This window comes from Mus musculus, chromosome 10 (assembly GCF_000001635.26).
Source record: "Mus musculus strain C57BL/6J chromosome 10, GRCm38.p6 C57BL/6J".
Lineage (NCBI taxonomy): Eukaryota > Metazoa > Chordata > Mammalia > Rodentia > Muridae > Mus > Mus musculus.
Window position 1 is genome coordinate 96,876,861 of NC_000076.6, and position 72,089 is coordinate 96,948,949.

Sequence of the window (72,089 nt, forward strand, 5' to 3'; positions counted from 1 at the left end):
TGAGTATCATGCTTGACTGGAAAACAGACAGGAGGTTGGGCTTCCTGACCAGGGCCACCAGCACTCACCTCACATAGCTGCCCTAGGTCTATCCGGCCAGGACTGGGCTATGTGAAGAGTTGCTTATGCCCTGTGCTCACTAACAATTGCATTATTCAAGCAGGGAGTGGAAGGCATAGATGTGGAAGCTGACATCAGCTCCCTTAGGCTTTGTAGCTATAAATGTTAAGAGGACATGTCCACAGCCATTGTGACCAAACACCTGTGCCAGCTTTTGTTAGAAAAGTTTGTGCTACCAGGGCCCAGGCCTCTGAGAGCAAGACTTTATGATTTTTAAACACACACATGCACACACGCACACGCACGAGTATCTGTGTATATTTGCAAATTTCTTTAAGTTTCATATGTACACAAGCATACATACAAATATAATACTTTAAAAATGTTTGTTTATTTTAGATGCAAGCTCTCAGAGCTTCAAACGTGTTGATGTTTAGGTTTTTCCATCAGCATTTAGATTAGTGCCAACCTATTACATCTCAGAGTGAAATAGTGAGAGAGGCTCACAGTTTTCTCTTCTTCCTCTCTGTGGCCATTTCTCTGGCTAAGCTTTAGCTGATATAGAACCTGGAAGCTCTGAGCCTCCAGTTTAGACTCAGCCCATACAAGTTGCCCTGTGCTGGAGTGATTAGAATGTTATAATACCAGATACAGGGCCAGGAGGGGAATAAGTCTATATCCCCAGTCCCCTCCATCCCCAGGAGGGAATGCCTTTGATGGTAGTTCAGGGAGCAGTGAGAAATAGCTTTGTAAGGATGTTGGGAGAGTTGGATGCAGGTCTCACAAGGCACTTTTTAAAAAATTAGATATTTTTTATTTACATTTCAATTTTATCCCCTTTCCTCATTTCTTCTCAGAAAACCTCCCTAACCCACCACCCTTCCCCCCTCCTCACTAACTCACCCATTCCTGCTTCCCTGTTCTGGCATTCATCTACACTGGGGCATCGAGCCTTCACAGGACCAAGGACTTCTCTCATTGGTATCCCACAAAGTCATCTTCTGCTACTTATGTGGCTGGAGCCATGGATCCCTCCATGTGTATGTACTCTTTGGTTGGTGGTTTAGTCCCTGGGAGTTCTGGGGGTGGGTACTGGTTGGTTCGTATTGTTGTTCCTCTGATGTGACTGCAAACCCCTTCAGCTCCTTGGGTCCTTTCTCTAGCTTCTCCATTGGGGACCCTGTGCTCAGTCCAATGGATGGCTATGACTGGCAGAACCTCTCAGGAGACAGCTATATCAGGCTCCTTTCAGTAAGCAATTGCTGGCATCCACAATAATGTCAGGGTTTGGTAACTGTATATGGGATAGGTCCCCAGGTGGGACAGTCACTAGATGATCTTTCCTTCAGTCTCTGCTCCAAACTTTGTCTCTGTATTTCCTCCTATGAGTAATTTGATCACCCTTCTAAGAAGGACCAAAGTATCTAAGCACTGTGGTCTTCCTTCTTCTTGACTTTCATGTAGTCTGCTTTTTGTTCTGATGAGTCAGAGACCCACAGTAGCTTCTTCTTCAGCATCTCTCTGGTTCTTATTAATGTAGATGCACGTGTCCCTTTCTTCTTCTTCTTCTTTATCTTTTAATTTATCTTTTACTTGACTTATTCTTCTGTATTTGGAGAAGAAGGAGAAGAAAAGGTATACTAGTCTGCTTTTCAAATTCTGGGAAAAGGTAATCAATTCCTCCTTTAGCGTGTTGTCCAGACACTCTATGTGTTTCAGGGTCAAGTTCCAGTAAAGGGTAGAGAAGATGACTGCCTTTCAATCTTGAACTTGTCACTGTGTGGAGGGCTTCAGGAATGACAGGTAACCTCACTGCTGATTTCTTCCACTGATACCTGTGTGCTGGGTAGCTTTGAGTTTTTCGTGAAAGGGAGTACTTAGAACAATCCAGCCTCAACTTGAGACCCATCCCATGGGAGAGCGCCAACCCCCAATTATCAACCATTTATGACACTCTGCTGTGCTTGCAGGCAGGAGCCTAGCATTAGTGTCTCCTGAGCAGCTTCATCCAGCAGCGGATGGAAACAGATGCCGAAATTCCCAGCTAAACATTAGGCAGAGTTCAGGCAGTCTTGTAGTAGAGTGTGGAGAAGGATTGAGGGAGCTGGAGGGGTCAAGGACTCACATGAAGACCTATAAAGTCAACTACTCTGGGCCCATTGGGGCTCACAGAGATTAACCACCAATCAAAGAGTATGCAGGGGCTGGACCTTGGTTCCCTATACCAAGATACGCAGGCAGCTTGGTTTCATGTGGATCCCCTTCTAATTGGAGTTGGTGCTGTCTCTAACACTGTTGCCTGCCTTTGGACCCATTTGCCTCAGCTGGGCTGCCGTATCTGGCATCAGTGGGAGAGGATGTGCTTAGTCTTGCTTTGACTTGATGTGCCGGGGCTAGTTGATACCCTTGGGGGTGCTACTGGGAGGAGAGGGGGAGGTGGGGTGGGAAGAGGGAGACATGGGGGTAGAACTAGGAGGCGATTCGGGATGTGATCAGGATGTTACGTGAATAAATAAAATAAAATAAGTAAATAAAAAGTAAAAGAACCCAGCAGTGTGCTTCGCTTGTAGTCAACATTACCCCACCACCATTCCTTGCTTGTTTTTAGCTTCTTTCCCCACCCTCCTCTTAGTGCTCAAATGTTGGGCAATGGGAAGCCACAGAAGTCTGGGCACTGCTAAACCAGGATTTCCTATAAAAGTATCTAGGGCATTAAGAGACTGGCAAGCTTGGACTCAACCCTAGGCTTTGTTGTGGGATCTTGAGCAAGGATCTTAAACTTTCTGAAATCTCTAACTCCTTCCAATTCACCCACTGAAGCGCTCAGCACACTTGGGTTTAGGTGTGGCAACTTCATTTGCTTTCTCTTTTTCTGTCAGCCTGCACAGCATTTTGAGGGCAGAGGCTGCACCTCCATAAGTGGTGTAGTACTAGACCACAAGAGGAGCAGAAAAATCAGCTCAGGCACACAGATGACCCACATGAGAGCGGCTTCAGTGCCTTCTGTATTGTGTCTCGCTCAGATGGAGCGACAAAGGATTGAAACATGCACCCAGCTGCGGTGGACAGTGTTCTTCAACAGTGAGAACCATAGAGAAAAATTGATGTAGAAGAATCGGATGCAAAATGTTTCATTGAGATGGGGGAGGGGGATGATAATAACATGCCTCAAATTTTGTGATGCAGGAGAGATTAGAGGATCCCACAATGTGTTTGCAGCCATCTGTGCTATTTACTTAAGAAAATCTTGAGAATCTTTCTTCTGTCAGAAGGTGGTGGTACATGCCCTTAATCCCAGCATTCAGATGGCAGGACTACACAGAGAAACCCTGTTTTGAAAAATCTAATACATACATACATTCATACATACATATATACATGCATGCATACATAGGTGTATATGCACAACACACACACATATATGATTGTATTTTGAATATTAAATCTGTACAGAGAAAGATATATATATATATATATATATATATATACACAATTTATATATGTGTGTGTGCATATATATGTGTATATATGTGAAAAAATATTTTTTCTCTGTAAAGATTTAGTTTTTAAAACACAATCAAAGACGAAATTAGTGATCATTTAAATACTGAAGTAATACTTTAAACATAGAGCTGTTTCTGTAGCAAGGCCTGGCTTCACTCAAGCCATGTGCAGCTACAATCCATGATCCTCCAGGAATTTTAGCATATCCCATGAGGTCCTCCTTCCTCATCTGCTACCATGTGCAATCTTAGTCTTACAATGTAGACTTAAAATCTTTCCTATTTTATACTAGGTTATAATTTAGATTTTGATGTAACACATTGTGTAACCCACTGAGAGGTTTGGATATGACTTAATTTTCGCAACTTCAAATTTCCGTATTATCAGGTGCTTTTAGGAAAATGTAGAAGAAAACAGTTTCATGCCCCATTTTCAATCCATCGTACTGTTCTTAAAAGCACACCTCTGAGCATGGGCAGGAAATGCCAGAAGAGAAAGGGGAAGGCTGGCATTTTGCTAGGAAGAGGATTGTTTTCTTTCAACACGAACAGAAGCCTGGGTGCTGGCCAGGAAAAACTGAGAAAGGGAATTAACTAGGAGACCCATTCTGCAAAAGTGAAGGGCTCCTTTTGCTGGCCAGTTAGCTTCAATTATTTCTTTACTCCTTATTTTTAATTTTAGCAGTCTTTGTTCAGCACCCTAACCTTATAACGACTTCATTTCTTGTTGAAAAACAAGAAAACAAAAAGGCACTTTTCCCGTCTATCACATCTCTAGCCTTCTCCCCACACAACGAATAGAGCAGACAATACTTTTATTAAGCAATGTGGCAATTTTCAAAAGCACACCCCATCCTCTAACCTGGCTAAATAACAAACACTCTTGTTGCATAATCTGCACTGCCATTCTTTCTCCTCAGAGACCCATGGAACACTGATTGAGGCCATGACAACTGGGTACTCGGGATCACCGGAGAGTGCTCCTCAGTGCATGGTGATTCCATTTCCAGAGTTCTTAGTGCAGCCGTTGAAGACAGTGGTGTGGCATACCGGAAAGGTGAGGGTCAGCCATGTGTGTTCCACTACATGTATGGCTACACAAGACTGGGATATCAACTGCCTTTATTTGCAAACTAAGATAACAAAAATATAAAGTCTGTCCTTTGTATTTGATGCTGGGAACTGTTATATCTCACTATCTAAAAGTGGTGAGGCCTGAGTCCAGACACCTTTGGCTATTTATTTCTATATTTTTTTATGGGTATCGTTCAGCCTAACCACTGTGGCATGAACATTCAGGGGATATAGCAGTCGTTGTAGACAGAAGAAAGTTGGTCCATTCTTAACTGACTACACAGCAAACACTATTAAAGGCAGGGGAAACCATTTGTTCATGAATATACATTTGATACATATAAATGCTTTGTGTCATGAATATTTATCTCTTTCATGGATTGCAGCTGTTGTGTATTGATAACTATTAACAGGTTGGAAACCATTCTTTAGAAATCTATGCCTGTCACTGGTGTGTAAAATCAGCCTTGGAGATTTATCTCCTCCCCTCCCCCACTTTTTGTGGGATAGATAGAATCCTCTTGGGGTTTATAATGAGGTTAGTCCTTTAGCAGTCAGACAAAAGAATTTGATAAGAATGAAAGACACCTTTCATAGGCGAGTTTTACACGTTTGTGAATACATGAGATTTAACAAAATATACTTGTTTTAGTTTTAATTTTGATTGTTAGGTAAAATTGCAATCAAGGCAGTCTTTTGTACACCAATAGTTTTCAGGTTTTGAAGAATGTTTTGCTGTTGACATAGTTAAAAACACAGGGCATAAATATATTAACCATGAGGCAGACTCTGACTCTTATCTCCAAAGTTGAGGACCCGTGCCTATTCTGTTTCTCTAGCCTTGGTTTGAAGCTTGCTCATGTGGGCTACAATTTTCCCACTACTAACTTTTCTTTGTTCTCCAAGCAAACAATGCTGTCTTATGCCTCGGTGCAGCTTTTACTCCTATTCCCAGTGTCTGAGATATTTGTCTTTGTGGCAATTCTGAGGTTCTGAGTACTTCTCATGTCCTTTCATCCTTTTCCATAGAAGAATCAGCTCTAATACCTGTATCTTGGGAGAGCCCATGTATCTCCTCTGGCTCACTTATATCTTTAGGTGTCCTTGCCGGTGTGCACTTGCATGGTAAGCTCTTTCCTTACATTTTTCTACTGTGCTCCCATGGGATATTATAGATGCATGTATTCCTTACTGGTTATTTGCTATAAAATGTGTCTCTTGCACTATAAAGTTTCCCGAGTATAAGAAAATGTCTAACACTTCTCTGCTCCCCACACCGAGTTTAATGCTAGACAAACTTGAGCTGAATACATGGTTATATAAAGATACTGTAGTATTGAAGGGTAAATGTCCAAGAAAAACACCTTGCTTTTATGTAACCTCATATGCAGATATGAGTTATAGATACATTATTTTTTTTGCCATATCTTTTTAAAATGTTCCTTGTCTCTTTTAATTTTCAGCTTTAACATTTTTTTTTTGGCTCACTCTGAATTCTTGCTTCACAAGAATAATTTTGGTGTCATTACCACTCAGGGCCATGCACAGTGCATTCTCAGGTCTATTCTTTCCCTCCTTAAACACACACCTACCTGACAAAAGTAAGCCACAGAGATAGTGCTCATCTGTTACTGTGCTCAACCCTGTTTCAAGTTATGGAAAAGTTGACTTGAGACAGTAAGCATTTCTGAGCCTAATGAGTCTTAAAAAAGATTTACCTGTTTATTTTTCATGTGTATATATTTATACCTACATGAGTCCATGTGGATCACATGCATGTAGAAGGCCTCGGAAGCCAGATGAGGTTATCAGATTCTCTGGAACTGAAGTGACAGGCAGTTGTGGGCTACTGAATGGATGCTGGGAACTAACATGAGTCCTCTGCAAGAGCAATAATGGTCTTGACCACTGATCCATCACTCTAGGACCTATCATGCGTTTTTAAATGTATGCTGAAGTTAACCTTTGCTTTTATGTGCTGATCCATTCTGTACCATAAAGTTAGAAGACATTGTTATAGTTCTGGAGTATCTTACATGTCAGCGAAGAAGCTGAATATGCTCATTAACTCCTTTGTTCAGTGTTCATCTCTATAATTGCCATGGACATATGCATATCTGCTTCTTGTGTGTTAATCTTGATCATCAATTTGACAGGGTTTAGAATAATCTTGAAAGTAAATGTCTGGGCATGCCTATAGGGAATTTTCTAGGTTGGTTGCAGTATGAAGACCTATACAGAATATTGTGCATGCCATTCCATGGCCTGGAGTCCTGGACTGGATAAAAAGGAGAAATAGAACTGGGCACAAGTATTCATCAGTCTGTGCTTCTTGACTGAAGATGCAATATAACCAGCTGCCTCAAACTATAGCCAATATGGCTTCTCACCCTCAAAGGACTCAAACTGTTAGTTCAAATAAACTCTTCCTCTCTTAATTTGCTTCGGTCATATATTTTGTCACAGTAGCAGCAACAACAAAAGAATTCATGTGGATAATCTCTTTTAACTTTATTATTCATGAGATGGGAACATGTGGATCCTCCATAAAAGAATAAGGCCAATTTCTTTATTCCTTGAATTTGAACTGAACTGTCACGCGTGCTAGAAGAGATGCTATGTATTTTGAAATATCCATTTTTCTGCCCACGTTACTTTTGGGATTCTGCATGTTTAATGTGATAAAACCAAATTTAGCTTGAGGTAAAATAGAAGATGATGTAGGACACCAAGGTTATATGAGCAGTCCTAGAAACAGCCATCATAGACCCATGAACGTTATCCACACTTATAGGTGACCACAAATGAAGGCCCAAATCATGTCAAGATCAGTTAAATGTTCTCCAAACCATAAGGACATCAATAGATTTACCAGCTAAATAAACAGTTTATACTGCTAAATTGTGGATCACTTCGTGACAAAGCAATGAATATATTGAATAGAATTCAGTAACTTCTAGTAATTCTGACAAAATTCTATAGTAAGGGTCAGAAGAAAATATAGACTTGAAGGATGTACAGAATGGGGATTAGCTGAGGCTTTCATGCTGGTTCTGATTGTATCTATGGATATGGAGCCCCTTTCAATTGCAGATGCTTCCCCAAACCTTTTATTCACATCTACATGGTGTGTTCTGGCAAGGGCTCTATCTACCCTTATTGGCCTTTTGTCTCCATTAAATAAATATCAGACTTGTCTTATTGTCAATCCATTCTTCTGGTTTCTGCATCCATGGCCTTTCTGAAAGCTACCTGTTCCCACGATTTAGGTAAATAAGTTTGGATTAAATTTCATGGAGGAAACAAGTTTGGAACCACCCCAAACACTGAATGTCTTTGCTGTTTTTCATGTTAGAATTTGGACCTTGACTGTTCTTCAAAGTCCTCCAAGTTGAAAGCTTAGTCCCTAGTGTGTAGGTACATGAATATACATGAGTAATAGACTTTATGTGAAGTAGAGCTTAGTTATAGAAGTTAGCTCATTGGAGGAATGCTTTAGGCGGAATTTGGGTGCATCAGTCCCCTCTTGACTCTCTCCATGAGATGGTCAGAGCTTTTTCATTATGCTTCAAGGTTATCATGATGCCATAAGCTCAAAGCATCAAGGTCAAAATACTGTGGACTGACACCATTTAATCCATGAGCCAAAACAAAACTTTCCTCTGCGTTGGTTTTCTTAGGCAGTTTGTCACACTGTTAGAAAGCTAACAGTTTGAATGTTCACTCTCAAGTTCATATGAAAACTTAATTGTCATCCTGTGTGTTGAGAGATGGTGCCTTTGAGAGGAAATTAAGCCACAAAGCTTCAGCATTTATTAATGGATTGGTGTTACCAGAGAAATGATTTGTTTTGAGAGTAGCTTCTCTCTAATGAGAGTAGATTTGTTATGAAAACAGTTTGGTCCTCTTTCTTTCTCCTTTTCCTGACATTCTGTTGTTTCCTGCTGTGGGAAGATACATCAAGAAAGCCCTTATTTTCCGTTATATTTACGTGAGTGCTTCAAGTAAATTGGACTTGCTTAGCCTCTAGAACTGTAAGAAAGACATTTCATTCTTTATAAATTTCCAAGTCTCAGATATTCTGTTACAGTTCCACAAAATGGACTAAGACACTTTTTCTTTTTTCTTTTTGTGTATCTACTCATTTAAAAAACGTCTTCTTTTGAGCTAAAGGGATCTGCAACCCTATAGGTGGAACAACAATATGAACTAACCAGTACCCCCGGAGCTCTTGTCTCTAGCTGCATATGTATCAGAAGATGGCCTAGTCAGCCATCATTGGGAAAAGAGGCCCCTTGGTTTTACAAACTTTATATGCCTCAGTACGGGGGAATGCCAGGGCCAAGAAGTGGGAGTGGGTGGGTAAGAGAGTTGGGAGGGGAGGGTCTGGGGGACTTTTGGGATAGCATTTGAAATGTAAATGAAGAAAATACCTAATTAAAAAATAAATTAAAAAATGTCTTCTTTTATTTGTACTGAAAACATATTCCTCTTTCACACAATACATCCCCTTTATAATTTCCATTCCTTTCACTTCCCTAGCCCAACCCCAATTCCTTTCTTCCAGAGATTGACCTGGCTTTTCATTTCCTCTTCAGAAAAGAGCAGCCCTCTAAGAAAGGACAGCCAAACAGAAAAAAAAAAAACAAAAAACAAAAAACAAAAAAAACAAGATAGAATAAAACAAGGGAAAAGCCCCTATATCCAGGCTAGACAAGGTGACTCAATAGTAGGAAAAGAGTCCCAAGAGAAGGCAAAAGAGTAAGAGATACACCTATTCCAACAGTTAGGAGTCTCACCAAAACACCAACCTAACAGTCATAACATATGTGAAGAGAATATGGTACAGACACATGCTGGCCCAGTGCTTGCAGCTTCAGTCTCTGTGAGCTCTTATGAGCCCTGCTTAGTTGATTTGGTGGGCCATTTCCTTCCTTCCCTTCCCTTCCTCCCCTTCTCCTCCCCTTTCTTCCTCCCCTTCTCTTCCTCCCCTTCTCCTCCTTACCCCTCCTCCTCTCCCTCCCCTCCCCCCTCCTCCCCCAAAGGAACCCCCAAAGCTGATGACCATTTTCAATGAAGTGGCTAGATAAAATTTAAATTAAAACAAAAAATCAATAACACTCCCTATGTACAAATGACAAATGGTATGAGAAAGAAATCAGGTAAAAACATCCTTCACAATATCCTCCAAAAATATAAAGTATTTTGAGGTAACTCTAACCAAGCAAGTAAAAGACATGTATGATAAAAAACAAAAACAAAACTTCAAGTAAGTCTTTAAAGAAATTGAATAAGATATCAGAAAATGCAAAAATCTCCCACCCTTGTGGATTAGTAGAATTAATATAGAAAAGATGGCCATCCTACTATAAGCTATCTATAGATTCAATGCAATGCCCTTTAAAATTCCTACACAATTCTTACAGATCTTGAAAGGAAAACTCTTATCTTCAAATGGAAAAACAAACAAACAACCCCCCCCCCACACACACACACAGGATAGCTAAAACAATCCCGAACAATAAAAGAACTGCTGGAGATATCACCATTCTTGATATAAAGCTGTATTACAGAACTATAGTACTAAGACAATTTCTTATGACGGTGATAGTATTCAAATTGTGCTACAATTCAGGAAATAAGAACCAAATGTCTTCATTAAGATAGTATTGAGCATGAAGGCAGAAAGCCCAAATCAGCAGATTGGGAAGATCATGTTTGAGCCAATAAGCTGATTCCTGGTCTCCTCTAATTCAGATATGGCTACAGAGGAGAACAGGTCAGTGTCACATCCACCCCAACCAGCAGGAAAGACGCAACACTATGTTGTCCTTCTTCAAGCAGGTTTATTCAGGAACACTTCACATTGCAATGCAGGAATGGGAATCCCCCAAACAACCCCAGGGCACGCCTTAAATACCCTACTGACTCCTCCCAATCACCCCAGTCACGTAACGACAGTCCATAGGTTCACAGCAAATGACAACACCACAGGCCAGCTGATGAGGCATGGCATCTGCACAGTACAGGCGGCTGGGATGTTGCTAAGTTTGAGGTAATGAGGAAATCAGGCGCAGGTCATAAGACCTGGCAGCCGGAGAGCCACAGAGCCTCTGAGGTGGCGCCATTTTCGGCTTCAGACAACCGGCCATCTTTCTGGTCAGAGCACAGGTGTCCACCCAGCCCGAGAGGCTTCTGCCTCAGGTTCCGCGGGAGCCAGCTTGGTTCCAGGACTCCGCGGAGGGCAGTCTTCACAGGTGAGAGTGTGGAATACAGAGGTCAGCAGTTTCTGGGACAGGCGAGAGCCACAGAGCTTCTGAGGTGGCACCATTTTCGGCTCCAGACAACTGGCCACCTTCCTGGTCAGAGCACAGGTGTCTACCCAGCCCAGGAGGCTTCTGCCTCATATTCCGCAGAAGCCACCTTGGTTCCCGGACTCCGCGGAAAGTAGTCTACACAGGTGAGAGTGTGGACTACTGAAAGAACGGCTTCTGTGACAGGCCAAAGCAACACAGCTTCTGGGAAAGACCCTGTTTTGGGCCTTCATCTTCGGCCAGGAGGAGGTCCAAACACCAGATAACTGTGCACCTTCCCTGAAAGAGGAGACCTTGCCTGTAGAGACTGCTCTGACCACTGAAACTCAGAGGAGAGAGCTAGTCTACCAGGTCTGATGATAGAGGGTAAAAAAATCACCAGAGGAACAATCTCTAAACAGAGACAACTATAACAACTAACTCCAGAGATTACCAGATGGCAAAAGGTGAATGTAAGAATCTTACTAACAGAAACCAGGACCACTCACCATCATCAGAACCCAGCACTCCCACTTCGCCCAGTCCAGGGCACACCAACACACCTGAAAAGCTAGACCTGGATTTAAAAGCATATCTCATGATGATGGTAGAGGACATTAAGAAGGACTTAAATAACTCACTTAAAGAAATACAGGAAAACACTGCTAAACAAGTAGAAGACATTAAAGAGGAAACACAAAAATCCCTTAAAGAATTGCAGGAAAACACAACCAAACAGGTGATGGAATTGAATAAAACCATCCAAGACCTAAAAAGGGAAGTAGACACAATAAAGAAAACCCAAAGTGAGGCAACACTGGAGATAGAAACCCTAGGAAAGAAATCTGGAACCATAGATGTAAGCATCAGCAACAGAATACAAGAGATGGAAGAGAGAATCTCAGGTGCAGAAGATTCCATAGAGAACATAGGCACAACAATCAAAGAAAATGGAAAATGCAAAAAGATCCTAACTCAAAACATCGAGGAAATCCAGGACACAATGAGAAGACCAAACCTACGGATAATAGGAGTGGATGAGAATGAAGATTTTCAACTCAAAGGACCAGCAAACATCATCAACAAAATTAATGAAGAAAACTTCCCAAATCTAAAGAAAGAGATGCCCATGAACATACAAGAAGCCTACAGAACTCCAAATAGACTGGACCAGAAAAGAAATTCCTCCCGACACATAATAATCAGAACATCAAATGCACTAAATAAAGATAGAATAGTAAAAGCAGTAAGGGAAAAAGGTCAAGTAACATATAAAGGCAAGCCTGTCAGAATTACACCAGATTTTTCACCAGAGACTATGAAAGCCAGAAGATCCTGGACAGATGTTATACAGACACTAAGAGAACACAAATTCCAGCCCAGGCTACTATACCCAGCCAAACTATCAATTACCATAGATGGAGAAACCAAAGTATTCCACAATAAAACCAAATTCACCCATTATCTCTCCACGAAATCAGCCCTTCAAAGGATAATAACAGAAAAAAAAATTACAAGGACAGGAACCACGCCCTAGAAAAAACAAGAAGGTAATCCCTCAACAAACCTAAAAGAAGACAGCCACAAGAACAGATTGCCAACTTTAACAACAAAAATAACAGGAAGCAACAATTACTTTTCTTTAATATCTCTTAATATCAATGGACTCAACTCCCCAATAAAAAGACATAGACTAACAAACTGGCTACACAAACAAGACCCAACATTTTGCTGCTTACAGGAAACTCATCTCAGAGAAAAAGATAGACACTACCTCAGAATGAAAGGCTGGAAAACAATTTTCCAAGCAAATGGTCTGAAGAAACAAGCTGGAGTAGCCATTCTAATATCTAACAAAATTGACTTCCAACCCAAAATAATCAAAAAAGACAAGGAGGGGCACTTCATACTCATCAAAGGTAAAATCCTCCAAGAGGAACTCTCAATTCTGAATATCTATGCTCCAAATACAAGGGCAGCCACATTCACTAAAGAAACTTTAGTAAAGCTCAAAGCACACATTGCACCTCACACAATAATAGTGGGAGACTTCAACACACTACTTTCACCAATGGACAGATCATGGAAACAGAAACTAAACAGGGACACAGTGAAACTAACAGAAGCGATGAAACAAATGGACTTAACAGATATCTACAGAACATTTTATCCTAAAACAAAAGGATATACCTTCTTCTCAGCACCCCATGGTACCTTCTCCAAAATTGACCACATAATTGGTCACAAAACAAGCCTCAACATATACAAAAATATTGAAATTGTCCCATGCATCCTATCAGATCACCATGGACTAAGGCTGATCTTCAATAACAAAATAAATAATAGAAAGCCAACATTCGTGTGGAAACTGAACAACACACTTCTCAATGATAACTTGGTCAAGGAAGGAATAAAGAAAGAAATTAAGGACTTTTTGGAGTTTAATGAAAATGAAGCCACAACATACCCAAACTTATGGGACACAATGAAAGCATTCCTAAGAGGAAAACTCATAGCTCTGAGTGCCTCCAAAAGGAAACTAGAGAGAGCATACATTAGCAACTTGACAACACACCTAAAAGCTCTAGAACAAAAGGAAGCAAATTCACCCAAGAGGAGTAGAAGGCAGGAAATAATCAAACTCAGGGGTGAAATCAACCAAGTGGAAACAAGAAGAACTATTCAAAGAATCAACCAATCAAGGAGCTGGTTCTTTGAGAAAATCAACAAGATAGATAAACCCTTAGCCAGACTCTCTAGAGTGCACAGGGAAAGCATCCTAATTAACAAAATCAGGAATGAAAAGGGAAACATAACAACAGATCTTTAAGAAATCCAAATCACCATCAGATCCTTCTACAAAAGGCTATACTCAACAAAACTGGAAAACCTGGATGAAATGGACAAGTTTCTAGACAGATACCAGGTACCAAAGCTAAATCAAAATCAGGTTAATGATCTAAACAGTCCTATATCCCCTAAAGAAATAGAAGCAGTCATCAATAGTCTCCCAACCAAAAAAAGCCCAGGACCAGATAGGTTTAGTGCAGAGTTCTATCAGACCTTCAAAGAAGAACTAATTCCAGTTCTTCACAAACTATTCCACAAAATAGAAACGGAAGGTACTCTACCCAACTCATTCTATGAAGCCACAATTACTCTGATACCTAAACCACAAAAAGACCCAACAAAGATAGAGAACTTCAGACCAATTTTCCTTATGAATATCGATGCAAAAATCCTCAATAAAGTTCTTACTAACCAAATCCAAGAACACATCAAAACAATCATCCATCCTGACCAAGTAGGCTTCATCTCACGGATGCAGGGATGGTTCAATATATGGAAATCCTTCAACGTAATCCAGTATATAAACAAACTCAAAGACAAAAACTGCATGATCATCTCGTTAGATGCTGAGAAAGCATTTGACAAAATCCAACACCCATTCATGATAAAAGTCTTGGAACGATCAGGAATTCAAGGCCCATACCTAAACATGATAAAAGCAATCTACAGCAAACCAGTAGCCAACATCAAAGTAAATGGTGAGAAGCTGGAAGCAATCCCACTAAAATCAGGGACTAGACAAGGCTGTCCACTCTCGCCCTACCTATACAACATTGTACTTGAAGTCCTAGCCAGAGCAATTTGACAACAAAAGGAGATCAAGGGGATACAAATTGGAAAGGAAGAAGTCAAAATATCACTTTTTGCAGATGATATGATAGTATATATAAGTGACCCTAAAAATTCCACCAGAGATCTCCTAAGCCTGATAAACAGCTTCACTGAAGTAGCTGGATATAAAATTAACTCAAACAAGTCAATGGCCTTTCTGTACATAAAGGATAAACAGGCTGAGAAAGAAATTAGGGAAAGAACACCCTTCTCAATAGTCACAAATAATATAAAATACCTTGGCTTGAGTCTAACTAAGGAAGTGAAAGATCTGTATGATAAGAACTTCAAGTCTCTGAAGAAAAAAATTAAAGAAGATCTCAGAAGATGGAAAGATCTCCCATGGTCATGGATTGGCAGGATCAACATTGTAAAATTGGCTATCTTGCCAAAAGCAATCTACAGATTCAATGCAATACCCATTAAAATTCCAACTCAATTCTTCAATGAATTAGAAAGGGCAATCAGCAGATTCATCTGGAATAACAACCTAGGATAGCAAAAACTCTTTCTCAAGGATAAAAGAACCTCTGGTGGAATCACCATGCCGTACCTAAAGCTGTACTACAGAGCAATTGTGATAAAAACTGCATGGTATTGGTATAGTGACAGACAAGTAGACCAATGGAACAGAATTGAAGACCCAGAGATGAACCCACACACCTATAGTCACTTGATCTTTGACAAGGGAGCAAAAACCATCCAGTGGAAAAAAGACAGCAGTTTCAACAAATGGTGCTGGCACAACTGGTGGTTATCATGTAGAAGAATGCGAATTGATCCATTTCTATCTCCTTGTACTAAGATCAAATCTAAGTGGATTAAGGAACTCCACATAAAACCAGAGACATTGAAACTTATAGAGGAGAAAGTAGGGAAAAGCCTCGAAGATATGGGTACAGGGGGAAAATTCCTGAATAGAACAGCAATGGCTTGTGCTGTAAGATCAAGAATCGATATATGAGACCTCATAAAATTGCAAAGCTTCTGCAAAGCAAAAGACACCGTCAATAAGACAAAAAGGCCACCAACAGATTGGGAAAGGATCTTTACCTATCCCAAATCAGATAGGGGACTAATATCCAATATATATAAAGAACTCAAGAAGGTGGACTCCGGAAAATCAAATAACCCCATTAAAAATGGGGCTCAGAGCTGAACAAAGAATTCTCACCTGAGGAATACCGAATGGCTGAGAAGCACTTGAAAAAATGTTCAACATCCTTAATCATCAGGGAAATGCAAATCAAAACAACCCTGAGATTCCACTTCAATCCAGTCAGAATGGCTAAGATCAAAAATTCAGGTGACAGCAGATGCTGGCGAGGATGTGGAGAAAAAGGAACACTCCTCCATTGTTGGTGGGATTGCAAGCTTGTACAACCACTCTGGAAATCAGTCTGGCAGTTCCTCAGAAAATTGGACATAGTACTACTGGAGGATCCCGCAAAACCTCTCCTCGGCATATATCCAGAAGATGTCCCAACCGGTAAGAAGGACACATGTTCCACTATGTTCATAGCAGCCTTACTTATAATAGCCAGAAGCTGGTAAGAACCCAGATGCCCCACAACAGAGGAATGGATACAGAAAATGTGGTATATTTACACAATGGAGTACTACTCAGGTATTAAAAAAATGAATTTATGAAATTCCTAGGCAAATGGATGGACCTGGAGGGCATCATCCTGAGTGAGGTAACCCTATCACAAAGGAACTTGCACAATATGTACTCACTGATAGTGGATATTAGCTCAGAAATTTAGGATACCCAAGATATAAGATACAATTTGCTAAACGCATGAAATTCAAGAAGAACGAAGACCAAAGTGTGGACACTTTGTCCCTTCTTAGAAGTGAGAACAAAACACCCATGGAAGGAGTTACAGAGACAAAATTTGGAGCTGTGACGAAAGGATGGACCATCTAGTGATTGCCATATGCAGGGATCCATCCTATAGTCAGCTTCCAAACGCTGACACCATTGCATATACTAGCAAGATTTTGCTGAAAGGACCCAGATATAGCTGTCTCTTATGAGACTATGCAGGGGCCTAGCAAACACAGAAGTGGATGATCACAGTCCGCTATTGGATGGATCACATGGCCCCCAATGGAGGAGCTGGAGAAATTACTCAAGGAGCTAAAGGGAACTGCAACCCTACAGGTGGAACAACAATATGAACTAACCAGTACCCCGTAGCTCTTGTCTCTAGCTGCATATGTATCAAAAGATGGCCTAGTCAGCCATCACTGCAAAGAGAGGCCCATTGGACTTGCCAACTTTATATGCCCCAGTACAGGGGAACCCCAGGGCCAAAAAGGGAGAGTGGGTGGTTAGGGGATTGGGGAGGGTGGGTATGGGGGACTTTTGGGATAGCATTGAAAATGTAAACGAGGAAAATACCTAATTTAAAAAAAAAGACAATGAGGTCCCAAGCTAAGATTTTCAACTTTCAAAACTGTTAGCTAGTTAAAACCTCTCTTCTTTATAAGTATCTGGCCCCACATATTTTGTTATAGCTATGGAGCATTGACTTCTATAAGTTGGAGAGTAGCATTGTTCTGGTCATTGATAGTGAATTCAGAAAGTTACTGCTATGACAATTCCACACTGAGGACAGTCCTTAAACCCAGAACTTTATATCCAGCTAAACTGACATTTATAGGCAAGGGAAAAAGGAAGGCATCTTCAGATGTTTGACCTCAGAAACTTGGTCACATAAAAGATTCCTTCATAGAAAAAGCCATTGATTAAATAATCCATTAAAGCAAAACTCTGTGCCCAATAATTTTGCGTCAAATTCTGAGTGATTTTTACATGCTGTGGGAAAGAGGTTTGGATTGGAAAGAAAGGGCCAGAAGACTTGTGGGAGATAAGGCAAGTAACTCCACTTGAGCAGCAGACCAGGAGGGATGAAGCTCTGTGGCTACTCATGCCTGGGGAAAGACTGGGGTGAGTACACCAGAGACAGACGAGGCCCAGCATGTTGCTGGATCCCAGTGGCATAGTCGGGAAATACTAGAAGCTAAAATATGGGCAAGGAAAAATGGTACTACCACCCTGGGAGAAGGCATGTGTGAAGATGGGGACTCAAGGTGAGTCCAGTTAGAGGGGATAGGAGAGAGATGAAACAGGTCCTGCATCCCAGGAGAACCAGCCCCACTGTCTCCACAGATGCCTCGATCTGAAGACAGCTGTGCACAAAAATTCCTGGATACTGAATATATCCTTACATATGCTCGGAGCCTTTTGTACAGTTCCGGCTTTCCACTAACGGGCAAACTCTGTAATAAGTTCATTTATCACCAGCATGAGAATCCTTTGGTAAACTATCAGTTCTGTTGTGTCTGAAATAGTTGCATTTTAAAAGTTGGCTCTGATTTGACTTGTATACACCCGATAAATAAAACTAATTCCATTCTGTGTGGAAAAAAAAAAAAAAAAAAAAAAAAAAAAAAAAAAAAAAAAAAGACCTGGCAGCCGTCCCGGGCGCCATCTTGGGGCGGGGGCCCCACCAGCTCCTCACAGGTCAGAAGAACGGATTCACAGGGATGCTCATTAATAGATAGGCAGCTCTGTCCTCTCCTGTTTTCCTGTGCTATACTCTGCAGTTGTCAGAATAAGTACACCATGACTGACTGACATGTTTTGGTAACCAGAGACTGAACTCTGAAATGCCTATTGGCTGGTAGATTTGAAATCCTCAACATTTGAAAACTTCTGCATGTGTATACAACATGAATGCTAACTGCTTTCTCCCAAGAATTCCCCTTGAAGTGGAATAGATTCTATCAACAAAAGTTTTCTCTTTGTTTAAACAGCACTTAAGCAGTTTACCCTAAATAAAACAAAATGCGACTTAAATGGGTCAAAACTCCCTTTATAATAGGTCCCCGCATTACATATACTTTATCCAGTGTTTTATCCAGGTAACACTGACTTGTAGTTTCAGTCTGGCCCAATATTTAACTTTGTTCCAAATGTGTTCAGTATTAGCACACTCCTTGGAAAAGTTCTTTTGTTGAATAGTCATTAATATTGCTACATTTTCTGGTCTTTACATGTCTCCCAGGTTTTTAGGCTAGAGATAAAGACATTCAGAAGAACTCATTTGTCCTTCACTAATGAACTATCCTACTCCACTGGAGCTACAAATTCAGTTAGACCAAGACTTGTACCTTTCCTCAGAGATCTCTGGCTAGCCTTGAGATTTGTTGATTTTCTCTCAGAGAAGGTTTTTGCTCTTGTCTGGATTTATCCAAAATTTCTATAATGCCCACATTTGGTTCACAAATTTTGAGTGGTAGTTTATGAAAGTCCTTAATGCCATACATTCAATTTTAATCAGTGAAATCAAAGCTATACTTTATTCATAATAAATATATTGCGATATATTGAGACTAAATATATTGAAATAACCTTGTTATTTTGATATTTGTATCTATGTGTATAGGACTGGATAGATATTTATGAACATAGACACCACTAACTATCTCTATTTAGATCTATATATCATTATGTATATTTGCATGTTGTTTATCTCTCATATCCATCATTATCATCTATCATCATCATCATCATCATTTCTCTTGTCAGTGTGTGTATATAAATAGATATCTTTATATATGCAAATAACTCACAATTATTGATATTAGGAAAGGATGAGAAAAATTTAGATGTTTTACTTAGAAGCAAACTATGACTTCCCCCCTTCTTAAATTTTTGTTGTTGTCTTTCAAGTCTAGATTTCAGATAGTCATGGTTCTTTTTAAATATCCTGGAGTTGGAAGTGGGACAAGCTCATAGCATCTAGCAATACAGAACAATGTTTCAGGGACATACACTAAATATGCGTTGACAATGACAACAGCCATGATAAAATTCAGGTCAGTTAACTGGAGTCATGTGTATTTGCAGTTCTAGTGACAGTTGGAGTGTTTCTTTGAATAGCAGTGCTTTGCTTAAAGATAGTGGTGTTCATAAAGAGCAGGCTTCCCAGTTTCTACCAGCTTGGAGCAGAGTCCTAGAACAAGGCCTGTCATTGGTGAAGGCAAGTCAGGCAGATGCCTCTGTGGCAATTATGGGCTCTCAGAAAATGGTTTCTTCTCTGAATTTCACTTTCCTTGAATGTTAACTAGGTACCCGTTGAGCTATTCTATTGGTTTGTGTGTGATTGATCATACCAGAGAAATTGTAGAGATAGAGACCAGAATCTGTTATTTCAGAGATGGGAAGACATTCTACTTCAGAGAAGCGAGGATTTCAGGTCATTTTGCAAAACCACTAAACAGTTGCAGAATGGGGACAGTGTTTGAGTAAGAACAAATGGAGATGCCTTCCCCCTCTGTCTCAGCTAAGTACAACATCGTGAGATTGAAGTGGGTTAGGATGCACTGGGTGGGGAGTTTGTAGAAACACAAACTTGGGGCATTTTAAAATCTCCTCCACCTAGTCCCAGAGATGGACCCACTGATTTCCATTTTCATTCCAGCCCCTTCCCATCCTTGATACTTCCCCATCCCTGTCCTCCTCCCTAGCCCCTCTTCCACTCAGTTCCTTCTCTCCATCTACCTCCGTTGATTACTATTTTGTTTTTGACTGAGATTCACACACCCTACCTTGGGCCCTCCTTATTACTTAGTTTCTTTGGGTTCGTAGATTGTTATAGTTATCCTGTAGTTTATGCCAATGTTCATTTATAAGTGAGTATATACCATGCATGTCCTGTGGGTCTGGATTACCTCACTCAGGATGATTTTTTAAGTTTTATCCATTTGCCTGCAAATTTCATGATGTCCTCATTTTTAGTAGCTGAGTAGCATTCCATTGTGTAGATGTAGCAATTTTTCTTTATCCATTCTTCAGTTGAGGGACATCTAGGTTGATGGAGGAGGCTCTGGATAGTTTATGGGGATGACCCTAGCTGAGATGCCTACCAGCAGAGGATATGGAGACTAAATTGGCCACCTCCTGTACCCAGGTATGACTTCCAGTGCAGGCAGGGGAATATCAACCCACCTGCAAAACCTTCAACTCAAAATTTGTCCTCCTTACAAGATGTGCAGCGATAAAGATGGAACAGCGACTGAGAGAACAGCCAACCAATAACTGACCCAACTTGAGACCCATCCCATAGAAGAGAGCTAACCCCTGACACTATTAATGATGCTCTGCTGTGCTCACAGACAGGAACCTAGTATAACTGTCTTGTAAGAGGCTTCATCATGGAAAAAGATGCATAGATTCACATCCAAATATCAAGCAGAGCTAGAGAACTCTTGTCAGAGAATGGATGGTAGAATTGAGCAAGCCAGAGGGATCAAGAACACCATAAGAAGACCTACAGAGTCTACCAAACTGGGTCCATGAGAACTCAGAGACTGAACCACCAACCAAAGAACAAGCAGGGGCTAGACCTATGTTCTCTGCACATTTATAGCAGATGTGCAGCTTGGTCTTCATGTGGGTCCCCTAACAATTGGAGTAGGGGCTGTCTCTGAGTCTGTTGAGGAAGGACCAATGGATGTCCTTCCCCTAGCTGGACTACCTGGTTGGGACTCAGTAGGAGAGAATGTGGTTAGTCCTACTAGGACTCGATGTCCCAGGGCAGGGTGGTACCCACAGTGAAGGCTCTCCCTTCTCTGAGGAGAAAGGGAGGGGGAAATGGGGGGAGGAATTTGTAAGATTGGGACTGGGAAGAGAGAAAGGAAGCACACTGCAATCAGATGTGAAGTGAGTAAATAAATAAATTAATGAAAAAAAATCTCCTCAGAGACTATGCAGCATAAACCAGACCCACTCCTTAGCTGCAGATTTTTGAAATATTTTTCCTTTTGTTTTTTCAAAGTTTTATTGTTTTCTGTATTTAGCTGTAACCAACAAGTTCTAGGGCTTATTAATATTAATGACCAAATTGGGTATTGTGTTTTAGTAAACCCACACAGTCAAGCAGTACAAGAGAACCTTCTTGTTTGTTTACAAAAGATGCTATGACTAATAATGCCCATTGCATTTGAACAGAAAGCCATAGGGGTTTCCAAACCAATTTTCCAAATCTGAGATCAATTTCATGGAAAATACATGAGTGTGCTCTGTGATTTTACGAGAACATTCATCTAGTTGAATATTTATTTTATATTCCCCTCAGATGCTATGTACAAATATATCTTATTTTTTTAAATGGTCTTTTCAACATTCAATGACCCCATTTTGGGTAAGTGTATACTTTCACATCCCCCCAAATTCTTTTCTTTAAATCCCCTCCTTTTTTCAACTTTACAATTTATATCATCTACACAGAAAGAAACCTTATTGATTTTCGATTGTATAGATCTTCAAAATGTTAACGGCCTCTATAGTCCCTATGCTTACTTCCTTGGCATAAAAAGAAAGAGGGAAACAAACCAATACCCACACAGACTGTGAGCAAGAATCCCACAGGGTTTGCTTTCCATGAAAGAAAACAACGGAAGAGGGAGAAGAGAGCAAATTCATTGATCGCTGAAACTTCAGCGATCCACTAAATAATCCTTCTTCCTTCAGTGTTCAATTGCAGGATCACACACTACACCAAGCATCAAAAGTCACAATGATCATCTAGAGGGGATCTTTATTTCAGAGTAAACTGTCGGTGAACTCAACTGTATTATGTAGAGAAAATGGACTTGTTAATTCTGAGCCTTGGGATGGGCAGCTGTTGCTATGTGTTCTCCAGGGGAAGATGGAAAAATCGCAATCCCTGGTGCATAAAAAGTGTGCACAGTGTCGGTGGGAGAGAAGACTGCCTATTTTATAACAACAGAGAGAAGAGTGCCTATTTTATAACAACAGCACCAAGCGGAGAGCTGGTCGCTGCCTCTTCTTTTAACTTCCTCAAGGACCCAAAGAGAAAGGAGGCGCTCAGAAGCAAGCAGTCATGACATTTACTCTAGCAGTGCTCCTCTCTTGCAGAGACTTTTTGTTTTTATTTTTAGAGATTGACTCATTGTACGTCTGAGTGCTTTACCTTCATGTTCACCTATAACCCGAAGGTAGCGTCAGATCACGTTATACATGGTTTGTAAGCCACCATGTGGTTGTTGGGAATTGAACTCAGGACCTCTGGAAGAGCAGTCAGTGCTCTTCACCGCTAAGCCATCTCTCCAGCCTTCCACTCCCTACGAGACTTTAGCTGGGGGAAGGAGAGGAGGGTAAGAGAAGAATCTCAAGTCCTAGCATGGAAGGACTTTTCTAAGCTTCAGTGTCTGGCTTTGACTAGACAACCCTAATTTTCCTGGTCTTTTGGCAGGCCTCCCATTCATTCCTTGTTCAGTTATGTCTTTCGGAATTGTCTTTAGGATGGCTTTGAGGGTCTGGATCTTGGGGAAGACACTTTGTCCCAAATACCTTAGCTAAGCCATGCTAAAAGCGAAGCTGGGTGTTTCATGAGAGAATCTCTACCATCTGTGCTGGGCCACAAGTATTAAAGGCAAGAAAACCCATTAGACCACCTTTGAAGTGCTCAGGGAACATGGCTGAAGGTTCCCTTAGACTACAATTGTTCGTCAAAAGGTTAATCAAGTGTCCTCAAAAGTAAGGACCAAGGGGCTCTTTATGGGTCAGAATGTGCAAATTTAGGTTTATTTAAAGCACATAGGGGAAAATGCTCATGTTTCAAAGAAATCTGGACTGGACACAAAAACACAAACACACACATAAACATGCACACAGGAATGCATGCATACACGCACACACACAAAGACGCATACACACACACATACCTACCCCTAGCCCCACAAATACATACATACACATATACAGATATATGCATATATTTCCATAGTAAACCAGTTTAATTCCTTGATTAATTCTCTGCCTAGTGTGCTCAAATCATATTCCAATTTTGAATGTTCATTTTCATTTCTCTAAAATTGTTTTCTTCAGTCATTTCCAAGTAAAATTTCCAGTGAAAATTAAGTCTCTAAATCAAGTTTTTAGGTTCTAATAACTAATTTACAGCTCTGGCACTTTGGAAAGTTTGTCATATGAGTACTAGTTCCATCAAGTTCGTGTGTTGGAATTAAAATGGTGACATGAAGTTTTCATAGAAAAGTTCCATTGTTTACTAATTTTTAGTAAATAGTATATTTTACTTACCATTTTGGTTCTATTTTGATTCATCATTACAATTGATTTTAATTATAAGTTGGACTAATAAAGTAGCTTATCTTTATTTCTTAGTTAATTTGGCATGCAATCCATATCTTCTGTGTGAAGATGCAGCAACTCTAAACACTAACCTGATTCATCTGAATGTTTTTCTGTCTCCAAAGAGACTTTCCTTAATCAGCTTAGATCTCGATCACAGCTGCTGTCACAGATGTGTCATAAACTTTGGCATGTCAATAAGTGTCAGTGCAAACTAAAGATGTTCCCTAGGAACAACAAGAATTTGTTTTTGAGCTCTGGAATTGACAAATCCAAGCTCAAGATGCTTGTGGATCCCTTGTCTGGTAAGGACCACTATGTGGCAGAAGATGTTTTCTCTTGCATTTCACACGGGGATAAGAGAGATTGCTTGTTGTCTTCTGGTTTGTAAACACTAACCCCATCATGAGAGCACTAGCTAGTACTGTCACATTGGTGTTGTATGTAACACATACATTTTGGGGGGAATACAAGCCTTCCTTGTATCACCCAGTCTCCTGCTGTGTGAACACAAAGCTAATGACTGGCTGGGAATGTTGAGCCCTGCTCCTACTTATCAGTTTGTAGATTTAAACATAAAAATGCTAAAAGAAGTAAAAAAAAAAAAAAAAAAAAAAAAAAAACAATTAGACTTCCTTGTTTCTCTAGGTTCCTCTCTCCAGGCCCTCTTTCTTCCTGTTCTGGACGGTTCCAGCTCTTTCATACTTCCTGGGTTTCAGGTTCTCTCTTCTCCAGTTCCCCAAGGTAAGTACAGTATTTTCCCCTCTAATGACTTACCATGATCTCCTACTAAAAGTCATACACCAGTATGCTCAATGCCAGATGATAAAGCTTGAAGAAAAATGTTAACCCTCTGGGCCTTCATCATCTCCCCTGGAGGAGACAACTAGAACCACAAACATGTGTGACTAGGTTCATGAGATGAAGGATGATTGTAGGACCTAAGACTATGCTAGATCAAGAAAGTTGGAAAATATTCCTCAGATTTGCTGAACACCCTTTTGTTTAAAGAGTTCTCAAAACATTTCACCCTGAAAGCCCTGAAAGCCATTCCCTACTTATTTTTAAAGTGTTAGAAGTTTGGAGTTCTGGTCTGAATTTCTGCAAGTCTTTGTAATTGTAAAAGAAACAAGCTTCTTTTGTGACTAAGTAACTCAGGGCATAGTTAGAGTTGGACGACCACTACCATAATGTAATTTGAGGTCATTTCCGAAATGTCTAAAAGAGATCCCCAGCCCTGGTCCACAATTTACGGGCTGTTTTTCTTTTCATTGCTGACTCATTCAGGGCCCTAAAAATATATTTTAAATATTTGTATATTCTATATACAAGTCCTTTGTCTAATATGCTTAGTAAGTATTTTATCTGTTATGCAACAGCTGTTTTGATATTCTGGCTACTGTTCTTTTTAAACTTGAAGAAATACAAATTACCAACTATTTCTTTGTATGTTTCTCACATCTAAGACACCATCACCCAATCTAAAGGTACAGGCATTTACTCTTGTTTTCTTTTAGCCTGGTTATTGATTATATATGTGGTGAAAGATAAATCTAATTTTGTTATTTTCCTTCTTTCTTATTTATTTATTTACTTATTTTTGTGGTGTGAGAATCAAACTCAAGGTCTTATGCATGCTGGTCATTTGTTGACATGCTGTCCTTTGCCCATTGAATTCTCACCACCGTTGTTCCAGATCAATTGTTGAGAAGCATAACGGCATAAGGATTTGTACAGAAGTGTCAGTTCAATTTTGTGTGTGCATGTGGATTCACTTGTAAGTACAAATGCATGTGAGGTCCATAGGATGGCACTGGGCTCTCCCTTACTTTCTCCTGGACTAATTTCCTTGACAGAATTCTCTCTCTCAACCTGTAGCTCACTAACTCGGCTGTGTTGGTTAGTTGGAAAGCCGCAGAGATCATCCTACGTCCATTGTGGATATTAAATATATCTGCTGCTGTTCATGCATTTTTGTACATGGGTTCTGGGAATCAAACCTTATACTCACTTAACAAGAACTCTACATACTGAGCCATCTCTTCCATTAAATTGTTTTGAATTCAACGTATACTCTTATGCCAGGACCATTATCTTGATTCTAAAAGATTTGTAGTAATTCTTGAAAATGAGAAGTGTGAGTCCTCTAATTTTGTTCTTTTTTAAATTGTTTCAGAGGCTGTGAGTTTTCCTGTGCAGGTGATTGACAGACATGTTTCGATTGACTCGTAAGGGAGGGAAACTGGCTTTCTTTGTTCTTTACTAGAAAGACTCTAGCTAGGTAATAATTTTACAACATCTTCACCCTAGCCTAGATACAATTCACATTCTATTCATCCTCCACATCGGCCTCTTCTTTGTCTTCCTCCACTTCCTTGAAATAATATTTTTATTAATTCCTTGAGAAATTCATACATACATGCAACATATTTTGATCATATTAATTCCACAATCTTTACCTCATGTCCACGCACATTTACCCCAGTTCTTACGTTATCTTCTCCTTTCCACTTCTTCTTTCTCCTCCTCATGTTCCTCCTCCTTCTCCTCTTCTATTATCCATCGGGTCTGATTCATGCTACCCATATACTCATGAGGTCATCCATTGGAGTATGGTCTTCCTACCAGAAGACAGAGACAAACCCTTAAAGAAAACTAATTATCCCTCAGAAACTGTCAACTGTCACAGCTCAATGTGGGGGTACATGAACCTTTCCCTCCTTTAATTCTGGAGTGCTGACAGGCATTTTCCAGGTAACTATAGATGCTGTGAGTTAATGAAAGCAGTGGTCCTGTTGTTTCCAAAAGACACCATTTTTCCCCCTATGTCCTTCCTAATACCTGGCTTTTACAGTTTTCTACTCTTTTTGTTGTGATAGTCCCTGAGCTTTGGGGTCACTTTGAAATAGATGTGCCATTTGTGGCTGAGCACTCCACACACATTTATTCTCTGCACTTTGATCATTTATAAGTGTCTGTAGTACTTTTCTATATTATCTATATTCTGTATTATCATCCTCTACTGCAAAAGAAACTTTTTCAATGAGGACTGACAGCTACATTAATCTATGGATACAGAGAGATGTGAATTTTGAGGGTATTTTGATGCTATCTATTTAGTGTACAGTAGTAATAGGTTTATCACTGGATCCTATGAGCTTACCAAGGATAAATTCTTGGTTAGACTTATACCAAGTATGTGATACCTCCTGTGGAGTAGGTATTAAATCTACTCAGATAGTAGTTGGTTGACCCTATAACACTGAAGACAGTATTAAACTCCTGGTTATGTTTCACCAGGCAGGTTATTACAGCACCTATGAAATGTAACCTGTAGGCAGGTGCTGATCAGTACCATTTCTCCAAGTAAGCAAGTGTATGGTATTTTTAGCACTAGGGGTTTACTGTCAACTTCTGCTGGGGAACAAAAAGCAATCACAATGGACTATATTGTTTTGGGTCTTCAGGTCACTTCTGACCAATAACAGTCCATTTGAAATGGACTTTTTATTTGGCAACCTATAGCTACTGAGAGGGGAATTATCTGTTGTACAGATTAACTGCAAGTAAACTCTTATATATGAATATACATGTGAATATGTGCTCATATGAAGCTTATACAATAGTTGATAGGGGCCCTCTTATGTGTTGATTTCAGTATTGTGACACTGATATCAAAATTGTTAAGTTATACAATTTTGCTGTTTCCACCCCCAAATTCATTGTGGCGACCTCAAGAAACTAATAAAATGGCACCATGATATAACTTCTAAGGTGTGTGCATGTGTTTGGTGTATCCCAAGATCTGCAGTCATCTCTGCCATTCCCTAAATCTCCTTTGACCATCACACATGATTCTCCAGTTTCAAGGATCCACAACTTTCTCAGTTCTGTTGGAGCCCCTAGCACTGTTTCATGCTAGCACATGGCAGATTATTCTAGGTTTCAAAACACTATCTCAGATCTCATAACATAACAAAATCATCATTTTCAGGTGATTATGAAATCTGTGAAAAAGGAATTTGTCAGAGTAAAGGCCGATGGTGTGGCCTGTCCCACAGGCCTAGGGCCTTGCTGAGTAGACAAAATGGCCACAAGGTGGAACTGTCATGTGTCCTTTTTCAGCCATATGACTGATGCTTGGACTTTAATGACTTAAACCTGGCATTTTCCAGAGATGGTGGAGGAATGTCCATATTTAATATCTCTTAAACTTCTTATCATTGTAATATCTATGAAGGAATACTCCAAGAGAAAGTATCAGGAGAGTGAAAAATTGAAAACCCATGGCCTTATGTGGCTATAAATTACTATTACTATTACTATTGCTTCAAGGGAGTTGGGGATAGTGTATTCTGAGCAAACTATGAATGCCCATCGCCTATGGACACAGATTAAGATTACCCCCCAAATAACATGTTCCATTGTCAAAGTGATCACATTGAGTTTTTATAGTTACAGAACAAAAGAATGCTATAATCCAATACATATATCAAATGCATTGGTGGAGACTAGAGGTGGTTTACAGTAGAAGAGTAGGATCTATTCTCTGTATTTTAGAAATGAAAACATTCTTAGGTGCAGGGTAGGTGAAGACAGTAGTCTGCTAAATTTAACAATGCATTCCGAAGACTGTATGTAATAGTCACCACTATGTTAGGTCAGATAAAGAGGTTGGCAGTAAATGGTTATTAAGGGGACTAAAGATAGCCCGAAGTAATTTTGGTTCTTAATCTGTTACATTCCACTTCTCCACAGAGTTCTAGGCAGCAAATCAAATATTAAAGCAAGGTGGCTTTTAAAATAGAAATACATTTCACAATTTCTGTCATAATCAATTGTACAAAGTAATCAAAAGCCTACCGAGATTTAAGGAGTGGCTCACATGCGTGTGTCCTTTTAGGCACATTCAGGGACTTACTGTGGAAGAGCATGTGTAGGTGGAAGATACTGTGTGTCTAGCTGTGGCAAGTAAAGTCATCCACAGCCACTAGAAGGCAGGACCTTTTGTCTGAACATTGTCTGGTACATAATCATGTATAGGAAAGTTAAACTGACATCTTTATATTCTGAGTACAAAGCAATTAATAAATGTCAGAATTAAGAGAATAAAGTGTTGAAGGAAAGATTAAATGTGAAAAGTGGGATAGGACAGAGGCTTAATCTTGCTAGGTTTCCAACAAGAGCTGAACAGCAAGGAGAAGGCAGCTTGGTGTGGCCTTCACCTCTCTGTCCTTTTGCTTTCCTTCTCAGCCATGACTTAAACATTCACCTCTTGGCCATGAACTTTAATTTCTCTGTTCTTTTTTTATGCTTCATCTGGGCAACATTCTGGCCCTGATCACCTCAGTCACCCACCTTTCTACTGTACTCTGAAACATTGACCACTTTCAGGCAACACTAACATAGGATTCCAGAGTGTTGCTGCAAGGTCATGGTGAGTGCTTCTATTACTCAGTTTGAACAGTGGTGTAGGTCAGCTGGCTTGGGTTCTGAGGTCCTACATTGAAAGGCCAGTAGCTACCTGCTTGTGGATCAGAATGGAGATCTGGTCCAGTACTATGCTTACCTACTCCCCTCCATGATGACAATGGATTAGCCTTCTGAAACTGTAAGGCCCCCAGTGAAATGCTTTTTTTCTCCCTCAGTGTTTGTTTGGTCTCTTCACATCAATAGAACAGTACAACATCATCCCATACCATTCCATCTCACCCTTCCAGCTGATTCTCTCTCTTGTAATTAACACCCCTTCTACTTTGTTATTCCATCACTGCCACCACTCTATTCTTTTTTTTTAAAGATTATTTTATTTATTTACATTCCAAATGTTGCCCCCCGCCCTGTCTGTTCCCTGGTCCCAGAGTTCTTCACCCCCTCCCTACGTTCCTTTGCTTCTGAGAGGGTACTCCACCCCTCCCATCCACCTTCCCTCATCCCTCCCACCTTACCCCCAACACACCCCCATTTCCTGGAGCATCAAGTCTCTACAGGATTAGGTGCATCCTCTTCTACTGAGGTCAGGCAGTCCTCTGCTACATAGATGCCTAGGGCCACGGAGCAGCCCACCAGCTCACATATGCTCTGCATCACTCTATTCTTACATCCCTTAAGGATTTCTTCCTCCTTGTCCTCTTCCTTTCTAGAGTCATCAGTACAACAAGAATTTAAGTTTACACATGCACACAACACACACTCAGACAGACAGACACACACGAGGCAAAGAGAGAGACCGACACGTAGAGAGAGACACACACACAGAAGGGGAACACACACACACACACACACACACACACACACACACACAGAGAGAGAGAGAGAGAGAGAGAGAGAGAGATTTAAATCTAGTTTCTAAATATAAGAGAAAAGCACCCTGAGTTTGTTATATTTTTGCTTAATATAGTGATTTTCAGTTACATCCAGTTTTCTGCAAATGTCATGACCTTATTTTTCTTTGTGGATGCATAAAATGCACTGTATACTTGTATCACATTTTAATTATGCATTCATCTATATATAATCCAGGCTGTCCCAATTGTTGACTACTGTGAATATTGTAGCAATAAGTATGGATGTGTAAATATCTCTGTGATATGTTGACATAGAGTCCTTTTGGAGATACACTGTGGATATTATGGTAATTATGCTTTTAATTTTGTTGAGGAATCTCTATATATCTTCCATACCAGCTGTAATCTCTTTGTCAGGACTCTGTTAAAATGTTTATACCCGACCCACCCAGGAAAATATCTTTTTTTACTAACTCAAAGGAAAGTCATTTAGATAAATCTGTAAGATTTCAGCTCATTTGGAATATGGTATAAAGTGATCATGTAGGATTCTCATAAGACAGGCCTGTACTCAGCACATATGCACACCACAGAAGGCTACTAGGAACAATTTACAATTCTCCTTACCACATACCGAAACACCAGATTTACAGGTACCTTGTAGATGGAAAACATGCAGACATCACACATTATTTTCATAATGGGTATTTATTTTTAATTAGGTTTAGATACAAAATGAATATACTAATAAAGTAAATACAAGCTGAGTTGCCTCTTATATTTTGTGCTTAGTAATTTGTAATTTTAATTTTTAGAATATAGATGTCTCCCCTGTAACAATCATTATAAAATTGGTTTCTTACTGTTGGATTTTTTTCTTGAATTATATTTTTACTTACTCATTTGTTTTTATTTTACCTCCACACTTCAGTGGTAATGCTCCAGTATCTCCACTGAAAACAAGTTCAATGAATTTATGTTTTGAATCCATGTTCATCTGAAAATATGTGTGCTTTTACAGTTTTAAATACCATGAACGGATGTCGAATTCTAAGTTGAAAGTGAGTTTTCCTTGAAAGTTTGACAATGTCATAGTCTCTCTTTAAGGCTCATGTAAATGATGTCATCAGTAATTAGAGGTAAAGTTGGTAAGGCTGAATGACAAGGAAACCATGGAAGCAAGAGGAAAGTTCATACAAGACAGGTCGCCTAAAGTATGTGCTATGAGAACAGGCGGAAGGGCACCTCTGGTTAGAAAAATTGAATACTGCCGAGAAATCTAACATGCCTCACAACCAGTCCTTATCTTCAGCACCAGGTTGGCCATTCTGACTGGACAATTGAGAGTCATCAGAGTGGAAGAGGGTAAGAATTCGTAAAAGGGTAGGCTTGAAAAACTTTTGAGTCATTTGTCTGAGAATATGCAAGGGAAAAGATGACATATCCCCTTGTTTTAAAAGGTTACTAGAATCACTAGATTTGTTAAATGCTAATTTTAAAAAATCTAGTAAGGAAAAGAGACAACTGAATCATAAATGAGCAAACTAAAACAACTCATTAAGGTATTGTGTGTGCAGTGCAGAGAGAGGGACTAGTGAATAGGAGGAATAGGACATTAATTCTATAGTTTCATTAACAAAAACAACAGGATAGATATGGATGAACAGGCTGCAGCTTCTGTTGGGAGAAAAAGAAAGAGCTTATTGACCAGGTATCTTGTAGAATGTAAAATTTGAATCTTTTTGGAGAGATATGGTTAGATGTCTAAATGGCACTGAGAGACCCACTGAAATTAGTAAGCTTAAGTTTTCAATTATCTCAATTATTCTGGTTATACAACTTCCCCCTAAAATCTTCCCCCTAGAATCTTTCAAGGTTCTGACCTGGTTATCTTCATCCGAATTTCGTGAAAGCTATTCTCTGTACCCCAGATGAGGTTGGATGATTCAGATTTCTTCCTATGAGGCCTGCCATTTGACTTTCTACTATGTCCTTGATTTTTTCTTTGTCTTCAAAGCATGAAAGAGCATCTTGCCATGACATGGACAGCTCTGGATGGTCAGGCTTCTTTGACCCAGCCCATGTCACTTCTCTCTGTTTACATTAGTCCAAATGTCAACAACAACAAGCTACATGTGGGTTAACTACCATCCTGACAGTGCAAGGTACTTTCTTTACAGTTAGCAACCAGTGGCCTTGGTTGGAGAGCCTGAGAAGCAGCACATCTTAATGACATAGACAATGTTTAAACCTACATCATCAATTACAGACACCACACTTATTCTATTATCATTATTATTATTGTTGTTGTTTTGTTGTTGTTGTTGTTGTTACATTTATTTTTTCACTACATTGATTCTTTTTTATAGGTCCTCAGGGCTAGAGAACTGAACTTTAGTGTTTCAGGGCTTCTGTGAAATGCAATTATGAACACAATGCAGTAGTTGTGACTGACCAAGTTTGAACGTACTGGCAGTTCTGTTAGAAGCATGAAAAAGAATTTGCAAGTTTGTTCTGGATACGCCAACATTTACATAGCAGTCTAACAAAGGCTGGGGAAGAAAACCAAACTGAACGGAAACCTAGAGGGTCTGACATCGATGAGTTCCAATGTGTCATGTTGTTTCATAGGTAGAGTTAAACATTCTCAATTTGTGTGTCTGTGTGTTTGTGTGAGTGTGTGTGTAAGAGAGAGAGAGACAGAGAGAGGGGGAGAGATAGGCAGAGAGATACACAGAGAGAGAGAGAGATACAGAGACACAGAGGCACAGGGACAGAATCAGATGGGCCAAATGCAACCCCCAGTCACATCAAATAGCAATTTGGAATCATCTATTATCCTTGGAAATAAAAATGTCCTTGATGATGTTTGCAAGATTCCTTCTGGTGGAGTCAGAGGACAAAAACCAGATCACAGCAGGGTGAGCTTCAGAGTGCTTATTAAGCAAGCAGAGCTAACAAATATGTTGGGAATCTTGCAGAAGCTTGACAGTAAAGAGGTGAATGGAGAGGAGAGACTGTGGGTCACAGAGAAGGACATACTCCTTAAGTCTGGAAAGGTATATCCATCCATATGCACTTAAGTATGCATATACTTGTTAGGAGTGATCTTTGAGACAGAGAAACGGGGAGGTTTATAGGAAGACAAAGAAAGGGGAAGAAGGCAAGAAAAGGAACAGAAAGAGGAACAAATGAGACAAGGTCTCTAAAGGGAAATTCAGTGGATGGAGGAGAAAGAGAGAGAGGAAGAGAGAGAGAGAGAGAGAGAGAGAGACAGAGACAGAGACAGAGAGACAGGCAGAGAGACAGAGACAGACAGAGACAAAGACACAGATACACACACACAGAGACAGATAGACTCATACACACACACACTGAAAAATAACAAAAATAAATTATAAAAGATAATAAATAAATCCTCCAGAAGGATGCAAGTAAGTACAACACACTATAAGAATACAGAGACCAAGAAGGAACTCTTTTGTGCTCTCCCATTTTTGTGTGTATATGTACATGTGCACATGTGTGCATAGAGGTCAGAGGTCAACATTAGGTGTCTTCCTCAATTATGGTCCACCTTACTTAATCATTATTTATTTTTCCATTTGGTTATTTATTTATTTATTTATTTTATTTATTTATTTTTGAGACAGGGTTTCTCTGTATAGCCCTGGCTGTCCTGGAACTCACTTTGTAGACCAGGCTGGCCTCAAATTCAAAAATCTGCCTGCCTCTGCTTCTCAAGTGCTGAGATTAAAGGTGTGTGCCACTACCACCCAACTGGTTATTTAGTTTTGAGGCAGGGTTTCTGTGGTATCTAGTGCTCACTGATTCTATTAGACTAGGTGTACATTAAGCCCCGGGGGATCCTATTTCCACTTCCCCAAGTACTTTAGCAACTGAGTCATCTCACCACTGTTGGACCAGAAAATTCCATTCACCAGGAGTGGTGAAGATATCACAACCAGCACAGCTTGAGTCCTGAAACCATGATTTAGCGTTGGTGAAGGAATGAAGAATGGATAGCCACACCGAGACATATACAGAAAGACTGAGGTCCCTTGGAGTGTATGCATTTGGTCTGAATGGGACTTACTACTGCTATGAACTCAGAACCTCGGTATATTTTGAGTGCAGCAAAGGGGTATGAGTTGGGGCTTAGTCTTGGTAGGAAGTTTCTGTAGGTAAGCTGTTTCAGACTGTAAATATGCTGGAGGAGGAGGGGGCTGTAGTTGCTAGTTTATGTATCTACTGATCTATAAACACTTGAACTTGAACACCCAGGGAAAGTTTTGGTGTGCCTTTAAGCCTAGCCCATATGGGGAATGGTTTGACTAAATCTCTATGGATCCAATGCTTCAAGTCCTTGCCCATGGGCAAGTGTACATAATTGCTCAGGGTGGCTCTGCTCCTTACAGTGAGGGCAGAGGCATTAAGTCAGGGATTTACAGAGCAGGCTCTGAAGGAGCAGGGGACAGGAAATATTGAGGAACCCAAGGGAATGGTTCACCAGTTAGTGTCAGCTGGGCTCAGAGACCTCAAATCTGAATAATTCTGTCTGTAGGGTTTTATGACAGCCGCTGTCAACATCAAGACTTCTGTCTGTATGGTATAGACATTTACATGAGACATTGTTCTTTTTAATTCTGGGGATATACAGCTATATCATCTCCTAGGATACCACCATTTTCAAATCTATAATAAATGCTACTTTTGATTTCTCCAAGGATGCAGCTCAGAGGATTTATCATGGGTGCCTCTTATGAAATAATCATGAAATATGCTATCTAAGAAATCTTGCAAATTGCACCAGCTAAACAGATGGCACAGCTCTGCAATATAAGCAGCAATGCCCTCACCAGCTGTTAGGTTTGTTTGCAAAATTTAAATCACTATACAATGGATGCTGGCGGTGATGACAAATGGGTATCAAAATCCTACAAGTTCTATGTAATGAGATATGCCACATTTAGGAGAGATTGGAGTAAAAAGTGGCTCATTATTATATTTTGTGTGCTGTAGAGACTCGTGGAAAATATAATAACACATTTATGTGGAGTATGCTTCAAAGAATGGAAAAATAAACCTATCTATAACCTCGAGGGAGCATCTGGCCATATAAATGGCTCTACTCTTCCTCAAACTTTGCTTTCTACATTAGCATCTGTGAAATTTTACTACCCTTAAGGATTGACTGTTTCCTCTTCTTCTTTCTGTTACCGCGAGTGTGTTGGTGCATGAGTGCACGCATGCGTGTGTGCATGCATGTGTATGTGTGTGGTGTGGATGTGCATGTATTTGCATGTAAGTGGATGCACATGTCCTTGAGCACACATCCATGTGCACACCCAGGACTAATGTTGGGAGTTATCCCCTATCAACACTGTGCTTAATCATTGAGGCAGATTCATTCAATCAAAGCCAAAGCTCGCCATTATGGCTACTTTTAGCCATACTTCTCATACTTCCTAGAGTCTTTGATAAACACATTCACTAAATGACAAGATGAATAAGAGAAAAGAAAGAAAAGGCACAGTGAAGTTTTGAGTGTTTAAGGTATAATTCTCAGTCATAATTTTTTAATTTTTTTATTTATTATTTTCTTTATATACATTTCAAATGCTATCCCAAAAGTTTCCTATATCCTCCCCCTTCCCTGCTCCCCTACCCACCCACTCCCACTTCTTGGCCCTGGTGTTCCCCTGGACTGGGGCATATAGCTTCAAGTTCTTTGAGAACACTTTTGCTTGTTTCACTGGAGTGCAGGGCACGGGGCATACCCTCCATCCATACTTGTTCACAGATTGTCTAATTTTACTCTAGAGACATGGTTCTCAATCTTCTTAATGCTGTGACACTTTAATCCAGTTCCTTATATTGTGATGACCCCCCACCATAAAATTATTTCCTTGTTATTTCATAACTGTAATTTTGCTACTGTTATGACTTATAATGTAAATCTGTGATATGCAGGATATCTGATATGTGATCCCCCAAAGGGGTCATGACCCACAGGTTGAAAAGCACTGCTCTAGAGGGTGGAAAGCTAAGGACTATATGATCTAACTACAAGTACAAATTCACTCAGAACCTGCTGTGTCTCTCCTCCCTACAGACCATACCCCAGTCTTTAAATAAGAGTTTCCTACAAATTGTTTTATGGAGTGATTACCAGGGACTGATGTGTCATCATACAGTGTCCCCTCTGAGCTGAGAGTAGTGACTTATCTTCTTGTCTGTCATGATTATTCGAGTGTACTGTGTCACTCTGGCAGTCTCGTGCTGCCCTTGGTGACAAGTGACACCCTGTTATATATATTTAGCCTGTCTTAAAACAAGTTGCACTCAAATAATGGGCCCTTTACATAAAAGCATAGAACATAGCCAATTTTTGAAGTTATTAATTTACAAAATGGTTAATTTTACCAACAGATAGCAATACACATAAATTGTAAATAATCACAGAAGTCCGTATTTGTAGAAACAGAGAAGTCCAATGTCTAACTGAATAATGCAGGTTGACTTACTTTTATTCGTTTGTTATGAAACTCGAAAATGAAAGCTGTAATGGAGCTAAGAACCATTTATTGTTTAGGATGGTTTATTCTATTAGAAGACATCATTTACAGCCAAAATATCTTTTTTTTTTAAAGCAACTAAACAAATCTGTGCTGATTAGTTTAAAACATTTTAAATGGATCCCACAAACCAATCTATCTCTGACTATTTTGGCAAAAATAAGATCAAATCCTGATTAGAAACAAAGCAAAGCTCTTTGTTTTGAGAGACTCATTGTTGGACTCTGACTATATGACTTTTATATCCTCCCACAGAGGGACAATATTGTCATCAGGAGATGAATGCATCATTATGTTACCTGGAGACTCACCATTGGCTGTCGCATCCACTCCGATCAGCAGGAAAGATGCAACATCACGTTGTCCTTCTTCAAGCAGGTTTATTCAGGAACATTTCACATTGCAATGCAGGAATCGGAATCCCCCAAGCAACCCCGGGGCCCACCTTAAATACCCTACTGACTCCTCCCAATCACCCCAGTCACGTAATGGCAGTCAATTGTTTCACAGCAGTGATGACACCTCAGGTGAGCTGACGAGGCATGGCGTCTGCACAGTGCAGGCAGCTGGGATGTGGCTAGGTCTGAGGTAATGAGGGAGTCAGGTGCAGGTCATAAGACCTGGCAGCCATCCGGGGCGCCATCTTGGGGCGGCGGCTGCACCTGCTCCTCACATCTCCCCCTTATCTATTATTTTGGCAGAGAGAATGCCTGTATTAGGTTGCCCCTGCGATAATGCTCCTTACCCATCATCAGGAGGACAGACAGCAGTGGTCTGCTCCCTGTCTTAGGTTGGTAACACCTCCAGGGAGTCTTACCCGTCATTGACTACTTCTCTAGCATGCCAAGCCACACTTGAAAAGATTGTCCCAGCTCTAGGGCTGCAAAAGTCTGAATCAACAGTGCCTGTGTATGGGTATGCCTTTTTTGCATATGGCAAATGCACCACAGGGCCATTACTCCTGTGGCAACGCAGATGATTGCAAGCCCTCCTATGCCAGCCCATTCCTTGAGGTGTGATATTCCTGTGACTATGGCAGCAGTAATCTCAAAATCTCTTTTAGGTCTAAACAGTATCATCACAGATGGAGCTTGCACTGGCCAGGGTACAAATCTAGGCTTACGGGTTACCGCAGCCAAGGAAAATACAGAAGCATTCCAATACATACTATAAAAGCAAATATCACTACTATGATTCTCGAAGCCAAAACACTCACAGAATTTTCAAACAAATCAGACCCATTCCAATAACAACTAGCATTTCCTCAGGCCCCTCCCATCAGTATACTTAGAGGTGACAAATCAGTATAGCTTCCATTTACCCCATAAAACAACCATACATTAAAGGGATTATTAGCCCCTCGCTGTGCTGGGCTTTGATATGTCCAATTATAACCTGCAAATGTTTAATTATGCGTGGTACTGATGTATGGAGAAAAGGTAAAATACTTTTTCACTGCCCAAGCGGCCATCCGGGATTGACATCCAGTCCACAGAGGCAAAGAGTCTCATACGCCTCTGCAAAACAGGGCTCAGTGTGGTTGGGGTAGAATGCTAGCATTGCCCTTGGGTATGCTCGCAGGTCAAGTTTCTCTGATCCAAGTAGCATTAGCTTGGGTTGAACTATTAAAAAGTCTATCCAACCATGTAGCAGTCTGATTATACAATTGCATACACGCACTACCTTGAGAAATATTTACAATAAGCCGAAAGCATAATACCCCTCACAGAGCAAGCTGGAGAGGTTCAGTCACCGGTGCCACTCCTTCATCATCAGGAAAAAAGGGTAGCTGTAAAGATGTATTGGCAGTAAAGAAACGAGGAAACACTTGAGCGGAATGGGTCAAGGGTAGCGGCTTTGGAAAAACAGACATGATGCCCCACCGTAGCTCCTCACTCCTGTACCCCATCACCATCCTCAGTATTCCCAGGAGAATCAGCATCACACCTCTGGTCATCCTTCAGCACTCGAGTCAGTTGTTCAGGTACCCACAATGGCTGGCGGTGGTCTTGGGAGAACACACAAACAGACCCTCTCGCCCACACCAACACTGGATCTGGCCCATGCCATTGGCCACCAACATGTCCTTCCACATAACAGTTCCTTCTGAAATGTATCAGGATTACTAAATATCTCTGCAGTAGTACAATCAAATTTATCTTTATTTAAAAAATTAAGAGTAAATAAGGCTATAGAAAGGTGTTCCTGGGGAATTGCCCCTAGAGCAACTCCCCCTTTTTGTTTTATTAAGGATTCTTTTAAGGTACGATGAGCACGTTCAATTATTCCCTGCCCCTGATGGTTATAGGGAATACCATGTACAAGATGAACGCCCATAATCTTACAAAAGCTAACAAAAGTATTGGAAGTATAAGCAGGGTCATTATCAGTTTTTAATTCTTTGGGTTGACCCCAAGCGCCCCATGCTTCCAAGCAATGAGCTATGACATGACAGGCCTTTTCCCCAGTATGCAAAGAAGCAAAAATGACTCCAGAGGCAGTATCAATTGAAACATGAACAAACGGTAATTTCCCAAATTTGGCAAAATGAGTAACATCCATCTGCCAAACGTGTAGGGGTACTAACCCACGTGGGTTAACTCCAAAGGAGGGTTGAGGTAATAAAGGAGCGCAGGCCCGACAGGCCTTGACAATCTCCCTGGCCTCAGCTGGGGTGATCCCAAAGCAAGAGGCTAATATTTTAGAATTTACATGAAATTTAGAATGAAAATCACAAGCAAGGTCGACGGCAGGACATGCCAGAAATACAGCAGCTTGTGCTGCCTTATCCACTATGTCATTACCCTCAGCCAATGGACCTGGTAACCCAGTATGAGCTCGGATATGTTGAACAAGAAGGGGGAGTGTGAGGAGCCGCCCTTGCAATCGCCATTACAAGATGGTGCTGACATCCGGTGTTCTAACTGGTAAACAAGTAGTCTGCACATGTGCTGGGGTATTTTTCCATTCCTGTGCCCTGCCTGTCCCGTGGCGTCATCTGGGCTGATGGTGAGCAACCAGTCAGGGTGAAACACGTCTCCAATCGCTCTTGTGGTCTATTTAAGGACCGAGTTTCCTGTGTTCTAGATCTCTTCCCCAGAAGCTGATCATCTTTCTCTCGAGATGCATTAAAGCTTTGCTGCAGAAGGATCCGAGTGTGTCCTGTGTGTGTGTCCTCGCTGGCGAGACTCCTTATCACACAGGGACATCGCCATCTTGTAATGGCGATTGCAAGGGCGGCTCCTCACAGGGGAGGATCAATGCAATAGCAAATTTTGTAATTTACTTAATAAATCTTCAAAGCTGGACCTAAGATTCACCCTACCAACCACCTCCCAGATAGCAAGAGCATTAACCACATATTGACTATCTGATATTAAATTAAAGGATTCAGAATACAATTCAAAAACTTTAATCACAATCTATAATTCTATAACTTGCGGTAAGGCAGGGGGGAACTGTAAAACTATAGGTGCAGAGCCTTGAACTAAATAGGCTCCGCATCCTGACTTTGATCCATCTGTAAAAATTAGAGGAGTCCCTTTCAATGGTACTCGAGAGGTAATCACAGGAAAAATTACCGGGTGAGCTTTATACAACTATAAAATAGGATCTTTGGGAAAATGATTATCTATCTTGCCTAAAAAACTGCATCTTAAAACTGCCCAGTCATCTACAGTGGCAGACAATACTTCAACTTGTCTACTATCATATGGTACAATAATTTTATCAGGAGTGGTGCCAAGATACTGCATGCATTGCTGTAAACCCAGCAAAGCCAATTGGGCAACCGAGGCAGGATATTAGGATAACATTTTGGCGGGGGATTTTTTAGGATGGATCCATAATAAAGGAGCCCCTTGCCAATGGCTCCAGTAGGTTGATTTTCTGATGGCAAAATACATAATGATATAGGAAGATCAACCTCTCTCCTCTTTAAAGCAGCAATTTGAATAGCCTTCTCTACTAACTTTAAGGCTTCCCTTCCTTTTTTTGTAAGAACTCTCTCTGAATCCAGGGCTGTCGCTCCTGGCAAGGTGTCATAAAGAGGTTGCAATTGCTTATTTATTAGACCCAGATAAGGCCTAACCCATTGAATATCTCCTAGCAACTTTTGAAAATCATTTAAAGTCCTTAGATGATCAGTTCTGATTTGAATCTTCTGTGGAGTTATATATCTTTCTGTTATTTTGCTTCCTAAATAATGGATGACCTTGCCCTTCTGCACCTTTTCAGGGGCTACTGTAAGCCTTCTCTTTTGTAGCTGTTGTATGGTCTTACTATATGCCAAATCCAGCATTTCTTCCGTCGGTGCTGCCAGAAGGACATCATCCATATAATGATAACATTTTATTCTGGGGAATTCCTGTCTAACCTCACATAAGGCTGCATCTACATATAGCTGACACATAGTGGGACTATTGGCCATGCCCTGGGACAAAATAACCCACTCAAACCTCTTATCTGGTTCTTCATGATTTATAGAAGGCAAAGTGAATGCAAATCTTACTGCATCTTGTAGATTCAAGAAGATGGAAAAGAAGCAATCTTTAATATCTAAAACTATCACTGGCTATGCTTTTGGAAGCACCGATGGTAAGGGCAAACCTGTTTGAATAGGTCCCATAATGACCATTTGTTTATTAATCTCTCTAAGATCATGTAACAACCTCCATTTCCCTGATCTTTTCTTAATGACAAATATGGGGTTATTCCAAAGAGAAGTAGAGGGGCGAATATGGCCCATCTGTAACTGTTCTTGAACTAATTCTTTAGCAGCCTGTAATTTCTCTGAGGGGAAAGGCCACTGAGGAACCCATACTGGATCCTCAGTCTTCCAAGTAATGGGGATGGCCTCCTCAGTGGCCCCTAGGAAAAACCCAGTCCAGCACGGCCTTTCTTTGAACTCACAGGAATAGGTGATTTCCTGTCCTGCAATCAAGGCCTTAATCCTTTTCCAGGTTGATATCCATAATTCTGCATAATTTGTTGAGCTTGTTGGCTATAAGGCAACTCATTTGCCAATTTATATCCCATTTCTTGCACCAGGTCTCGTCCCCAGAGGGAGATCAGGACAGGGAGCACATAAGGCTGAAAACAACCGGAACGGCCCTCCTGGTCCTTCCAAGTGAGTCGGCATGAGCTCACTTCGGGCATTTGGGCATAGCCCAGGCCTCTCAGGGTTTGTTCTAACGGCTGACGTGGCCAAGCTGATGGCCAGTCCTTTTCACTAATTATGCTTTGGTCAGCACCAGTATCAAGCAATCCTGAAATAGCTTTTCCATCTACATGCAATACAAGTAGAGGTCTCTCATCAAGGTCCATGGAGTAGTAAATTGAAGTGACTCCCGTAGAACCAAACCTCTATTCCCTCTTTCTTTATCATTAGCTGGAAAATTGGAATGACAACTTGGCAATAAGAGGAGCTGTGCAATACGATCGCCAGGGGAAATGGCAACAATTCCCCGTGGTGTGGAAACCATAATTTTGACCTGTCCAGTATAATCTGAATCTATCACTACAGGGTGTACAACCAGCCCTTGAAGGGTCACGGAGCTATGGCCCAGGAGGAATCCTACAGTATTAGGTGGCAGTGGCCCTTTAAAATCAGATTCGACCAACTGCACCCCCTCGATGAAGAACCCCTTGCTCCTCGGCAAACTTCAGATCCTTCCCTAATTTTTCCCAACTAGGCCCTGTAAGATGCCCTGACACAGGGAACCATGGAGCCACCTGATCAACAACCTTTAGAAAGTTTTCTAACGTCTCCTTTTTCAGCCTGATTCCTTTCACTTTCAACAAATCCTTTAATGCCTGGTGAACGGACTGCCCTGATGTTGTGTTACCCATAACTGTTTTATCTTAATCGTCCCTAACTGGAAATCTTATTTTTTCTAACCGAGAACTTGAATCGGCCAACTTACCTGGGAGCTTCCCAGCCAGCTACCCTGACCTCTTGAAGTTCTGGACCCGCAGCGCTCTCACAAAGCAGAAGTCTTGTACGGGTTCCACCACTTGTCACATCCACCCCAACCAGCAGGAAAGATGCAACACCATGTTGTCCTTCTTCAAGCAGGTTTATTCAGGAACACTTCACATTGCAATGCAGGAACGGGAATCCCCCGAACAACCCCAGGGCACCTTAAATACCCTACTGACTCCTCCCAATCACCCCAGTCACGTAATAGCAGTCAATTGGTTCACAGCAAGTGACGACACCTCAGGCAAGCTGATGAGGCATGGCATCTGCGCAGTGCAGGTGGCTGGGATGTGACTAAGTCTGAGGTAATGAGGGAGTCAGGTGCAGGTCATAAGACCTGGCAGCTGTCCTAGGCGCCATCTTGGGGCGGCGGCCGCACCTGCTCCTCACAATTGGCCTCTGAGAGATGTGATAGAATCACTCAAATTAAAGCCAGAGACAACTTGCTCCTCTGTGCGCCTGGCTTTTGAACATTACATTCCCCTTTCTATTTTATCCATTCTAATATCTATCAAAGTTGGGATCCTTTTGGTTTTTTGATACCCAGAGGATGGCAACATCCCCATCAGACCATTCCTCACAACCAATTTGGACAGAGTGAAGAGTCATGATTGCTTTAGTCACAAAGCATGTGGGACGACGAATCACATATCTTCTCTGCTCCCCCTTACACGTGTTAGGAGAAACGATGGTCTTCGGCTTCTAACAGAGCCTTTAGCTGCTTTTACAAGTTATGTCCTTCAAGAATTAAATGATGGATTATGGGAGAAATAAAAGCCTGTTTTTGCATGCTCTCTAGTGCTGATCTGTACACTTCATCCTCAAAGATATGTTAAACATAGAAAGGTATTGTTATCATCCAGAGAGCAAATTCTAGTGTAAGTTAGTTGCAAATAAAGAGTTTTGCTTTTTGAAGTAAAGCTCTATCTCCAACAAGCTGGAATGATCTCTTCAGGTAAGTTAAAAGATCACTAATATTCATAAAACACTGCTAGTCTTTGAGAATCAACCATTCATTGCTCACTCTGGGATGTCTAGAGTACACAGCAGAGGCAAATACATAGCTATGGATCAAGCACTAGGAGTGCAGTATCCATAACACAGAAAATGCTAACATTCTAGAGAGCAAGTTAGAGAATGTATGTCTCCTGCCCAAAATCAATTCCTCACTATTAGGCTGTATAGTCTAGTTGTCTAATAAATGCACTGGAAAGTCATTAGACAACAAGCAGGTGAAGAAACCGCCAACTTCATTAACTCTCCAGTTACTATCAATCATGACCATGAGAAGATGTCATTTAGTATGCATTTGTTGGAGCAATTAGAGGAAGTTTGATAATTCTAGTTGTTGGAGAGAGGTGGATCAATAATACCTCCTACACTGGTGGCACGAGAATGAAATTATTTTTCTGCCTTGGAAAATAATTTAAAGTTTTCTTGTAAAAAATTAACACTTGTATACCTTAGGATATACAAACTTATTTTCTAGATATAAATTTACACGGCATACTTGCTTATCTGTGCTGAAAGTCATATATAACATGTTTATAGTAATATTGCTAATAATTTCGGAAAGACAAAAAAATCTCTACAGGGTGGGTGAAATCGATTTAGAGGATAAAAACATTTACTTTGTAAGCTTTCAGGACCTGATTTCCACCCCTCAAACCCATGTCAAAATCTATAAGCTCCTGTAATATCTATAACCCAAGCATTTCTACTGGAAGACTGACTGGAGGTAAAGTCAGAAGCTGGAAGGCAAGTTAACACTAGCAGATATAAAAGAGACCTTGCTTTGAGACAGATGGGAGGAAAGAATTGGCTCCTGATAAATTGTCCTCTAAGCTCCACATGTGTTGTGCAGTGGGTGTTATCTCTCCACTCAACACACCCACTCACTCCAACCGGCCCCATTACATGAATACATTTAAAAAAAAATCATTACAAATGGCAAATAACTAGGACTTGGGAGAAGGCTCAGTTGGCAAAATACTTGTTTCACAGGCACAAAGATTTGAGCTTAATCTCTCAAAATCCACATAAAATTGTTGGGTGTGGTTGCACATGCTTGTAACTCCAGCAACGGGGGGGGGGGGGGGGGGGTTATGGGGCTTACTTAGATCGCTTAACCTAGTAGGTGAGTTCCAGCCAAATCTTTTTCTCTCTCATTCTCTTTCTCTCCCTCCCTCCTTTCTTACCTCCCTTTCTCCCTGTCTTCCTCTCTCCCTCCCTCCTTCCCTCTCTCTTCCCCTCTCTCCCTCCCTCATTCCCTCCTTCTCTCTCCCTCTCTCTCTCACTTCCCTCTTTTGTTCTCTTCCTCTCCCCTTCTCTCTCCCACTCCCACCAAGCCAAGTAAAACAAAAACAAGGTAGTTTGGTACCCAAAGAATGGTGCCTGAGACTGATCTCTTGCTTCCACACCTGGGTGCATTTATCTGCACTCACATTCAAAGAGACACCTGCATTTGCACACATATAAACACACATACATATGTACATAATTCTAAATGCAAATATGTATCACAAGATGAGGGAACAAAAAAATCATTCATAAATGTAACATTATACAGGAATGAAAATGAATAAGCCATAACTCCATATAATATAAGTGAATCACAGCTATAATTGAGAATCAAGAAAAATCTCAGAAGTTAGATAGAACATAATAGCCCCCCTTAAAAAAATACAGAAACAGCTCAGCACAAAAATATTGCTTAAGTATATGCTATACATAATAACATAGTAGTATTAAAAAGTAAGATTCTTAGCTCAGTCTCCTATAAGAAAATGCTATGGTTGTTGGAGCTTACAAAACCTATAAATACATACTTGACAGTTCTAGAGGCTGGAAGTCTAAGATTACAGGGCCAGCATGATTGTGGTTGGCCTCCAGTGCAGGCCCTCCTCTGTGTCAGATGGGTGGCTTCTTTCTGTGTTCACACATGGGTACGAGCTCAAAGGGTAGGCAAGCTCTCCCACGATCCTCTTAGGGCACCGACTTCTATTCACCCTCCATTCATGATCACAATGAATAGGAATTATCTCCCCAGGATTTCATCTCAGAATAACCCCAGGTGGGATTTCAACATCTTGGAAAGTCCATAAACCCAAGGGAATAAAAATAAAAAGGCAGGATGACATCAAACTTATAGGAAGACAAATTGAGGAGTGTCTTAGGGTTTCTATTCCTGTGAAGAGACTCCATGACCAAAGCGACTATTATAAAGGACAACATTTAATTGGGGCTGGCTTACAGGTTCAGAGGTTCAGTGCTTTATCATGAAGGCTAGAAGCATGGCAGCATCCAGGCAAGCTTGGTGCTGGAGGAGCCGAGAGTTCTACATCTTGATCCATCTGCATCCAGAAGACGACTGTCTTCCAGGCAGTTAGGAGGACAGTCTCAAAGCCCACCCTGTACAGAGACACTCTTCTTCTAACAAGGCCACACCTCCTTATAGTGCCATCCCCAGGGACAACTATATTCAAACCACGATGGGAAGGAACCCAGATCTTTGCAAAATGTTACCAGTGACATCACCAAATAATTGGCACGGAACTGGCCTCATAAATACTCGTGAAAAAAATGGATGCATAATTAATTAAAGTAAGTGTGACAGAAGGTGCATGGAATCTGTGCATGCTCATGATCTATGAAAACGAGAACTTGAACAAATAATTTTGTATGGAGAGTTTGTAGTCTACTGCCAACGATTGATGCTCATTGACACAGTATAGAGTGATATGGTAGACAACTCTTAAGTCTATACTAACTGAAAAGGATAGACAGAAATATTCCTTCTCATGGGTGACAGTTGACATTTCAGTAATATAATGTATGAATCTCTCCGCCCAAAGGAGTGGGGTCTGCTAATGTGTCCACCAACTTCCATCCTGTTAAGCTTGGACCTTGTCCATGATGGTCACTTTGTCTCTGGTGACTTTATGCCACACCTCCATGATGATTTTTCTCCTGTTTTCATCCTGTTAGAATGCAGTTACTGCATTCTACATTCTGCCATTTTGATGGCATCCATAGCTGCCTAAATTGGGGGGGGGGTGTCTGTCATTTACTTCACATAACTTTATACATCTTGATTCAAACAGTTTAAAATTTAAGACTTGAAGCCTGAAACCCTATTTCCATAAAGTAGTTGTGTTCTTCATGAATATAATTCAGACAGTGTGGTCTCCTTTGATCACTGACAAAACTCAGCACATTCAACTGAGGCTCCAAAAGTGTTATCTTCCATATATATCCTTGTATACAGATGTATTGGGATGGAGTGATTCCCGCAGATACAGGTTAGACTAGGAATATGTTTATATGCTTTGCTCAAACATCTGTGTTGACAGAAAAGCAGTTTTCCTATCTTTGGGTCTTTCATACAAATTGATTGATTTTCTGAAAATGACCTATTTCATGCAGAAGATATTGCTCAGTTGCTTCCTCGGCACATAGGTTGGATGCCCAGGATCTCATAAACCAGATGTGTCTCAGGACACTGCCTGATGTCTCCAGACTCAGAAGTGGGTAAGTGGGCAGGGAATGCTGAGATTCGAGATCATCTTCTGCTTAAAAACAAGCTTGAGTTTGATGCCAGGATGGGAAATGTAAGGCCCTATCTCAAAGAAAGAAAAACAAAATCTCCATAATATTTTAAAATCTCATCACAAAAAAAACATTCAAACTTCAGGGCAGAAGTGATTGCTTACCAATGTTCAGCCTTGCCAGTCTCTCAGAGCTAGGCAGTAAATATTTGTTGAATGAATGACTGTCCTCCCATTAAGCAATGAGGCTGCTTTAGCAATCAGACCCCTTAAATGGCATTATTTACTTGCTGAAAATGTGTTTTCCATATTGGCTAAGTTGTTTAATTTACATAGGCCTGTTGCCATACTGCTCTGTCACAGATCAACTGCAGAGCACACCCATCTCTTTTCTGACCTCCTTCTCACATCTAGACATGTTGAAAAGCAAACCCAGCTGTATCCATTTTGATTTAACAGCTCAGCCCTGCCCCGCCCCACCCTGCCCCTCTACCTTTAAATTGCAATTCTTTGATTTTCAATGCAGAGTTGACATGCCCCAGCCTGGTCTGTGATTCCACAAACGCTTTAGCTTTAGGTTATAAAGCAGACTCAAGTGGAGTCTTGTCTGCTTGTTTACTGGACTGTTTTAGAGACTGTTCAAATCCAAATGGCCGGGGGTGGGGGTGGGGGGAGATGGAAATTTAATGTGTTTCAGGCTTCGGTGCCTGAAGGTAAGGCAGACATTGGGTTTACCACTGCAGGTGAGCAGAAAAGACCTTTGAGCCTGAGCTATCCAGGTTTACCCCAGCAAATATATATCATACTCAAATGACAGGTTTTCTGTCAAATACTGAATGAGACACACCCACTCAGGAAAGTTGAGCAATTCTTTGCTTGTTCAATACTTTAATCCTCAGCTCAGTTAAACAGAAGCTCCAGCACACAGGACAGAAAGTACAGCAAACATCGGGCATGCCAAACACGACGGGACCTTTGCTGGCATTAACTCTGCCCTTTACTTCACCACTCCCCACTGGAAGAACAAGTTTGAAATTTTTTTTCTCTTGCCCTGGAAGCTGTTATTCTTATGACAAAAGACTGAGATCAATCACTATGCCAGCTCCACATCAGTCATTTGAAAGCATGACACAAGGGCAGGAATTACATTGAAATTTTAACATGTAAAGTGGTGGTAATGTGAAGGAATTGGTACTTGTTGACTATCCAAGAAAGGTTGATGCACCGTAATTCATTCGTAATTATTTATGAACACAAATCAGAGAGTTTTGAGTTGGGCTCTCTGTTAGCCATGGAAAGGAAAGAAAATGAAATCTCTTAAGAAGTCTGCAAAGAGCTGGGGAGATGGCTCAGTGGGTAAGTTGCCTACAGTACAAACATAGAGACCTAAGAAGAATCCATATGAAGAAGCCCAGAGCGGTGGAGACAGGCAGATGCCTGTGCCTCATAAGCTAGTCTACCTAACCTAGTCAGTCAGTCCCCGGTCAGTGAGAGACTGTCTCATAAAGTAGACAGCTTCTGAGGTGTAATATCTGAGGCTTTCCTCTATCTTTCCCATTCGAATACATGTAAAATCGAAAAAGAAAAATGCCAAACATGCACAATTCAACAGGTTCACATAGGTCAATATAATACCCATGATAGATACAGGTAGCATCATGGGATGAGCATGTAATAAATTTTGTGTCATTGTGTTGTCATTGGGTCTCAGTAATGTTTCCTTATGTCCTGGTCCTGGTTAGTTGTTTTTTTGTTTGTTTGTTTGTTTTCTGTCAACTACACACAACCTGGATTCCCCAGAGAAGGGGAATTTTCAATCGAAACTTTGCCGTGATCAGACTGGCCTGTGAGCATGTCTGTGGTGGACATTTTCCCAGCTGTTGACTTATAAGGAAGGGCCCAGCCTGTTATGAGAAGCACCAGCTCTCAGCAACTGGTCCCTGGATGCATTCAACAGCTACTTGGGCCTAAGCCAGAGAGTGAAGCAATAGACATTTATATGTTGTTTCTACTTTAGTTCTTGTTTGAGTTCCTGCCTTTACTTTCCTCAGTGATAAAGGACTACTTAAAAACTGTAAGTTGAAATAGAGTCTCTCCTATCATGTTGGCTTTGGCTAGAGTGGCTCATTATAAAGACAGAATGAGAGGAGAATTTGCTACTAATCAATCAAATGTCAAGCTCCTTGTGTCCCCTATTACAGGACTGTCTGGATATTTTGTATTGTACCATAAGGGTGATCCTGCCAGTAGGAAGCAGGAAAGGACATTAGACAAGAGTGGCATGTACCAAGCACCTGTGGCATAAAAAAATTAGCCAGTTCAATAATAGAAGTGCTGAGATTTTTCTTGGTAAACCAGAGCATGTTTGCCCAGAGAAGCATCCACAGTAGTTGGAGCCAGACCAGCTCATCCTTGTCTGGCTCTGGTCTGGAGTACAGTAGCTCCAGGCAGGGTCATTGGGGAAGAAAATGTAGCCAAAGCAACAGATAGTAGTATCTGACCAAGTGGAAAAGGCCCACTGGAGTTGCAAGTGACCTAGAGGATAACATGGCAGCCATAGTCACCCTGTAGGGCAGCAGGTGCTTCAGTAGGTCTAGACATAGCTATCTCAGATTGACAAACTTGTGGTGCACAGTTGGACATAATTGAAAGACAGGAAGCCTGGGGACAGGCTAGGAAGCTATTATAGAATACCAAGAATAGATGATATGGACCTGTGTTTTGTGACACAAAACTAGCTGGTTTTGTGTCAACTTGACACAAACTGGAGTTATCACAGAGAAAGGAGCTTCAGATGAGGAAATGCCTCCATGAGATCCAACTATAAGGCATTTTCTCAATTAGTGATCAAAGTGGGAGGACCCCTTGTGGGTGGGACCATCTCTGGGCTGGTAGTCTTACTCTTACGTTCCATAAAAAAGCAAGCTGAGCAAGCCAGTAATATCCCTCTATGGCCTTTGTATCAGTTCCTGCTTTCTGACCTGCTTGAGTTCCAGTCCTGACTTCCTTTGGTGATGAACAGCATCATGGAAGTGTAAGCTGAATAAACCCTTTCCTCCCCAACTTGCTTCTTGGTCTTATCCAGGAACAGAAACCCTGACTAAGGCAACCTGAAACAAGGCAATATTAAAGAGGTCATGTTCAATAAATGCTTAGGAGACAGAAGGCATTGGTTTTTGATGAGTAATGAATATGTGGTTGAGAAGAAAAATGGAGAAAATGCTTAAAGAGACCATCATTCGAGATGTGGGTTGTGTATAGACCCTGCAGCTGGCTAACCCTCATCCAGTAGCTAGGGCACACGACTCAGTAAGAGCAGAGTGACAGTGTCATCCTCAGTCATTATCCTTACTTACTACCACATCTGTGCATCTATTCCTTCCATTGCTACAACCTAAGCCTTTTACTTCTCAAAGGAGAAATGTTCCCACCCATGACACTTTAGCCCTCTAGTGAACTCAAAGCTATGGCTTACAGTCATGTTGTCTTCACATGACTGACTCTGGACCAAAAAATTGGGGCCAGAATGACTCTAATCAAATATAAAAGTGAAATGCAGTCCACTCCTGAAGAGACCCAATATCAAATATGGAAGAGGAAGACATTTGGTGAGGTCCAGAAGTGCAAAGATGAAAGGCCAAGAACAGGGTTGCAGGCAGGCAGCACAGTTACTTTCCTTTCAAAAGGAAGGCAAAATGATGTCAGCAGGCTATATAGTTTTATTTTGATGTATAAAAATCCTCACATAATTGCTTCAGAGAACATCTCTTGGGGAAAATGAAGTGTATCTGTATTTAATTTAGCTGCATTTTCTCAGTTATGACAACATTGTCCAATTTTTAACAAATAATAATGCAGATAATTGGATAAAAGAGAATCCTTGGTGGCAAGCTTTCTACTACTTTTTTTTGCCCCTTAGAAATTTGCTTTCTTGTGCATTTGCACCCTATCTTATAAAATTGTGATATTTTAGGAATTCAAAATATTTTTAAGATAATGACCAAAATGTATTAACCAAACCCCAGGAAAAGTGCAATAGAGCCAATTCATTATTGACTTCAGCTAATCTCTTTACCTTGTTCTGATTCCTTATATTTATTCTGACAGACAGTGAGAAGGTAGAAAATATTTGCTTAAATGAAATGATCCAGTTTTTTTTTTTTTCCCAAATAGCATCTTACTTCTCATTTCCAATTGGAGGGATAATTTGATGAAACTGGTGTTGTGCTGACAGTCAGTAAAGGGCTATGTCTAAGAACAAGAGATCTGGGGTCACAGGAAACGGAATGCCAAAGGGTAATCACTGATGGCAGCTGCATTGCTGTGCTCAAGCTCATTAAGCTTTGGGGAACACAGGCATGTGATTTGTATGAGAAGGATAAGAATTAGAACTACCTATCATGGTTTTTGTGGAGATGAGGTAGTGCAAGTGAGTATTAAGCTCTTTTGGAGACTGTGAGAGATGATAACACACAGGCTCTCTTGTTTAGTGATGGCAGTAACCTATAGTAGCATAAGAGCAATAGTGATAGTTGTGGTTGAAAGCTATATTTCCAAAAACCCAAGCTAAATCCTGACCCTCACACCTGGATCTAAAGCCAATGCCTGTACGACTTGCTCATGTTGTGAATTTTAATTAGGGAACAAAGCCAGTCACACTACTGACGCAAACACAACCCCAGCACCACATTTACAGCCTTGGAACAAGAAAGATGATTGTGAAAATGAAGGCAAGGCTCTCTTCTATCACAGAAGAAGAGCCATTGCATATCTATGAGACAGACCTCTATGCCTTTAGACAAGGTATGACTATATCTGTATTGCCATTGGTTATCTACAGCTTGTTGAGTTGTGAAACAGCTTCCATAGAATCAATATTAAGGAATGGAAGGGAAGAGTGCTATAGGTAATATTTATTTTCCCACTGATGTACAACTTTCCTGTATGCATATGTGGTAGCATTAGTATTTCTGGAACACAAATAACATATGTGACATTAACATCCCCCAAAGAGCTTAAATCTCAAGACACCTGAAAAGGAACACAGCACATGTCTGACTCAGTGGGGCTGCTGAAAGCCTGTTGTCCTTGCATTAGCCAAACCTGGATTCCAGTCCCACTATTTATCAGATGGTTGACCTTGCAAGAGACATACAGCCCCTCTGCCTTTTGTGGTCCTTCTCTATTAAACTAGGTGTTGGGTAAATGCTCCCCAAAGTTCCACTCAGTCCCATCTGGAGATTGGAACCGCTGACTGTTGATGTGAATTTTAATGTAATGTCTCCTATGGATAATCTATCCCTGGATAATTGAGGTGAGGTTACAAATGAGCAGAGTGATTTGAGTTACTGACTTAACCAATCTCAGCAAATGACAAGTCATTAGGGCCTCTGAAACGTCACCACTTTGCCCGTGTGTGCTTAATGAAATGCTAATGTAATTTTGCTAAACATGCAGCACTCGTCATTATGTGTGATGGATTGGAGACATGAGTTTTCAATGGTAGTAAACTGTCATAGAAATAGTGATTAAGCACTACAATTATGGGAACACCTACCTTTTATATTAGATGAGATCCGGCTTGTTCAAGGTAGTATGGCTGTAGATTACCTTTTATATTAAAGAGCCCCTCACCCCTACCCCCAGCTTGTTTCAGTTAAATGGGAGGCAAAGGATGTGTGTTGAAAGCTTGGCTTAAGAACACTCCCATTGCAAGAAGTTTCTCTCTAGGTAGATGTAAACATATACCTGTTTTCTTAGAGGGCCCAGCAATAACCCAAAGAGTCCATCAGAGTGAACTCAGGGAACTAAAGACTTCATAGGGTTGATGGTGGCTTGAAGGGTTACTTACAGGAGCTTGGGTGATACCAAAACAACAATATCATCACCAGAGAGTCTAGCCCAGCCTGTGTGATAATTTCCCCATAGCTTTGTAGATGGGGTCCCCTCTTTGGTTACCTTCCCACAACTGATACTCACGAGAGCATCCATGGACCATGAGAAGTCATGTGCAGGCAGGGCAGAGTCACATAGAGCTGGCTTCTATGGGAGGACATCAATAGTAAACACGTATGATCTCAGGGGGCTTCTGTGAGTAGTCAGAGCTGCTCTGATGGAAACCAGAATCTGGCCTTTGACCAGGTTTCCTCTGTTCTGTGCAATAGATTAATGCAATACATGAACACGAGTGGTTTCCTTCTGTAAAATAAATATCTATTACAAAATTAAATTTGTTATTGCATTTATTTACTTATTCATTGTGTGTGTGTGTGTGTGTGTGTGTGTGTGTGTGTGTGTGTGTGTGCGCGCGCGCGCGCGCGAAGGTCAGAGGACAACTGGTGGGAGTCAGTACTTTCTTTCCACTACATGAGTCTTGTGGATGGAAGTCAGATCTTCAGACTTGAAGGCAGGCACTTTTACCATCTGAGTTATCATGCTAGCCCACAAAATAAAAATTTAACACATTTTTATAAAATTTAAAAAGTTGTTAATGAATAGGAAAAATGCAGAACTAAATAGCTTATTGTATTACACCTGTCATTCAAATGACTTGATGGCTTTCAAAACGTCCCACAAGTGTCCTGGCTCAATCATCTTATCCTCTAATAAGTCATGCTGCCGAGTTTGCTCCTTATTTGTCATTGTCTCCACAGACTGATCACAAACGACACATCTTTACACAGTAAAAATTCAGTCTGCACTGGTGTTTTTTAAAGATTTACTTTAATTTTAGGGGTATGTGTGATGTGTGTGTGTGTGTGTGTTTGTGTGTGTGTGTGTGTGTGTGTGTGTGTGTGTGTGTGTGTGTGTGATCGGCATGTGTGAGTACAGCTGTCAACAGAGGCTGTAAAAAGCCATTGGATCCCTTGGAACTGGAGTTACAGGTGGTGGTGAGCTGCCTTGTATAGGTCTTGGGAACTGAGCTCTAATCACCCCCAAGCACAGTACATAATTTTAACTACTGGGCCACCTTTCCAGCCTCTGGAATGCAAATTTTTTGTGTGTGTTAGCTTTTTGTTGTTGCTTTGTTTTGTTTTCATCTAAATATACCTCTTTATTTTCACTTTTTTTGAAAGGAGTTTGCTTTGTTTCAATTTATTTCTAAGATAATGTGTCACAGAGCCACAGAGCATTCTAATAACCTAAATCTTTTACCTACAGACATTTGGGTACTTCAATTGCTTTCCTTAGAGAGTGGGATCAGATGCCTTGGTGATGTCCTCCTCAAAAGGGACCAAAGAGTGCCTTAGGATCTTCATGTTTTGAGATACTGGCAGGTATTGATGCTTCCTGTTAAGATTCATGAATCTATTGGAGTTGTTTTTGGTTCAATATTTTCGGAAAGGGTCAATGAAAATCATTTACAAACACTAATCTGTTGAAAGTATGTGTCATTACTTTATTACTGATGGTTGTGATCATTTATTATTTTTCCAACATTAATTGATCCCATTTTACATTATCAATTTCACTCTACCTAATAATTCTATGGACACTCTACTCTCTGGGTAAAATGGAGAGAGTTTAATTCAAAGCTGCTAAAAACTGTCGCAAGGTGTGTGTGATGATACACTCCATCTCACACAGAAGTCTGGGACAAGAGGATCATAAATTACAGGTTAGGTTAGCCTAGGCTACTTAATTCTAAGCCAGTCTAGGCTATAAATATAATGATATAATTATATGATTTCAACAATAACAATAACAAAAAATAAAGCCAACGAAATGATCTCCCTTTGTTTGAAGTGGCCATGAACATTCACAAAATTCCTTTCAAAGTGTAAAATGAAGAAAATTAATTTTGAGCCAAATTCTAAAATACAAATGAAAAGTCAAGTTCCTTATTATAGTGTAAGTTATTTATGTTTAAGCACTTATTTTGTACAAATGAGAGGCCAGCATCAACTATGCTAATATTCTTGAGAACCTTCAGAGTGAGGTTATCCTACAGTTCAAAACATACCTCTCAGAAAAACACGTTCACAGTGAGCTTTTTCAAGAGGCTTTTGTTGACTTCAGTCTAACTCAGTTGCAGACAATAACGAAGCTAAATTACTGAGAGAAATATGAACTGTTTCTGTGGTGTTCTCAGATTTCAAGGTATGTGTTGTGTGGAACCAATGCTCTTTTTCACACTGGAATAGCATGACTTTAAGACAGAGAGCATCTTAATTTTAGCATTGTTGGTCACTTGAGCTGGTATATAGGACACTGTGCTAAGGGTTTTCTGTATACCAGAGGAGGGTTAGCAGCATTCCTCAAATCTACTTATAGATGCCAGTGGTATATTCCTTTTAGGTCAAAATATATCACTCAACATTATCAAATAGTCCCTAGGGGTAGAAAGTCAGTGCTTAAGGCACAGATAAACTTTGAACAACAAAAAAGACTGTGCCTGTAGGTTGAACACAAGATCCCTTAGCACATCCTTAAAACCAGCAGTAGCTACCTTCTACAAAGTAGCAGAAGAAAAATGAGTGTAACTGGGTGCATATTTAGATATCTTTACACAATATTTAATGACTATAAATTTTTGTAGCATATAATTCCAAATACTTAATTTGTTGATTTTTTCAAACATATTTGTTGTATGAAACAGAACTTAAATGAGATAAAAAAATCAATATTTCTGACCTCTGAACTTACCTTATATTTACAATTGATATTCATTTTAAGATTTTGATCTTCATGCATTCTCAGTGATGTTAATTATAGCATCATTACACCAGTGTATAATATAAAAATGCTTATGGTTATTTAGAACACTGCATATAATGCTCATGACTGTACTTGAATTCTGCTCTCCCTTGAAATTTCCATTCTTCTTTCTTACAATATATTTTTTCTCTAGTTCTTAAAATTCAAATTAAATTAAAAAATTCAGAGCATGGTTGGGCATGCCTCTCATCCTAGAACTCTTGGTTTGTAAGGCATTAGATTTGCCAGTTTTTAAATATTTTTTATTAGATATTTTCTTCATTTACATTTCAAATGCTATCCCAAAAGTTCCCCATACCTCCCTCTGCCCTGCTCCCCTACCCACTCACTCCCACTTCTTGGCCCTGGTGTTCCCCTGTACTGGGGCATATAAAGTTTGCAAGACCAAGGGGCCTTTCTTCTCAATGATGGCCGACTAGGCCATCTTCTGCTACATATGCAGCTAAAGACACGAGCTCTAGGACTACTGGTTAGTTCATATTGTTGTTCCACCTATAGGGTTGCAGACCCCTTCAGCTCCTTGGGTACTTTCTCTTGCTCCTCCACTGGGGGCCCCATGTTGCATCCTATAGATGACTGTGAACATCCACTTCTATATTTGCCAGGCACTGGCATAGCCTCACACGAGACAGCTATATCAGGGTCTTTTAAGACCAGCATTGGCTACATAGCAAATTCAAAGAAGCATAAGAATATAGAGACCCTATCTCAAAAAACAAAAGCAAAAACCATTTTCACATCCTAAATTTATTTTTATCTGATACACAATGTATTAGTCAGGATTCTATAAAGTATAGAATGAATCTATCATTTATCTATCTCTATCTATCTATCTATCTATCTATCTATCTATCTATCTATCTATCTATGAGATTTATTAAAATGGCTTACAGGATGTGGTCCAGCTAATCCAAAAATTTCTTGCTGTGAACAGAAAGTCAAAAAATCCAGTAATTGCCCAGTCCACAAGCTTGGGTATCTCAGGTGGTCTTCGGTATCCACTGGAATCCTAAAGAAGTAGGGACTAGTGCCAGTGAAGGAATGGATATACTAGCAAGGCGAGAGCAAGCAGGCAAAGAGAAAAAGCTTCCTTCTTTCATGTACATATGTAGGCTTTCATCAGAAGTCATGAGCCAAATTAGAGGTGGGTTTTCCCAGCTCAAAAGATCTGGATTAAAGATGTGACTTCCTATCTCAAAGATCCAGATTAAAAGTAGATCTTCCTACCTCAATTTAAGCAAAAATTCCCTTACTGGTATGCACCTCCATGTTAGGGTTTTAGGTAATTCCAGGTGTAATCAAACAAAGAATAGCTATCACATAGAGTAAGATGGCATCTGAGCTTATTTCAGGGAGATATGCATAGGTGGGAAAGCTGTGGCAAGAGGACGCACTGAGCACAAGGATTAAAGCCATTCACGTAAAACGGAATGACCTTGTCTTAAAAAAATGCAAAAATAAAATTATATACATGAATGAGGCTTCCATGTCTTATTTTGATAGAGATGCACTATGCAAGGTACAAATGAGGTTAGACATGATTATCTCATCAAACTTTATCACTTATGATGAAAACATTCAAAGTCTCCCTTTTCTAGCCTTTGGAGGCACACAATATATATATATATATATATATATATATATATATATATATATATATATATATATATTTAAAATAACCACAAACATTATCATGTTTTACCCACAAATTGTTTCAACATATCTGTAAAGGTATACTTTAAAAAGTATAATGTTTTTTATCTCCTATAATGAGAAATAACTTTCTTAAAATCACAGATATCCAGTTGCTGTTGAAGGGAAATGGCAATTTAAATTCAGTTAGTGAATGAAATTGTAACAAATCTCAGTTTGGCATTACACTGTTTTACCCACCGAAGGAAGGTCACCAGCTATAGAAATCTTGTTCACACGAAGAAGATTCTGGTTTTTGGAAGGCAGCATCTTTCACACTTTAAAATTCACACACTTGCCTTCTGGACAAAACCAGGCAGATATTCAGACAGGAGTGTATTCTGGGCTTTTCCATTCTCAGGGAAGCCCTCTGGTGGCCAGATGGACTTCGCATGGTTTCAGTGGTTATGTGTATAGTGTGCATGTGTAGGTGCGTGTGTGTATGTGTGTGTGTGTGTGTGTGTGTGTGTGTGTGTGTGTGTGTTATAAGAGGAGAGAGGAAACAGGAAACACTTTGAGGATGTTGGAAGTGAATGCTAATGTTGTTCTTTCCCCAAAGACAGAAGCATTGTTTGGTTCACATATAGTTGTTAAATCTGTGATATTAGTTAGGTATAAGCAAAGGCAGAGATGTTGACTGAATGAAGGCCAGCACAGAAGTCCATGGCTTGAAAGCTTAGAATTCAATCTGCTAGCTTATGAAGTAAGAAATCATAATAAACAAATTGTCTGTCCCTTATAATGTTTCTTTCTGATTGTTACTGTTCTGCAAATGGAAGTTTTCCCACCACCTGCTCCCCAAGGCAAATGTGATATAGCTATTCCAGTTAAGGTAGTCTGAACTTGAAATTGTTGAATAGAAATGTAAACATTCTCTTATCTTTAAATGAAATACTTGCATCGCATTAAACATTAATGTTATAGGTATTTATTCAAACATATTTAAAGAGAGCTTAGAATAGGCAACCCATTCTACTGAAGTTAGAATGAGGGGAGAATTGAAAAAATATGTAATTTCTCTTTAAAAATAGTCATTACTGTGTGAATGGCGAGAATAGCAAAATGTGACCAAATTTGACAAAAGTTTAAAAATTTTAAAAGCCATGCCTTAAAAATAATTCATAAGAAGATATTAAGATACAGAAAAATATACACAATAAATACATCACATATACACATGCACACACACACACAAGCACACACATACAAAATTATCTGCAGTTGGTATTCTTACCTAGTGTGTAAGTATATAAATTATAGTGAGTGAGATGGGTGATTATGTGTACTGCCTCACTCTTTCTTGATGGTACTGGGAAAGAATTGCTATTAACATCTTCATTTGGTGTCTGAGTAAATAAAGTCACCAGAAACCTGTACCTTGCTCAAAGGCAAACAGTTAATTCTTCATCCGAAATGGAAAGGACTGCATGCTTTAAAACAGACTACTCAGTTAGATTTGATGTTTACACAATAAAATAGTATTGGTAATTTATTGTGATTAGTAATTGGTTTTAAATTTTACATTGAGTACTTTTAAAAAGTACTTGGAGGAATGAAGATATTTCTGGTGCCCTGCAATTTTAATAGCCTAGGACTTAAGAAGGTGAAAAGTCTTCACATGGTTGGGATTGAATACTGATTGTTTTTCTTTCTCCAGAGACAGAGGTATTGTTTGGTACATTTAAAGTTGTTATATTAATGATAGTTTCTGCTATAGTGAAGGCAGAGATGTTGACTAAATGCAGCCCAATACATTTTAGTACATCATAGAAGGGAAGTCATGCTGTATTTGTTTTTTGTTAATTTCTCTTAACATGATTTTCTCAAGTTCCAGCAGTGTTAAATATTTTAAATGCTTCTTCTTTAAGGATGAAAAGTGTGTGTGTGTGTGTGTGTGTGTGTGTGTGTGTGTGTGTGTGTAACATATTTAGTTTTATTTATTCATCCTTGAGTGTATACTTATGTTTTCTCTGCCTGTTGGATTTTGTGAATACTTTATGATGAACAGGGGAAACAAGTTTCTGTTGGAGATGTTATTTTAAGTTCAGATGGGTCATACCCAGAAGTGAAATATCTGGGTCACATGTTAATTTTGCTTGCAGGCTGCCCACACTATTTTGCCTGGCATCTATATCACATCACGTACTCACTGACAAAATTCTTTTATACCTTCACCAATACTTTTTGTTGCCTTTAAAAAAGATTGTTACTTCATCGTCTAAGATGATAAAGAGTTATATTACTGTATGTTTTTACTTGTATTTCTATGATCCTGAGCTAATTTGTATATAGCTGTTGATCATTTGCATGTCCAATTGGGAGAGAGGATTATTTTGCACTCTGAAACAAATGTCACTGTTTTCCATAGAGAAAAAAAAAGGTATAATTTAATTTGTCACAGTGATCATACATGAAGCATTCATTGTTAAGATACAATGTGGCTACAGGATATACATCTACTATTACTGAAGACTAGTTTGCATTGACAAGACAATCATGTGTATGTAAAGTCCACTATATGAACTATGAAAATGATGAAACTTCCCCCAGCATGGTGCAGTGAGAAAGGGAATACTGTTGCTTAATCATAGATGAATCTGATTGATTGAGGATTGTGAGAGGAATCACCTGAGACTCGGGAAAGTACAGTTCTCAAGATCAGTAGCAGGTTGATCAGCATTTGAAATGGATTAAAAAATATCTATCATCTTTCTGACTATAACATTTATATTCTCAGCTTTGGGGATTGAGAAAGCTTAGAGAAACTTGGCTTTGGAGCTGCACTTTAAGAATGGATTAGAGTTAGGTAGAAAATAGTCTCTGTTATATCTCATTGATTTATCTGCTGCCTGTGCGATGTGTTGGGAGTAGCTTGATGCAACTCATGGTAACCTGGGACTCAAAGAGGAAAGAAGGGAGGCAAGTCCCTGAAAGATACAAAGAGCTAATAGCTCCATTGACCCCAGGGTCAGTCACAGTAGCCTACTTCTTTTAGAGGCAGGTTTCCAATTAATCAGTTAGGTATAATGCTTTCCCCAATTGTCCTGACCCATTTCCATTTCCCAGGTTCCTTAGACCTCCACTTTCATCCAGAGTCATTGGCCTAGAGTGTGCTTCTTGTAACCACTGAATTTTTCCCCTACAAGTCTGTGTCCTAATTGTCAAAAAGCAAAAAAGCAAACAATAATGTATTGGTTCCCTTTCATAGGATAAAAACTCTTACAAAGGACAAATAAATTTTCCATGAGCACTGGAATTTTTTGTTGTTGTTGTTGTTGTTGTTGTTGTTTGTTTGTTTGTTTGTTTTTCTCTGTGTAGCCCTGGCTGTCCTAGAACTCACTCTGTAGACCAGGCTGGCCTTGAACTAAGAAATCTGCCTGCCTCTGCCTCCCAAATGCTGGGATTAAAGGCATCACTCCCAGGCTAAAATTTACATTCTTTATTCTGACACTTATAAGATCTTCAAGATTTTATTTTTATTTTTTTACTTTTCAATAACTATGAAAGAATTTAGAGCAATCAAAACCAGCTTCATAATTTTCAAGGCTTCACGAACAAATAAATAAAAAGCCTCTTTTTCCAAAATTATTTTGTGTGTTAAGATGATGAAACAGAGCAAGCAATCAAGAGCAGAGCCATTTGGACAGCAGGAGTCATGAGCCCATGGAAGATGCTCTGCAGTGCCTCACATCAAACCTCTCACGGCGCCCGCCACAGATTAGGCTTCTTCATTTTGTCTCCACTGTTCCCCAGTTGCCTTCTCCATAACTCCTTTTATTTTATTTTATTTTTTTACTATTTACCTAGTGTGTATGGTATTGAGATATACACATGTATGCCATGGCACATAGATGGGGGGAAGGGGGTCTTGTCAGAGCCAGGTCTCTCTATCTTCTGGGTTTGAGGAGACAGAAGTCAAGCCTTTGGGCTTGGTGGCAGCTTCCTGTGCCCACTGAGCCATCTCATGGGCTCTTTTTCCATAATTTCTTTTTCATTGTTGTAATTTAATTTGGCTTTGAATGCAGTTTTCTAGAAAGTACTTCTTCCCTGTGAAGTCTATTTCGCCTTTGACAGTTCATAATAGCTTTTCCCTGAGATTCCCCCTCCATTACCAAAATCCTACTTTATTTGCATCCTTCTCTTCTGGTATGTCATGATTTTTCTTGGACTTAATCATCCTCACCATCAGATTTCGTATTCAGTTCAGTTATTTTGATATAGCAAGAATAAGAATTTCAAGGAAGTTTGCTAGAACACATCAACACATCCTTCTCATTCACTTCCTTTGCAAATGTGTAGAATATTAATCCCAGTTTTACCATATGTATTGAAATATTGCCTAATTACATTTACTTGTCCCTATTTGGGGAAATTCTGCCATCTATATCTCACGAAACACATAAGCTAATGAAAATGGCCTTTGCTCTTGTCGTCCTTTATAGAGAAGAAAAATGTGATTCACTAGAAACGTGAACTGCTAAGTACTGAGAACATTCACATGTCCACTCACTTGACTACTTGTAGAACCCATGCATTAAGATGCTTGCCTTTCAAATGCAGAGACTAGGACTCAAGAGGCAATGTTTTCTGCTACAAACCACACAGCCAGTGACAGAGCTCAGATCATTGTCAATTCCCATCTCCTGTATTCCCCCCATCATCTAATTCTGCTTTGTCAAATGAAGGTGGTAACAATCAAAGCTGGGGCTTGTCTCTAGTGTGAGTTCCTGCATAATGAACTGCAACCTAACTTGGAAGTACACTATACATTCCTCATTAAAGAGAAGACATTTTAACCAATCCCAAGGAGCTGAATTTCTACCAATCACAAGTGACCAACTCATGACACCATGCTCAAGAGAGGCAAAAATTTAGCTGAAGCCAGTTAGATGGCTTCTTTACTCTGCTTCTCCACCCATAAAAGCTGCTCTCACGGCTGGGTAGAGCTCTCTGAACTTTTACGTAGTGTTGCTCAAAGACACTCTGCTGAATTTAATTTGTATGAAGTTTTTGTTTGAATGAAGCCATTGAGAGCATTTTTTCTATGGTATCTTCCAGGCTGCATGGTTTTCCTGTGTGTCAGCTGAAGAGCTGGTTTTTGATGAGACTGTTCTAGAAGATAGATGACCTGACAAGTTAAGGTACCATCTATGGTATCAGTGTATCCCTGGACCCCCGGTCCTTCTGACTAGGAGACACAACGTTGTTCTAATGCCTATAATGCTCTGTAGATTCAAAGTTTGTTAAAAATTAATGAGTGAGATATTATTAAACTGCCCAAATTCTGTGGTTGGTTAAGGAGACACACCCAACTTATATCAATTTCAGATGGAAATGAACATTCAGATGCCACAGAACATGTTCCCCACACATAACTATCCACCTTAGGTAATGGAATTGTCTCCAAAACTCTCTAATACTGACTATGGTATATCCTATCTCTCGCTTCCTTGGTGATGTTAAGCAGATTGTCTATGAACAATTCATAATTCCTTTTTAATGAGTAATTTTGCAGGCTTGAGTTGCTCTCGGGAACCAATACATTTATTGTTTGCTTTTTGACAATTAGGACACAAACTTGTAGGGAAAAAATTATTGATTTATAGATTCCTCTCAAGGTCTTCAGCTTGACAGTCAACAAGTTCTAACAGTCTAGGTAGAGTCTAAGAGGCGGTCGGCATATTAGATACATTCACCCAGAGATGGCTGACAGCCCACTCTAGGAATAAGTCACAATGTGTATGAATGTAGAGGGTACAGAATAGAGACAAGGTGACAGTGTACGTGTGCATGTGGAGGATTGTAGTATAGCATAAGTGGATATGGCTTTTGGTTCCTATATAACTTCATTTTGATAAAAGAAATACCCACTTTTATGTAACTCTGCAGAGAGTATCCATATGATGCATCCAATGACATGTTACAGAAATCCATTAATGTGACAGGAGGCAGATGAAAGAGTTCCCGCTTTGAATCCTGATGCTGCAGTCTACCAGTTTCAAGAATATTAGTGGTCCCTGGATTTTACTGAGCTTTCACTTCTTCATGCGTGAAATGGGATTGCAAATGCTACTCTTCAGGTTTTCTGTAGGGCTAAAGTCAGCACAGGGTGGAAAATGTTTAAAAACTCAACGTATAGCATAGAATAGAGTCATTTAAAAGGTCTTGTAACGCAGATAGATGGGACCCAATAGCCAGTTTCTGATTCCATTGAACTTGCTGTCTAGAAAAATCACTCTATGAGAGTTTCTCTGCACTTCCTCTAGGGACCCCCATGTTGAGAACCACTGCTCATAGCAAGTGTATTAATAAAGTTAAAAAGGATAACTCCCATCTGCCTGTAAGAGAATGTGTGAAGTCACACATTCTAATATCAAAGACACAGACAAGCAAGAAACAAAGAAAAGCAGGCCAGTGAATATTTTTACTAGTGAAAGTAAGACCTTGGCTACATGAAGAAAATAAAAAAATTGCTATTAAGCCAGCCATTAGCTTCACACAAACTAAAGCCAAGAATTATTTTTCAAGCTTAATTTCAACTTTATAATGATTTTTTTTAATTACTGTATGAGGCTGAACATGAAGATACAGCGGTGTGAAATTAATAGTGACAACGCAGGGCTTGCCTGTGCGCTGCAGATTAACCAGTATTTTACCCCATCAATAAAGGAATGAGGAAATAAAATTAAAAACTGATAGTGAATGGAATTACTTATTGGAAGCCAGTGATTATGTCAAGCCATCACTCCCACCGACGGATTAAACAGAAAAAGACAAGCAGATACATTATAAACCACTCTGAAGCCTCTATCCATCTAGTCCACACACTTGACAACAATGGAAATCTGAAATCGACTTGGTCATGGCAGATTTGGACTGCATGTTTAGCATTTCATAGCTTGAGCATCTTGAAGAAGAGAAATCAAAAAGACCTTGGAGGTCATGTGAGTTTAGATTTTACTTTCTGAAGCATTATGCTGAATTATTCAATCTAATGGGTTTTCTTCCCTTCTAGGTAAAATAAAAAAATAATTACTGCAAACAATTAAGATGAGAATTTATGTTAAACAGCAGACTTGACTCATATGGAACAGAGATTTGCCTTAGAACACAAAAGGTAGTTGTTTTTACTTTCAAATAGGCAGAATTTAATTTATAGGGTATCCCCTTAACCCTCTTCCTTTTCTTTCACCAATCTTTGCCACTATTCTTACAATTTAGACTTGGAAATTACTTAGAAATTTTCTTGAAGAGTAAGGAACCTACAACAAGCCTTGGCTCTGGCAGAAATAATGTAAAATCACAGCATAACAAAATTAATCTAAACTTCTAGTTTTCTTTCTTTTTTTTCCAAGATAGACTCTTACAATGTAGCCCAGCCCTCATTTGAATGCATCATCTTCCTGCCTCAGCCTCCCAAGTGCTGGGATTACTGATAGGCACTTTTATATCCAGCTAAGTTTTCTTATTGCTTTACCCAGTTGTGGCCTAGTCTCCCATCATCCTTCCATTGCATTTTTATTGCTACAATGGTACTGGTCATTTAATTCTTCAAAAGCAAGTATGAGTAGTTTCATACAGACTTAATATAGGATAAGCAAGCAGACCTGTCTAGTGTATATGTGGTTCTTTTTGAAGAACAAAAGGATGCAGCATTAAATTCACTTGTGTTATGATTTGAATTATGAAATCTCCTTCACAGACTTGACAACTGGAACTTCATCATCATCAATCGAAATAATCCAACAATTAAAACTGAGCCCTCAGAATCCAATCACATCCAGACGTTACCAACTGACAAACCATTCTTCAATATAAGCTGTTTTCCATGTACTTGTTACAGCGATGAAAAATCTGACGGATACAGGATTTTAATTTACTCATAAGGCATCGAAACAGGGTGCAATATGACTCTTGCAAAGGAAAGAGAAAAAAATTTCTAGAATCAGGACACCAAACAATCAACCAATAATTAATTCTTTGTGGTTTGTGAAATAACCTGTGTGTCATGTTGAGCAAGAAGCAAAACCTACTTGTTTGTTGCATTTGTTTGTTTTGTTTTTTAGATAATGAAGGTGCTGGTATTGGCAGCCACTGTCAAAGTCCATGGCTTACATGGAATCTAATTTTGCTCTACTGATGGAAAGAACCTTTTAATGTATATCTGCTGGATTAATGGTGGGATTAATTAGGCAGATAATACTGTCTTTTTAGTCTGTTGCATATGAAGCTTGTTACTAGTACATTATGTCAATATTTCTCATTAACATTCAATTAGTTAGTTTTAATACAACTAAAACATTTCTTAGTGTAATAAAGAATAGATAAATGAAAGTCATTGAAAGATACACTTGGTGGACCAGGCAGCATTGAAGATCAGAGGTTATGTATTAACTCATTCTTATTTAATGTCATTTTAAGAAATTGTTCTCAGATGCAGGAAAAAAGAGCTGTGTATGGAAATCCCAGTCTTGCCCATACTCTAGTATAGATAGACTGTTGCAGTTCTTTCCTGCCAACCTCTCACTTCAGTCAGAATAGTAAGAAACATGTGAATGAAGAAGAAATGCGTTAGCATTTCCAGAGTACTTTAACTGAGGAAGCCACATGCTTTGTAATATTTCTAACCTATATTCTCGATGTAATCTAATGGTGTAGAGGCCAACTTTCCTTAGGAAAGCTATACCTTCTATCTATCTATCTATCTATCTATCTATCTATCTATCTATCTATCTATCCATCTATTGAGACAGGGTCTTCCTAAATAATTAAGGGTGGTATTATTCTCATCATGTACACCATGTATTCCTCAAATTTGAAATTCCTTACCTTTGCCTCTAGAGTACTGGCTCATGCATACCACAATGCCTGGCAGGAAAGAGTTAATGGATGTTACTCTTTGTCTTTTACTCTTTCTTTGTAGAACGTTTAACTCATTGTTAAGTATGGTGGTCTTTAATAATCTCAAATGTATTTTAAAACAGAACATTTGGTACAATATGTTAGGGAATGAAATTAGGACCAAGAGCAATCGGATAAAACAAACCAGATGGTAAATATTTAAAAAATAGCAACATTAATTTTCATTCAGATCCAAAGGAATTAGAATAATAAAAGTGGTTCCTTAAGAGTCAGTAAGTAAATATTAACATGTCTATGATTCAAGAGATCATTATTTTTTTTATTAAGCTAAATGACAATTACAGGGGATATGGGTGCTCCATTCTTATTTATTTGCAGGACAAGCCCTAAGTTGAGAGAGAGAAATAAGAACAGTATTGACTGAGTGCATTAGCCTCTGTCAGAGCTATCTTGTATCATAAGGTGTCTATCTTCAGGCTACACTTAAGAAAATATTCTACATTTTCTATCTAGTTCTGAGAATCCCTAAGACTAAAATGGAAGGCCATCTAGAAAGAGTTATAAGACAAGACCCCCGAGACATTAAGATAAAGCAGTGCCTTGAAATCTAGAGCCCAATCTCATACCTTTCAGAGTACCAAATGGAAACGCACCCACATTGCATAAGTGTGCCTTGTTCAGTGGGTCATTGTAAATGTGCCTTGTTTAGTTGATCTTGCCCTAAAATCTAGTGAGGATAAACTAAGTGTGGCAAATGCTCACGTTCTTGGCTCATCATAGTTAATTAAGTACTCGAGAGGAGTTAGAGATTGATAGCCAGTGTCACCTCTTGATGCACACTTCCTACCAAATGCATTAAAGATAGATTTTTATATTAAATATTTTCCAGAGGGAAAGGGGAAAAAATTGAGAGCCCGCAACATGAAAATTGGGAAGACATCTGTCACAGTGACCAAACCTCCAGTAGGCTGAATAATGATTATGAATCTATTACTGTTGATATATTACACAAAGCTGTGGGAATACAGAGCTTTGCAAATTACACAGAGAGTAATCAACGGCCAGCAGCAATCGCCGCGGGCTCTTACACCTGCTGCATGCCTCCCTAGGGAAGACACACACACACACACACACACATATCCAGGCCTAGTGTTACTGACAAGATGGAAAAAAAAAATCTTTCACCTTTAGTTTGGCTTTCAGATTATAAAATAAGCCATTGATTTGGCCAATCTCATAATGGGGTGATGGAAATCATAGAAAACGCCCTATTACCCCAGCTGGTCCTCGGCATTGTTTCCCCAGGTCTATAGCCAGATGGGGAAACATTGGATCCTTGTTATCTCGCTCTTCTTAGTTTTTCTCTGCAATACAAACTATGCATCTTAGATAATTTCTGAAAACTTACAGGATGTCCAATTTACTTCCAAGAAATGAGGAGGTAGAGTAAAGTTTAAACACAATTTGTGTGTGTGATGGTTGTATGCACGTGTGTGTGTAGGTGTGTGTGTGTGTGTGTGTGTGTGTGTGTGTAAGTTAAAGGTTAATATTGGATACCTTCCTCGATCATTCACCATCTTATGTATGGAAGTAGGCCATGCATTTGAATCAAGAGCCCATTACCTTATCAAGTCCAGTTAATCAATTTGCCTTGAGGATACTCGGCTAGGATTACAAGCACTATACTATGCCCATCTAGAATTTATAGAGGTTCTGAGGATTTGAACTCGGGTCCTTACATATGCATGGTAAATGCCTTTTCCAATAGCGAACCACCTCTCTATATCCTGAAAGTGTTTGTTTATTATTGTTAATTTAAATTGAAATATTTTAAATCGTATATATGCATGTGTGTGTGTCCCATATATGCCAAAATCCAAGGGCAACAGAGGATTGAGTTAAGTCCTCTAGGACTGGCATTACAGGATGTTCTAAGCTACACAATGTAGTTTCTGAACCCAGATCCTATATAAGAGCAGTGGACACTCTTAACCAGTATCCTGTCTTCAAAGCTTCTTCCCCTTGCTTTTAAAGATGAAAGTAGAAATGTGCATCTAATTGCGAACTCAGGATCTCCTTCCTAAACAAAACCTGGGAGATGCTCAGTGTTGATTATAACAGTTAGGAGTCCCTGACTGGGAACAAAAGACTAAATGCTCAATTTCCCAAGGTAGCAATGCCTTTCTTTGGAAGATGCATTTGTTAACATAGAAGGGGAGTTTTGTTTGTAGCTTATCTCAGTTGCCTCTGATGTACCGGGAAATGACAACCGCTATTATTTTACCCTGGATAGCTTCTTTGCATCAATTTGAAAAGGGCATCTTTTATTCCTTAAGATTTGTCGTTATCTGTTACACATCTGCAATAATATGAAAATTTGTTATGACTGACCTGGGAAGTACTTTCTAGGTCTGTGGGGTGTACTACTTGTTCAACCACATGCAATTACTTTAGTAATCTGTGTCTGATTGCTTCCTCAGAGGTGATAGGTTGGTTCTTGGTAAGCCCTTAATGTGCTGAATTTACACAGGTACATTGTGTGTTTTTATGTCTGACATTGGCAGACATAGAACGTCATACCTGAGGGGACAGCTCTGACACCAGTATTTGCCGCACACAATTTACACCATCATTGCTATTATTATCCTGTTCTGGTATTTTATGATCCCACTCAGTTCCTCCATTTCTTCCATAGGTTTCTGTCTGTAGAATACTTCTGACACCAACGAAGCTGTAGTTTATACTTCACTGATACACACCTAAACATGTACACACAGAAATGTGATAGGTTACTTTCTCATGACGAAACTACCCAAAGCCAGAATCGTGAAATTGAGATGATCTCTGTGCAATATTACACAATGAAACATTTGCCAGTGCTTGATTGGGCAAATTTAGGAAACACTAAGAGGCCCACAATGGCATCCTTCAATCAGGGCTCACACAAATACTATCCAGGAAAAGCTGCAGGCAGGAGAGGCAGGAAGAGTTTTCAGTGTCTGTCTTGGGTGGAGAGTGCTCGGTGTTCCTAGGGATCTGGCTTCACAGAGCATGCATGGGTTTGAGCCAGGTCCTCTGCATGTATGCTATGGTTGTTTAGCTTAAGGTGTTAGGGGGGCTCCTACCAGGGAGAGTGGAGTTGTCTCTGACTCTTTTGCCTGCTCTTAGAACCTTTTTCATCCTACTGGTTTGTCTAGTCGAGTCTCAATATGAAAGTTTGTGTCTAGCCTTGCTGTAACTCATTACACCATTTTAGGTTGACACCCCTGGGAAGCCAACTCTTCTCTGAAGGGAAACGAAAGAGGAGGAGTGAATCTGAGGAAGAGAGGAGTGAGAAGAACAGGAGGAGTGGAGGTACAGAAAAACCACATTCAGAGTGTAACGTATGATAGAAGGATTGAAGAAATAAAACGTTCCCTCAGAGAGGAGAAGCATGAATCAGGTGGTGCTGATCATCTGATGTGGCATAAACCGCTGTTATCAGACAACTGATATATAACTTGGCCTCCCAAGAGGTATTTCATCCAGCATCTGCCATGGTTTCACACTTCTTTTTCACTATATCAAATGGGGCTTATTTTGTCATTGTTGTTGTTCAAACCTTTCATCTAACGGTTCAGTAGTTGAAAACACAAGAGATCAACAGGAGAAAACCAAGCTCTCATTAATGTGTGCATGAGAGTCATACAAACCATGACATTCAAAGGGGGATACGGTTGAAGCTTAAATGCCTCTTCACAGGAGGAAGGGAATGTAGTGCAGTAGGGGCTGTAAGGCACTCTTAGAGGGGAATGAAAATGGGTTTTTAAAGGCAATAAGCTCAAGGAACGAGGTGCTGGGACAAAATTCCTCAGACTCTCTGTGTGTCGTTCAGTATTCTGTCTCTGTGTGATCTGAGCTTAATCCTCCCTGGTTAATGCAAGTTCAGTAAAAAGAGTCAAGGCAGCTGTGTTTTTCTTTGGAGAGTCTGTCTTTAAGTCGATCAAGTAACTGGAGAAATCTCTTCCCTGTGTCTTCTACTTTCAATTTCAAGTCCAAAGCAGGCCATTTGGGGGTTTTTTACTCTCTACACCAGTGTATTGCTTCAAAGCTGTATCTTTTGAGTTAGTTTAATTCTAATGTCCAAAAGCTTTCAACATTGTGTGGGGATGTGCTGTCCAGTTTCTGATTAGAAGACCTGACAACTTGGCCAGATGGTCTTAGACGTTATGGTACACTATTGACCACTGAGGATGAGACTGGAGGGCATCTGCTTTCTAGAGGGTGAGTAAATCTCTCTGCAAAGCTAAATGCACAGTTAGTTCTGGATGTAGCTGTCCAAGAAATTATCAATTTGGAGACCATTGCTCCACATAAATGTAAGAAGGTGTTCCCCAGCAGTCATGATGGTCCCATGGAGTGACTGTTGTTGTTGTCTGAGTCAGAAGACGGGAAGGCCTCACAAATGCCCACTGCTGAGAGGTTCCATTACTCTGTACTACAGAAATGTAAGATTTGAAAGGAGAGCCTAGTAATTGTTCTTTGTGGCTGGAACAGCAAGCCAGGAAGAATGATCGCAGCCATTAGAAAGCAGGGAAAGATAACGAGGAGCAGTTCTTCGAGGCAGGAGCCACCCTTAGCAGCTCCCACATAACTTCTTCATCTTGCTTCTTCTTGAGTCCTGGCTTTTGGTTCTCCATGATTCTGTGAAATCCCTGTAGTATTTTTGTTCATCTTGTTCATCCTTGACTATTACAAGCTGGGAACTCTGAACTTTTACTCACACACTTGAGCTTTTGGCTCATTGGCTCAATCAGTCACCATTTCTATGTTAACTTCATTCCAAATTCATGAGAGCTAAGACAAGTCACTCACAGTACTTAGTCACTCAACGGAATGGTGACCTCACTGAGCGAGAATCTTTAAGAATGAAATGAGGTAATATAAATGGAACTCGAATGACAGATCCCAACACATCCAGAACACACCAAGTGCACTTAAGCATATTATAAATATTTATTTACATCAACATCATTAATTGCAATCTTTATATGAGCAAAATCATATTTAGAGCACTCTGTTTTAGATGGGCTCATATCTCTGAAATGGAATTTTAATCAGCATTTCCAAACATTATAGAGACATACTCATTTATTAATCATAGCCCTCATTTTCTTCAAAAAACAACTTAGTGAACATTTCATATGTTCATGCTTATTTTTGTGTGTAAAAAGACTTAGCTACTATCTTGAACCAATCTAATTTATGCTGCTCAATTTGGGATTTTAATTAATAAGATGCTTTCTCTTGATTTACATTTTCTTTCATTAATCATCCTTTGGCTTTAAAGAAAAAAATAACTGATATTCTTTGAAGATAGCTCTGTACTGTAGCTAGCTTGACTACATTTATGTAAGAAGAAAGGAGGGCACAGAGGTGAGCACAATTTAGGTTTTATAATTACACAGGTGATTGAATTATTAAGAAGATGGACAGAATCCTACTGGGATAGTTACACTCGCCTTCATCTTTATCTTTCTCTAAAAAGATGGTTCTTTGATGCTCTTGAACATTTGTTCCAACTGGCCCACTGAGCAGTTTGAAGCTTATTCAAAGGTCACAGTTTTTGGGCAAGACTTCATTCA

The 72,089-nt window shown here is 39.9% G+C and overlaps 1 protein-coding gene and 1 long non-coding RNA gene across 2 annotated transcripts in view; one reads left to right on the plus strand and one right to left on the minus strand.

The window, feature by feature from the left end:
* The first annotated feature begins 24,465 nt into the window (after positions 1–24,465).
* On the plus strand, positions 24,466–43,331 carry Gm46240 (predicted gene, 46240). Its single transcript, XM_017314191.1, has 3 exons — positions 24,466–24,545; positions 36,922–37,193; positions 42,570–43,331. Exons 2-3 carry the CDS (start codon positions 36,959–36,961, stop codon positions 42,938–42,940), a joined length of 606 nt encoding a protein of 201 aa, XP_017169680.1. The 5' UTR covers positions 24,466–24,545; positions 36,922–36,958; the 3' UTR covers positions 42,941–43,331.
* A 25,558-nt stretch (positions 43,332–68,889) lies between these two features.
* Positions 68,890–72,089, minus strand: part of Gm33981 — a 13,087-nt gene continuing 9,887 nt past the window's right edge. The window contains exon 3 of the long non-coding RNA XR_380715.2: positions 68,890–69,224. This is a non-coding gene — a long non-coding RNA (predicted gene, 33981). The remainder of the gene's footprint in view (positions 69,225–72,089) is intronic.

Coding starts and splice junctions, on each gene's coding strand:
- Gm46240 (XM_017314191.1), top strand. CDS start 36,959: ATGTTACCTGGAGACTCACCATTGGCTGTCGCATCCACTCCGATCAGC. Junction 37,194..42,569: donor CAGCAGTGATGACACCTCAG/GTGAGCTGACGA, acceptor TTTCTAACCGAG/AACTTGAATCGGCCAACTTA.